Source organism: Haliotis asinina, chromosome 2, assembly GCF_037392515.1.
Source record: "Haliotis asinina isolate JCU_RB_2024 chromosome 2, JCU_Hal_asi_v2, whole genome shotgun sequence".
Classification (NCBI taxonomy): Eukaryota; Metazoa; Mollusca; class Gastropoda; order Lepetellida; family Haliotidae; genus Haliotis; species Haliotis asinina.
The window spans coordinates 57,442,418-57,503,365 of NC_090281.1; the positions used below are offsets into that span (position 1 = coordinate 57,442,418).

General features: G+C 39.4%; 2 protein-coding genes and 1 pseudogene across 4 annotated transcripts in view; 2 read left to right on the plus strand and 1 right to left on the minus strand.

Annotated features, from left to right (window-relative positions):
* Positions 1-945, plus strand: part of LOC137272727 (pancreas/duodenum homeobox protein 1-like) — a 24,251-nt gene extending 23,306 nt beyond the window's left edge. Inside the window, exon 2 of the mRNA XM_067805110.1 lies at positions 1-945. This exon is cut by the window's left edge and continues 236 nt beyond it. Coding sequence (XP_067661211.1) covers positions 1-180 — 180 coding nt within the window. The 3' untranslated portion in view covers positions 181-945.
* A 7,616-nt stretch (positions 946-8,561) lies between these two features.
* Positions 8,562-11,751, minus strand: LOC137271902 (uncharacterized; annotated as a pseudogene).
* A 2,941-nt stretch (positions 11,752-14,692) lies between these two features.
* Positions 14,693-48,513, plus strand: LOC137273978 (inositol polyphosphate-4-phosphatase type I A-like). 3 transcript variants are annotated; one of them, XM_067806912.1, is made up of 25 exons: positions 14,693-14,847; positions 16,986-17,177; positions 18,608-18,672; positions 19,058-19,145; positions 19,834-20,043; positions 20,923-20,958; positions 25,530-25,651; positions 25,941-26,057; positions 27,930-28,009; positions 29,457-29,547; positions 30,423-30,622; positions 31,619-31,676; positions 33,427-33,529; positions 35,815-35,922; positions 36,664-36,941; positions 37,679-37,900; positions 38,218-38,412; positions 39,376-39,444; positions 40,461-40,702; positions 41,179-41,214; positions 42,639-42,779; positions 43,138-43,235; positions 43,515-43,615; positions 43,824-43,978; positions 44,875-45,095. In XM_067806912.1, exons 2-25 carry the CDS (start codon positions 17,063-17,065, stop codon positions 45,005-45,007), a joined length of 3,063 nt encoding a protein of 1,020 aa, XP_067663013.1. In that variant the 5' UTR covers positions 14,693-14,847; positions 16,986-17,062; the 3' UTR covers positions 45,008-45,095. The 3 variants fall into 3 exon arrangements, with proteins under 3 accessions (XP_067663013.1, XP_067663014.1, XP_067663012.1); XM_067806913.1 differs by lacking the exons at positions 14,693-14,847; positions 33,427-33,529 and adding exons at positions 15,357-15,534; positions 34,784-34,886 and having other exon boundaries at positions 44,875-48,513; XM_067806911.1 differs by lacking the exon at positions 14,693-14,847 and adding an exon at positions 15,357-15,534.
* Positions 48,514-60,948: the final 12,435 nt, after the last annotated feature.

A 60,948-nucleotide genomic window follows, 5' to 3' on the forward strand; every position in this document is an offset into this window, starting at 1 on the left:
GGGAAACCCCCAAGTCCCATGTCCCCTACCCTCGACAGCGGGGAGGGCAGCCCGGGAGACATAACTGACTCTCCAGACGGTCAAATGCACGATGAATTCTCTCCAGAAACAAAAGCTGTACCAAAAGAACACATGAACAGTGATGGTGACACAAACAAAGATTACCATGCAGCGACTTGATGATCATTATCATTATCATCATTATCATTATGATACAGTAATTGACTCAAGGACTGCATCACCAGTCGGACTAGTGAATCGAAAAGTGCTCTGTTTCGAAGGCTTCAGGTAAACCGTACTCTCGGTGGAAAGCCGTTGACGAAGTGTGTGGATGGCGTTAGTGATATCCACTTCAAAAGAACTATATAATTACAGACACTATATGAGTCCTATTGACACGAATGTGTGTGGACATCCGTCAGAAGGAGTATTAGTTAAATATAATTAAGATAAAAATTCAGGTTGTTTTGGTTTTCCAGGTAAGGGACACGACAGTCTCCTGTCCTGCTCCGCGTGACAAAGCCCTTCATGTGTCTGTTGTATTCGTGCCCTCTGAGCTGGGTGTGCAGTCTCTAGTCAAACTGCACAACTGTGTGACTTCACAGTTGAAAACTATGCAAATCTCAGATGGTCACAAGTCTAGCATTTCTTGAACACGCACTCCAGCAGGAGAGATTGCATGGCGTATGGCAGAGAAGTGCCCTTTCGATGTCCTAACGATGTATACAGATATAGTGAAATATCTGTACAATGGTGCAACAAACGGACGTACTGTGGGTTGTACAGCAACGTGGTCTCAACCAAATCTGGTTGCGATGATTTGTATGACAGACACTTACGCAGGGCAGTTCCCAGCAGTCGGAAAAGACTGAGTTTAAAGATAGACATGATTTCTACCTTGTTGTGTTTAAGCCATTATTGAGTAAACTAGATACAATATGGACAGTCATGTCGTTATACTTGCACAGGCAATGATGTTCAAATGAAATATGAAGGGTCATGGTGAAGTGTTGGTTATAATCACTGTCCTGTTTATGATTGAGAGGTACGAAGATGAGCAAAGCTCTTATAATGACTCTTGCCTCGAAATCCTTTTTCCTTGTTTCTGTATAGATCGTCAGGATTCTACCCAGTGTTATATTTCCTTCGTTTAAATCTGAAATAGATGTTGACCCGGGACTGTTGTGCTTCTGGTTTGATAAAATTAGCCTCGATGTAAACTTACTGACAACCAGGATGCCTTCAGCTTTTAGACAGTTGTAGATTTTTCCCTCATGTCGAGCAGTATGCAGTACCGTCTCAGCTCAGGTACAGCTGAGCATGATCGTCTGTGGACTTCTAACAGGTCATAGTACCCTTGTCAGAAGTCGTTCCACCATCGTCACAATATTCAAGTTCCCAGATAATCTCCCAAAGGGGTTTTATCATAGATATGTGGAACACATCTCAAACTAGACCCGTCATAGAACACGATGCAGAAAAGTCAGATGCAGTTGTATTTCATGTGAATAATTGCCTCACCATAGCATGTGTTACCGACGGTTTCGGCTCTATTGGCGGGCTATGCAAATTAGTTGATAATGATTTGAAAGCAGAAGTGCTCATGATATGGGCTGAATGGTACAGTTCACTCTACATTAAAATTTTTGTCACTTTAAGTTACAAGTTTGGATTCAACACTGCCTGGTCAAAGAGACGATAAAAGGCTGCACTCACAAATTCTTCCCCACCAACAGTCATAAATACATTAATACCTATTGGTTTCAGAGGCATGAAATGCCTACGTTCAATGACTAAAACCTGAATACAAATTCAGTGTACATCTGAGGGTTTCTTGTTGAAACGAAAGGATGTAACCAAGAAGAAGAAAAAACGTTTTGGTCCTGCCCAAATAAAAGTACCTGCGTCCCTCGCATTATATCGCCAGTTGACAGTCTCCGTGGAACATCGCCTTTGATCTACGAGTCCGTGATAAATGGCAGAGTTGGCAACCTCTTTATCACCAGCATCTTTGGCAAGGTAGGATACATTTCTACAAGAGCCATTGATGTTCCGGAGTATAGAATGATCATTAAGGTGCGATTTTCTGAATATGTCACTGAACAATACAATTTTCTTTGTTTCTGTACATCAGTTAATTTAGTAATGCTCGTCAGACTACTACTACTACCGCATAAAAAAAATGTTTCAGTTACCATCGTCACTACCAACTGCTCGTAATACTGCTACTACTGCTGCTGCTGCTACTGCTGCTACTACTTCTACTGCTGCTACTACTACTACTGCTGCTGCTACTGCTACTACTACTGCTGCTACTGCTGCTACTACTACTGCTGCTACTGCTACTACTGCTGCTACTGCTGCTACTACGGCTACTACTGCTACTGCTGCTACTACTGCTACTGCTACTACTACTGCTGCTACTGCTGCTGCTACTACTACTGCTGCTACTGCTGCTACTGCTACTACTGCTGCTACTACTGCTTCTACTACTACTGCTACTACTGCTGCTACTACTGCTACTGCTGCTACTGCTGCTACTGCTGCTACTACTACTACTGCTTCTACTACCACTGCCGCTACTGCTGCATTTCCACTGCTAACATCATTACTGTTGGTTCACACTTCTGTACTACTAATACCATTGGTACTACTTCCAGTGCTTTGACTTCTATACCACAAACACAGCTATCAAAACCATTTCTGTGCAATACTACTATACTGCCAATACTGCTGCCAGTTTTACCAGATTTAGGAATACCGTAAGCGAGTCTTTAATTGCCATCACCACTCTTACAACTTCCACCTGGTCAAAGCTGTATGATGCACAATGAGCGACACAATGTGGTGAACAACATTTAACCAAATATGTACACTGTCATTCCTAACATGGCTTGTCAGGCGTAAGATAAGATAAGATAAGATAAGATAAGATAAGATAAGATAAGATAAGATAAGATAAGATAAGATAATGCTTTATTATCCCGAAGGAAATTTGCTTTGCACGTTTAAAATTGAAAACACATACAATACAAGAGAAACAGATACAGTACAAGAGAAACACATACATAAGGACACAAACCATCCATTCATATGTCAAGTAGTACTAAAACAGCTAGCAACAACGACCAGTATATGAGGCAAAGATAAATGTGAATGTATAATGGCAAATTTAAGAATCAGAGCTATATACAGGCGACATTAAAAAGAAAAAGAAAATTTTGATGAGGAGCATTAGCACTAAAAGTATTTATATAACAGTTTGAAACTAGTGATAAAGTATTGTACAGTGATTAGCAAACACATCTGTGCATTTATACACCATATAAAACACGTGTGTTTTCAAACGGTAAAGTAATACTCAGGTCAACGCCCGTAGTAATGGAAGAGGTGTGAGTACTATAAGCAATAGGCCATGGTAGTGTATGTTACAATGGTAGTCACAATAGAGCCATTTTATACACGATGATTGTTTTTTCCCCAACGGCGACTGACAATGATGGTCCATGAAAAAGTTCACTCACATTAATGTGAAACTGTCTTTGTGAAATGAATATGGAAGGAAGATATTCGGCCATTATTGTGTTAATACTACACTTACGATAAATGCTTTGTTTAGAGTGGTTTCAGGAAAGAAAGTGTGCATTTGCAAACATTCAGTTATGTACAGAAACTGAAATAAACAAAACCTAGGAGCATATTACTGGAAACACAAAATGCACTTTGATTTTGAGAATAACACCTGTTTGTTGTTAATGTTGACATTTAACCACTAGTTAAATTAAGGCAACTATCGGAGCAGTTAATCATTCAAAATATTGGCATTTGAACGGAAACAGAAAACACTGCGTTCAACTTTCACCGTTTCCCAAGGAAATATCTCATCATACGACGCGTCAAGGAAGATATTTTCATGACAACCGACTCTTTTTAATTAAGATATTCTGTAAAAGCTGACGATAACATGCAAGAGAAGACGCTATTGAGACAGTGACACCCCTTTTCACGAAAAAAAAATATCGCTGTGGTTTTATGAAAAAGAGAATGTAGCTACATGTATGCAAATATAGGTTAATAGAATCACACTTCCCATACGTGTATATAAACGTATGTATAAATACGGGTTTCAGTCTTAGATGTTGTGTGTGTACTTGTTGTTTAGAATAATATCGACAATGTTCTATCACATATTGCCAAAACATTAATTATACCGATATGTGATTGTGTTAATTTCTTAAATACAAATAGAACATTACACATGAGGAAAAGGACCACTGGGGTCACTGAGAGTCTGTAGGTTTAAGTTAAAAGAGTTTATCCGTTATATGTTTTCCGTATCGAAAATGCAAAGGGGAAGCTAAATTGCCAGTGCCTTTCACAAACCAATATGGGTAATGAAGTTTCAGAAATAAATAGAAATAGCTAATAATTAGACTTCAGGGTATTCTACACAAATATAATAAGTCCACAAAGAAGATACATGAGAGTAGCGTATGTACACACTTGACAAACTTGTACATGGAATATATATCTTATATCATTTATCACAATCTATGGCATAATAGAGTATACATTTGTATTATTTCTTCTATATTTCGATCTGCCTTATCCTCTTGGCAATAACCATGTGATACTTAATGGATATAAAACATATTCTACCATGACTTCAGTAAATACTTGATTGGGATCGGTTAATCAACGTCATTCAGAGGTATGTAATCACGTTATATACCTCCGATTTTCCAACTCAGTATGTATGTGTTTAACATTTGAATAACGCAGTTATGGTAGGATGGAGATAAAGGTATTGTGTGGGAAAATCAGAGGTATATAACAAAATTATAACACCTTCAAATTTTGTATTTAAAACCTCACGCTACGCGTTCGGTTTAAAATCAAATTTAGAGCTATTATAATTTCGTTATATAGCTCTGATTTTCCAACACAGTATGTTTATCTCCAAATTTTGACCACAGTATTTTGCAGGCGGAAAATGAAACAATTCGTTAATGTTAGTTAGGATGTCATGCAACACTGAAACAGTATATGAATATTCATTTGAATATCGGTGTTGTCGAATCATTGTGTTCAATACTGATATACATGTAGATACATTCTGTATTGCATATTCCGATTCCAGATGCACTACTTAGTACTTAGCATTCTTCCCTTTTTAGTCATATTTATAAAGTATCATTTTTGTCACTGCCATTCTTGACATGCTGTCTGTATGACTGCAATACAGTGACTGCTTGAACAACGGTTAAATTCAAATCCTTGGTCATCCCAAGACATAAACTAAAAGCCATTGGTTTGCGCTCTTTTAGTTACGGAGTTCCAGCATAATGGAACCAGATGTCACTCGAACTCAGACTTACAACATCCCTTGATGTCTTCAAATGTCCTTAAAACATTCCTCGTCAGAAAATACTACAGTGATTATCAAACATATCCTCAAAAGTTTCAACCATTTATATGCGGCGACTTTGGGCATACATTTTGTATGGAATTCATCGTGGTATAAATACATATATTATTATTAAAGGTGGGCAATATTTCTTGCGAGGAATTTGTATAGGGTGTTGTTGCTCTTGGTTTGTCAACGAGATCCACCAAACAAGACTCTCTCCCTGCAGTTTACATTGATTTTATTTTATGTGATGTATCTGATGAAACGTTTCTATGGTTGTTATAAAAGTTATACAATATATGACTGGCATAAGATGCATACTGTGCTAGCTTCATACTGTACCATGTTCTATCTCAGAATGACATCATATGTTTATGATGAAGCACTTTAGCCACCTGAGTGATAGACCACTGCGTTTCTTTCTTGGGATGAATCTTCAGGAATATGCTGTTAATATGCTGCTATGACGATGGATAAAACGCATATATAATAAGCCGCTTTCACTACTACTACTACTACTGCTGCTGCTGCTGCTGCTACTACTACTAGGGGCGGCGGGGTAGCCTAGTGGTTAATGCGTTCGCTCGTCACGCCGAAGACCCGGGTTCGATTCCCCACATGGGTACAATGTGTGAGGCCCATTTTCTGGTGTTCCCCTGGCGATATCCCTGGAATATTGCTAAAAGCGGCGTAAAAACAAACTCACTCAATCACTCACTCACTACTACTACTACTACTACTACTGCTACCGCTACTGATGCTACTATTACTACTGCTACTGTTGTTGCTGCTACTACTACCGCTGCTGCTACTACTACTGCTACTACTAAGACTCCTGCTGCTATTGCTGCTGTTGCCACTACTACTACTACTACTGCTGCTGCTGCTGTTACTACTACTACTGCTGCTGCTACTACTACTACTGCTAATGCTAAGAATCCTGCTGCTACGGCTGCTACTACTGCTGTTGCTGCTACTACTACTACTACTACCGCTACTGCTGCTACTACTACTACTACTACTACTACCGCTACTGCTAATGGTAATGCTAAGGATCCTGCTGCTGCGGCTAGTACTACAACTATCGATACGAGTACGATTCCGTTTTCAGCAGCACATGTCTGACGCTGAAGTCGATTAACGGGAAAAGGGGATCGTGATCACTGCTGTTTCAGATTCTACTACTACACCAGCACCAACTACAACAACGACTAATGTCTAAATAGTTGCACATTTACTACAGTTTCTACACATATCAAGTGTAGAGTTTAGACTGCGTATTTTTGAGGCACTATAGGCATTTTACTCCCGTTTACATCAGTTTGAACATCCGCACTGCATCAGGGTTCACGATGTGACGTGCCGTTCTGGAGAGAATAGGCAAGTGACGGAATCGTCTATAGCTGGTCACAAGAGTATTTCTTGTACGGTCAGGACGCAGAAACGAGAAGATTGCATAATTACAGTACTACACACAATTTCTCGGTACCCCTATACACTGAATACCACGGAAATTGGAATACAGAGATCATTACCAGGGAAAGTTACTTACGTTATTATTCATGCCCGTGTACTGTTACGTGTGGCATGGATGTTCCTTTAACTTAGAGCTGCTTTATTTACTGTGCATAGTCGACAGACTGGCAGATATACATTTCTCTCACGCAACTCTAGTCTGTCTGAGGGGTAACGGTTGACACCTCCGACAAGGTTTATGTAATCGGATATAACAGTCTTTTCAAGTGGCATGTCTTCAAGAACTTGAAGAAAAATATATATCCGGTTACGTTTAGAGCATTCATTGCGCGTGTGTGTAGACAATCGGTCAACTGACTAAATTAGATTTTATTCACCTACACATTTTAAAAAATACGCAGAAATTTAATTCCTTCGTACAATCAAAATCACCAAATGTGCATTTACATACACTGTAACAAAGTACAAGCAGTCGAACATGCCCTGCTGGATACTGCAAACAACTGAGTTGACTGAACCGTCAAGGGCGCATATTGTCTCCCACCACGTACTAATACTAACATACTAGTATAATCTAAAGAGGAGGAAACAATCACAGGACAGTACCTCCGCTTCCCAACCACTTTTGAAAACACAGAGTTCACACAAAATATGAAAGGGAACACTAATGCTCATTCCTGCGGTCAGAATCAACCCTCTTTCGATCTGACACAAAGTGGTCTGACCGGCTCAGGAGTGTGAGAACATCATGTCATTAAGCGCACGTAAAATCACCAAACAGTCACCATCACTATATGTCAGCTTTGAACATCTTGAACAGACCCCCATGGGCATGTGTGAAGCCCCCTTCTGGTATCCCTCGCGGTGATATTGCTGGAATATTTTAAAAGCGGCGTAAAACACATTTCGCTCGCTCAATCTTCATGAAGAAGGTTACGGGGACACTGTGTCAGTCACTTCAGACTGATAAAGAGGTGTGTGATGACACAGTGAATGCGACGCCATAAGAATAAAGAGGGATGCGATGCCACAATGTAAGCCACAACATAAGGATAAAGAGGACTGTGATGACACAGTGCATGCGACGTTACAATAATAAGGAGATGCGTGATGACAGTAAGTTAGTCACCTCATAAGGATAAAGACGGGTGCGATCACATGGTGCATACGACGTCATAAGGATAAAGAGGGACGAAGCGACACAATGTAAGCCACTTCATAAGGATAAAGAGGGGTGTGGTGACACAATGCATGCAACGCCTCAACGGTAGAGAGGTGCGAGTTTTAGCCACGACATATATAACGACATCTCAAAATTAGCAGTTAGACAGAGTTTAGGGTATATCGACCATTTGCTTCTGGTGAACACAAACATTGTTCACGGTAGAGAAATATCCACCCTTTGATACTCTTACATTTATACTCAGTCTACCACGTATACATATTGTTTATGGTCTCAAGGGTCTCTCCTAATCCCAACCAAGCAGGTTTTCAAAGTAACAACAAGGTACCCTTCAATAATGCGATTTTATTGGTCTCTGTTCAAATAGTTCCAGAGGACAAGCAACAAGACGGAGACGAGTTTCTCCACCGCTGGGCCCTACTGCAGATAATGGATGAGTGGATTTTAGGTATCATGGATATTGGCTGAAATAGTCGTAGCTATAGGATATTCTTATTCACTGTATGTCTTGTAGAAGACCCTGGTTCCGGCTCTTCGGATGACCAGACTAGACGGTGCGATGTCATCGAACAACCTACACGTGCTGTTCACATGGATGAAGAACATACATTCCGGGCACGACTCGAGGCACAGGCTAGAACACTCTTCCTCCGAACGGGCATCTTGCGGTGGTGCCATTGACTGATCAGTTGTGTCCACGTCAAGAGCATGAAGGGCGAATCTTGCTGACGCTTCACGGGGTACTGTTTCAAACGAAAATTGTAGTAAGGAAGGAATTCCATTTTGCAGATTTCTGCTTAAAGTTGTTTCGTTAACAATACATAATGCATTTCTTTAAAAATAGTATCAGCAAACTGGAAAGCTACCATATAGTTTATACCAAAACAATCACAAAATTTAGATTACAATGTTATAATTATAATAATGTTCGATTGAATTAATGCAACGTTGCATTAAATCGAGTCTCGCGCACTCTATCCGCCGGATATTATTTCATGGGAAACTCACAGAATTATAACCTTTGGAACGCGCTTTACGTTTACCCTATCTATAGTCGAAGTTGTGATGGAGGCTAGAACGTCAAACACAGACAACATCGATGTACCGAGCAATCGTTAACTTTACATTCCATATATAGCAAGTGTTATCCGTTTTGAAGCTCCTAGTCTCGAGTTTCAATTATCGATTTCAGGAAAGTTGTAATATATAATAGGTATTTCATTGCATCAATACGACGCTAAAGTGGGTGCAAATGCCCCAAACAGTATAAAATATAGGACAAAATATAGATAAAATATGTGACATTGTGACTTTAAGTTTCTCCTTATATTTACAGTGCTGCATTTTAATACACAACGTTTATGTACTTACGCCTCTTTTCGCAGAGACCAACATTTTTCTGACTGCAGTGGTAAGTGCCCCACATATACTGGTTATCAGGCACCATGCCCACACATGTAACATTGTCATCCATATTGTTTGGTCAATGGTCAGTGCCCAGTTCATCCACTTGGGAATGGCCCCGTCCAACCAGCTGAAGCTACCATGCGTGTTGCGGAATCCAATATAAATTGGAGCACCAGCCGGATTTCTGGAACTGAGAGAGTAAAGGTAGCAATCTGCATCACCTATGATTAATTCAAACACTGTCTTCAAACATGATTTTATCCAAATTCCATCTGGTAGAGGTGGTTTCAGTGGTGAGAAGGCGAGGTGCAATTAGTGATAGTTCGATAGCGATGATGTCAATGACTAGATTGTCTGGTCCATACTCAATTATTTACAGTCTGCATCGACCCGTGAAGGTCCGGGGTAGAATAGGCCTTCATCAACCCATGCTTGGCATACAAGGCGACTATGCTTGTCGCAAGAGGCGACTAACGGGATCGGGTGGTCAGGATCGCTGACCTGGCTGAAGTGTCATCGGTTCTTAATCGCGCAGATCGGTGTTCAGGCTGTTGATCACTGGTCCAGGCGCGATTATTTACAGACCGCCGTCATATAGCTGGAATATTGCTGAGTGCGGCGTAAAGCTAAACTCACTCACTACATTCACGTAGGCGGAATATTGCTGGTTGTTAAACAGTAAACAAACAAAAAAGTCAGTTGGTGACAAGGTGAAGTGAACAGGAGATTATTCACATGGTAAAGGTGTTCGTCCCGCAAAGTAAGATCATCCTAGTGATTACCGATTCAGGTTCTCTACACTATTGCCACCACCAGTCACATCACCGAAAATCTCCCACCATATGCTTAGAGAATGATGTTTTGTTTGCTTGTTTGAATGTTTGTTCATTAACACTGCACTCAACAGTGTTGCATTTCATACGTCGATGATTTTAAGTACAACCAAAGATGAGTTTGAACGTTCATTGGACAAAAAAATGCAAAAGTGAATTATCCACTATAAAATGGAATCATGTTCGGCAGTAATATCTACAGAGTCTCAGAACGAATCTTGAGAGGAAACAAATAAGAGATGTTCAAGAGCAACTGAAGGACCGCCGTCATAACAAGTGGATTTTCAATCAAAAAGCATCTCCAACATGTTTTATAAAAGGTGTAATTGGACTCTGACCGATTGATGTATTTCATTAACGGTGCATGTAGTCTCGATTCATGAGAAATTGTAAAAAAGAGAATTTATGAGTGTGTTACGTAATTCATTAACCGATTGCACTCAATAAATGTCTTCGTACAAGTTACGAAAGGGACACCCCAGTCGGACCAGATGATGCAAGGGAGGTAACTCAGTTGCAGCTGGTCTGTGGCAGCAACATCCTAACCTATGGCTCGAAGGGGAAATATATCATTGCACTCTGTTGAAATTAGTTATCCATTCTCTGAACGATTTTAGACAATAAGCGGACAGTGTGTTATGCTTTAAAAGTTACCTGGTGTAGTTGACGAGAATTAAAAAAAACTCACCTCAGGTAACCGATTGCCTTCTGAGCCCGTGTGAAGGAATTGAGAACAGCGAGATCTGTGTAACCGAGTTGCTGGCATCTGATCCGGGCATCGTAGAAGGTGAACCTCTTCTCCAGCAGCAGGAATCTGTCGACACAGTGACCTAGGAACACATTGATATAACTGATGATAAAGTGACCATAAAATATGTTACCTGCCCTTTGGCACCATCACAGTGAGAATAAACCAGTGAAACAGGCATGGTGTCACCATCACACTGGCACAATCACATTGACACCATCACACTGGTGCAATCAAATTGACACCATCACACTGATGCAATCATATTGACACAAATCACACTGACACCATCACACTGGTACAATCACATTGACACCATCACACTGGTACAATAATATTGACACCATCATATTGATACAATCACATTGACACCATCACAGTGGTGCAATCATATTGACACAAATCACACTGACACCATCATACTGATACAATCACATTGACACCATCACACTGGTACAATCACATTGACACCATCACAGGGGTGCAATCATATTGACACCATCATACTGATACAATCAGATTGACACCATCACAGTGGTGCAATCATATTGACACAAATCACACTGACACAATCGTACTGATACAATCACATTGACGCCATCACACTGGTACAATCACATTGACACCATCACACTGGTATAATCACATTGACACCATCACACTGGCACCTACATATTGACATACCCCTGTCCATAGAGACATGAACGCTACTCTTTCGATCGGTGATGATTAGAAAAATTACGTCTTCTTTTCAAACTTTTACCAAGACTCTACTCGATTCTGATTAATTCATCCGAAGATTGCATCCGACTTGCTAAGCCATGTGATCTACTGATAACAAGGTCATATGAAAACTGGCATAGTTACTGAAAATCCGTTCTAAAAACACAATTTACCTACGAAATACATTAATAGCACGTCTTTCTGACAATATGAACCACAATGAATGAAAACACTTACCTTCACATACGGGAACCACGCATAGTAGCAGAACCAGCGCGAATATGACACCGTGCATATTTTTGCGAGGTTGCTATCTGGTCCAGCGTCTCCAATTTGCAAACTTAACTCTCTGTGTTTTCCTACAATCGTGTTCTTGCACACGAACATCCGTTATGCACGTTGGGCGAATTGAATCATATGTCCTTCGGGTGGATAAAAAGTCGGGTAAACACCTGACCATGTTTTGTAATCGTGTTCCCGGATTGCCCATTGGTAGGTGAGCGCATTACGTTCCAGACAAAAACGACACCGTACACGAATGCGTGAGTGTGTATGGCAACGTATCATTAATTCCATCAGTGGTGTTAGCGCTGCCATGATACTGAAACGGTCAGAACACTTTTTTATTTGTTTAGTCTTTGGGGCTTTAGTGAAATAAACACCAATCAAAAGAGTGCCGTGTGTAACACTCCGGGAAATACTACTTATTGCCCAACAGCATGATTTTGTTAGAACATACCAGATTTGATTTGTCAGTTCTAAGCATAGAATGAATTACCAAACATAATAGTCTGATGTGCACCGTAATGTCGTAGATGTATACGAAACACTGTACCCATAGTCTCAACATTTGAATATATTTAAATTTAGAGACGCAGACATGTCAAGAGGCTATGGCATGGACAATGATGCTATGCAATAATCTGCTTGCAGTGAAAACGTATCGGTGAATGTCACTTTAATCAAAAATGTAAATCGAATCAAGTGAAATTACATTGCGAATTTTCATAATTTTATCTTGTCAGTTGAACATTTAAATCTCAGATTTTTTTTCAACAGGATAAAAGTTGTTTATCAGACGACCATAGATTTGTTTGCATTACAAGGGGATATGCACACTAAATGAAACACCGAGAACATGTAATGTTGGTCTTAGTTAACGCTCATCACGTACCGAACGTGCATTTGCTTCACTGTTCCAACCACTGCGTTTACCCCCTTGTAATACAAACCAATGATAACTTCTTTTCACCGCAAACAGTATTTTTATCGGTTTCTCACCAATTCTCTGTAAAACGAAGCGATTTATTAATAATGCTGTCGCACTTAGCTTCAGCTGTAGCCTCAGAAATTGGGATTTGTATCTAAAAACATGTTCGTTGTTAAATATCATCCCAGAGGCGGAGCAAAGAAAGTTAAATGGCACGCCTTCATGCTTATCTGACTATCCAAAGATGTTCATATGGGTTGATCCTATTACAAAACGCCTGTCGCCAGACAGGATACCTATCTGTACAATATAATCCACGATAGAGAATCCTGAAAACGTTTTTGAAATAGCATTAGTGAATATTCTATAATGTTGTTTTCTCAAAATAATGAAGAATGACGTTTAAATATGATTCTAAAAAATAGATTACCACTTTTACATTATCTCCAGCATATTCGTAATCTACGTTACTGTTGAATTAACGATGTCCAAATTACGCAAATGCCATGTTAAAATTCTTAAAATGATGTGAAATAGCTGAAGAAGTAATTAGGGTCACGTGTTAAGCTAAACAGCCGATTATTCCAGATGCATTTACATTAGAAAGAAACATAATTAGAGTTTATATCGTTAGTTTTTCAAGGGTGTAATCGACGGGACCTACATATATCACTATACAACATAAAACTCTGGTAATAACCGACAATAGAGAGGCAAGTGCTTCTGGAGGATGCAGCAAATTGCAGTAATATGTGACAGATGATACAGATACAGTCAGTGATACTCAGTACACGTGATGTAACATACGCGATGTGCATGGTGTGATGCACTTGACATCTGCAATGCATCCTTTTCACATACAACTAATACCTATCAACAATACAATACTTAGTACTGCATTAAATCCAGCTAATGTTGAATCGTGCATTTGCTAGGTTATGTTTCTAAGCCGTCTTGACCTTGTAACGTAATTACACTAAATCATTCTTAACATTATCGGACACCCTCTAATAATGCTATACTTCGTTAATTTTCCATGGCATTTATTTGTATTGTTTCATTAATATATAATGTTCATTATTTTGTAATAATTGATGATATTAAGTGTATCGTACGTTACAGAGCTACCATACAATAAGAGCTAACACAGATTAAAAAGAATTGTGTTTCTCGTAGATTCCTCTTTTCTGGTCATTAGTGGATGATATTATGTATGAGGCAAATTTTATTCCAAATTTGTTTCATGTTACATTATAATGACTGGAACAAAATGGCCAAGTGTGGATTACATATGGTGGTAACGTAGATTGCATGACAGTTTCCTACGATACCTCTTTGTATTTTTTCCAAAGTTAAAAGTTGTATCCCATCAACGGTCATTGCTTTTGGTGGAGAGAGTTGTATTTCATAAAAGGGCATATCAAGTATTAACATTGCTGTAATTGTATTTATGTTTTCTTAATCTGTGTTATTCGATTTGTCACAGAAATCAAGTGGATTACAAAACATAAACGATGCCTGTCTATGTTGGTTAAACGCATGGCCCGCACAGAAGTATCATTTTGTGGCAATGCATTTGGTCAGTTTTTGTGGTCGACACGTATGACAATATACTTACTTCCCGTCGACCAGTCTTGTGTCGCCTCGTTATGCTCATTCGTAACTACTCGTGTCATTCCGCCAAGCCGGATCGGAAAGAGACGAATAGTTACGAATGCGTTATGCTGAGAGGCTGAGAGCCGGACAGGGTAACAACATGCACCATACTTTAACGTCTTGGTCTGGTGTGGCATGACGCGGTCAGAGATGGAACCACTGACATGCAAGTGTAGACGCTCAGTCCGATAGACAAGGACGGTGAGCCTGTTAATGTGTCTAAGACCAGGGAGACTCTACAGCTCTCTAAAAAGCTCCCCGCTAAGACTAAGCAAGACGTCTCGAAGATACTAGCTAGCGTCAGCTACTGTACATGGACAATCTGCAAACGTGATAGGCCGACTAGCATCAGCTACTGTATTGACAGTTTCATTAACCTCATCAATAAGTGAATATGGTTTTTACGCTGCTATTAGCAATATTCCAGCAATATCACGGCGGTGCCCATGTGAAGAATCGAACCTGTGACTTCGGCGTGATGGGCGAACCTATATCTACCTCCCCGGAACAAATTCATGGGTGACAACCAGGGAGCCTATATAGAGAGTAGAGAGTTTATAGAGTATCCCTGGTGACAACTAACCTCATCCCCAGCTCCCATGTATAGTCGGATAGTCAATTAACACATGAGTCGGTGCTTTACTGCTTTACAAAGCTACACGAGTGGGCCGAAGGGGTTTGCTCCAATGGTTTATGCTCTTCATATTTGTGCAGTAATAAAAGAAGCACACCGTAAACCTGGGAGTAACTTCCGGGTCCTGAACGTCAGTGATAAATATTTATCGCTTTGGAATATGTAGACAATTCATTGCTGTAGACAATGCTGCATAATATAAGAGGGGATTTGGAGTAACTTACACTCGCCTAATTTAATCCCCAGTCATAAAGGTAAGACGCCCTTTTTGTTTCGTATCAGTCTATTCGACACCAGCGTCATTCGTACACTCATTGTGCCGTCAGTCAGAATACCCGGATAGAAATTGAGACACGAAATTGCTCTAGAATTTATTAACTGAATTGTAGTCATGGTAGATGCAAACAACGGAGTCTTCACGACTTAGGGGCGTTTTCTTAGACATCCGTTCTTAAATCATCATCGTGGTGAGCATAAGTTTTTAGTTTCGTGAATTGTTTTTAGCCGAAAATTCGGGGTTGGATAGATTAATAAACAGACTTTTAACGAAACTGAGCACCTGTAGAAAACTACAAGGATATTTTCCCTAACCAGGCAGAAAAAGAAAGTAAAGCTTGCCCAAAAGCAAACCCTAAAGCTAACTCTAAATCCCTAACCCGAAAACCTTAACCTAACCCTGAGTGTTAGAGTTAAGGATTATTGGTAAACATGGTAAGATATGAATAAAAAAGTCACAAAGTAAGGTGGCGAACATATTCTATAATCACACCAGTGAAAACAGATTCTGTCAAACTCTGAACATAAAAAGATTCATGCTTGCCACTTTATGTAAATGGTGATGAGTTATTAGGTTGGTGAGATAAGAATCTCTAAGACTTTATAACCCTGTCATTTTGGTGCTGACAGTTACGTAAGTGTTGTTTCAATTATTCCCAAATCAATCCTTACCCAAAAGAGTCACTTTGCAATGACCTCCTCCTGTAAATTAACTGGCTTAGGCACATCTTTATGATACAACAACCATTCTGATCAAACAAAACTGCAACAATCCTCCCAGATGTCAGTGATTTTCAATATTGGATCCTAGGCCTTGGTTCAATCATTTCAATTCGATTCTTCAAACAAGTTAAAACGTTAGATTTTATTTAACTCTCACTCTCAGATTCGTCCACTTGGCGAAGTCTACTAGCAACAATTTTCATGGGATAATGAGCCTGGCATCAGCCAATCACCTTTCACTTTTTTTCAGTGCCTGAAACTGCTCAAGTTTTAATAAAAATTGTGTCCTGTTTATGTGGAAATTATTCATATAGATATCTAAACATTGAATCAAAACAGTGATAATAGTTTCAGATTTGATTTTTGATGAATAGACCAGAATTGTTGCAGCCCTAATCCCTTCAACATGTTCTCTTAATTACCCATGGGTGAGCTAGAGTTTGGTACCCCAAACTTATCAAACATCCCAATCCATTTGTTTTACATTCAAGTCAAAATGGACATGCAAGACTAATTTCTTCTTTATGAACTTAAGTCCCCTAGAGTTTGTTTTGATTATAGTCTGGGGTATGTCTATTTTGTAATCAATTCAGGACCTATGTTAAACATTGGATTTTATTTACCTTCTTTCACAGTTTCACTGAATCTTAATCATTTAGTAGTTGACGATGTGTCTATGAAACATGATTACATGCATCTTTTGCAGGAGGCTCCCTCTTGCATCTCAGACAAGACATGTAAACGTCTTATACAACATCACCTGCTACCTCAGCTGTGTACACGATGCGGTTCAACAGCAAGGAGCTGGCATATGTAGCCACCCACTCAACTACTGTGGACAAAGAAGGCATTCTTCGCATGAAAGACAAACAAGATGGACTCTTCAAGAAGGGAGAAAGTGGGTTTTAATCTGATCTAGCATGAACTAGTTCATAGATGATTTGCCACACATTTATACCTGTGCTAAATATCAGTGTAAATATTTTACGCCATATATGAAATGAAGGGAGCTTGGGTTTCAGGCTAATGTTTTAATCTTAGGATCATTAAATTTGTTGATTTTAATGAAGCCAAACATTGGGCCTGTGATTTGTTAATGCTGGTTTACAGTATTTTTGGCCAAAAATTCTGTGGTAAACATATGTGCATGTGTGCATGCATGCATGCGTGCATGCATAATGAATGAAAACTGATTAATTTTTATTGGGTTGTTTGTTACCATGAATGATTTTTATTAATATTATCCTGTTTTGGTAAGAGTTATGAGATTGATGGTGAGAGATTCAAATACTCACACATGTGTTTGTTGATATAACAGCTCTCACTGGTCCAACTGAGCAATTTTCTGATGATCTTGTGGACTTGCTGTGGTGATTGTACATGGGTTCCCACAGTTTTAGGAAATCTAATTATCAATCACTAGGAGTTCCACACATCTCTTGGAATGTTTTAATCTGATTTCATTAGGTCATTTATATTATTTTCAGCGAATTAAGTTAAAATTCCACTTGGGGTATGAAAGCACGGTTACATGAATGTTCAGTTTGAAAAATAATTTTGGAGTCATTTTTGAGTTTCTACTTTGGGATTTAATGTAGCTTGTGTTTTGAAAGAAATAAATTTTATTTGCATTCCAAATCTAACAAATCTCATTTGTAATTATTAAACCCTTATCAGAAATATGATTGGAAATATAAGGTGAACATGTGGTAATAATTAAGTCAGAATATGTCTGTAACAAATATGTTTTCCTCTTTCTGTTAGACGCGTCAAGGAGGGTTAATTCTTTGAAATAAATTAGCAAAAACTAAAACACCAGTACAAAAAGAATCAAACAGGAAAAGAGTTATCATTCTTGTTTGAAGTAGTTCTGATGTTCTTACGCCATCATGAAATCCTTTAACAGAGGAACGAGTCACTATTCGGCTTGTCCCGGAATAACATGAGTTGGTCATAAATGGGTTATTTGTAATTTGTTGGCAGAGTTGTCTCCCTTCGGGATATCCTCCAACCTACAATCAGGAGTTCAAACCCCAGTTGTTTCAAGGGTTGTCAGTACTGTATCAGTACTCAGGGGTCTCACTAGAGAAGAACATGTTTACAACCTGTATGTCTTCCTGCTTTCCTCCCATCCACCTGACAAATCATGACATTACTGATATAAGGTTCAGCTTAGAGCCCAAACTTACTAAATTAACACAACGAAAAATTACCATGACTACATTGTACAGCTGTGGACATTCGGGTGTGGTCGATTTTTTCTTGTTTGTTGTGTGTGGTGTTTATTGTGACTTGTGAAAGTTTCATATGATCATGTTTGCATTTCAGCATACCAAGAAAGATATTTTAGACTCAAGGGAAACTTACTGTTTTACTTCAAAAATAAAGAAAATGTAAGTATGATTAAAACAATGATGTTGATTTAGTTAAATAACTGGGAAAGAACAAAAGAGTGATTATCTGCTCAGCAGAACACATCTGCATTTGATTGTCTTGAAAAGTGGCCATGGAGTATCTTATTGTTGATATCTAGGATAATAGGCCACAGCATATATCTTACTGCCCAATGAAGCAAAAGCTATTTGCTTTTTAGACATTTAAAAAATGTAAAATGGACAAGCAGTTTTCTATATTCAGTTGCAGAGGAGTTGTGTGACCTGGGTTCTGAGTCAGGCGTTCAGTCCAATCATTCACCTGGCAGAGCCTATGATGGACACTATTGTTGGTTCTGTAGCACTAATTGTTCCATCTACAATGTGTTCTTTCCTGTGGTTGCAGAGAAATGAGCCGCTTGGGGTCATCATCCTGGAAAGATGTACTGTGGAACTTGATCTCAAGGATGATATCAGCAACTCCTTCCTTCTAGGTGATACACTGACTGCATTCCCACTCTGACCTTCCTCATAGCTAGAAATAATCAGAGCATTCCTACACTGACCCAGCACACAGCAAGAAACAATCGGTGCATTCCTATGCTTTAAATTACATTTACCAGACTTGGGACCCACCTGGGCCCCATAATTTATCAGGAATGGAGAGTTACTCAGACATTACCCTCTACAACCCTCCCCAGAGAAAGAAACAGTCAGTGCATTCCTACACTAACCCTCCCCAGAGCAAGAAATAATTAGTGCATTCCTACACTGACCCTCTTCACAGCAAGAAACAATCAGTGCACTAACCTCCCCACAGCAGGTAACAGTCAGTGCCAGACTTGGCACCTCCCCAGAGCAAGAAACAATCAGTGCATTCCTACACTAACCGTCCCCACAGCAAGAAACAATCAGTGCATTCCTATACTAACCCTACCCACAGCGAGAAACAATCAGTCTACACTGACTGAGTCTAACCTTCCTCCAAGCAAGAAACGTATACATTTGGCATGTCCAAATCTGTCAGGCAAAGAGCCAAAGGTGGATTGGAGAAAATTGTTTTTTTCTCTTTTATATGGAAACGGTTGGTCCTGACACTTTGGAACAACTATTAAGAGATTTGAACATGGTCATGCAAAAACATTTGACAGGTAAAATGACTTGAGATTTTACCTTTTGCAGTGTACGAAGGAGAGGACCATCCATATTACTTTGCATGTTCCTCGGAGGAGGAGCGAGACAGCTGGATCCAGGCTCTGCATATCGCAAGCTATGAGTGTCTCAACATGCAGCTGCAGAGTCTTCGTGAACAGCTGCAAGCTAAGACTGGCAGAGACCCGATTCAGCTGCCTGCTCACCAGCATGCAACTCTGGACTATGAATCTCAGGGAGGTAGGTGCCAGCTGCCTTCTTACCAAAATGCAAATGTAGACCATGAATCTCAGGACGGTGCTCACCAACATGCACCTCAGGACTATTAATTTCAGGGAGGTAGGTACATGCAAATGTAGACCATGAACATCAGGGTGGTAGATACCAGTTGCCTATTCACCAACATGCACCTCAGGACTATTAATCTCAGGGAGGTAGGTACCAGCTACCTACTCGGCAACATGCACCTCTGGTCTATTAATCTCAGGGAGGTAGGTGCCAGCTGCCTCCTCACCAACATGCAGCTCTGGACTATGAATCTCAGGGAGGTAGGTGCCAGCTGCCTTCTTATGAACGTGGGCCTCTGGACTATGAATATCAGAGAAGTAGAACCAGATGATGCTGTCTGTTCACCAGCATTTTATTTAAAGCATAAATGATTTGCTTCTGGTTCATGACAGACTACATACTGTAACAGATAAAAGTGGGTATGAGTAATGTTGCAAAATTTCGGTGTAAAGTGATGTCATGTCAGCTTATGATGTCTTCAATGAAATACTGCTATTAAGAAAAACTAGAGGAAACATTAAATATTTTATCTTTGATTTTTGCCAAGGGAATAATTATACCTATTTTTGACATTCCATTACAAATGAATATTTAATCTATATTTTGATATCATGTCAAGTTTGGTACCAAGAATGTTAAATGGATTCATTTTGAGTCTAGCTTACTAAATATAGAACAAGTGAAAACAAAATTCCTTAATGCCCACCGAGTGGTATGCATAACCAATATTGCTGTTACCAGGGTCACAGAGCATGAGAAACATTTCTATTTTCCTGTATGTGTATAAACATGAGTGTTCAATGTTCATTTTTGTTTCTGTTTTTGTTGTAGAGCCCAGTGAAGAGGCTGTTCTGGAAATATCACTTTGTAAGTCCTAATGTTGTCTGTGTGTCATTTTTGTGATGAGCCATGGCTTCATGGAGCTCTGTAGCAATAGACTCTAACAGATCATATGTTGTGTTCAGTAGTGTAGTATCACTTGACATTAGTCTCCAGCGTGAAAATGGCTTTTTTATACTGTTGACTGAAATGTGAACCAGAATTAGATGATAATTCAAACCCACGATCATCAAGGGAACAGTGCATGTTATGTTAATAAAGAAAGTGTGGAAGGGGAGATAATCCATATTTGTAAGAGTCAAGAGGATGTATCTTTCAAAGTTTTTAAAGAACAAATGTCCGATTTGTGTAACAAACTCAAACCTGTAGACAATTCTCCACAGAACCATTCGTTATTTTTCTGCATAATAATTATGGTGTAGACGGCCCAAATGACCGAGTCAGCATCTCTTGGACAGATATAGCTGTAACAAGGGGTTTGAATCCTGGATTCTTCTTATGATTATTCTGATTATATTTCTGTCATCAGCATCGTACATGAGCTCGTGGGTGTACCGAAAGTGGTAAATGTGTGACACCTCTATCACTTCAGGCTTTGAATACTGTTTGAACCAGTGTTCAATACAGCCCACTCACTACTGCGTTCACTAACATAGTATGTGTAGCTACTTACTTGCTTAGTACTTAATAGTATAAGTTGTTCATTGGTCATTAGGTGAACATGGGTTGATGTACCCTTGATGTTTTTTTATGTTCCCTGTGGTCTAAACATCAAGGGTACATCAACCCATGGGCCCCAAGGGACCAGTGAACGATGTTGTCTTACTGAACACCTCAATGTTAATTCTGAATTGTTTGAGACATAGGTACAAAACTGTTTTTGTCGTCATTGCTAAATTTGACATATGACGGGAAAAACAGATTCAGTGTTATTTCCTTTTCATCGATTTACATTCACAAAACATCCTTGATTTCCATACAACATACACGATTCAATGTTATTCGAAATATAGAATTACTACCATAACTACGAAATGAGTCCAGCATTTCCAGGTAGGTACATAGAAAGTGTTCCTCGCTTAAAAGTGGGGTACGTTGGAAATAATATAAGAGCGCTCTGCCAGGCAGGAAGTGACTTTTATATGTGAGGTAAGATAAAAGGTGATAGATTCATGTGCTATGGAAATGGCGATACTTTTGTCAGTGTAGACAGATGATACATGTTATATCTGCCAGGGCAGTTTGTTGTTCAACAGTTGGAATACAAAAAGTTCAATACAGTTTTGGTGATATCTTATTTGTTTGCGATTGAATGTGCTTGGTACTATGTGTAACTTCTAACCTGATTCTGTTCCTCATAAAACTGAAGATTGAGTCTCCTGGTCACATGATGTGCTCAAGAAGCTGGCCATAGTAATCATAGTAACTGATAATTATTCTGTAACAACAAGTAGAGTGCTTCAGTATGTTCCTAAGTGGAGAAAGCACACTTGTAGGAATCAACACAGCCATGTACTTTTTCGTGGATACTTATTTACCATGATTTTACATAGATGTTTGTACCACAGCAGTTTACAGTGTGCATCAAAGTTACAATTTGCTCATTTATTCAGCTTGACAAATAGCTCCAACAGACAGGTGCAAAACAAATCCACTGTGTGTGTAAGATCTGGAATGAAGGAATGGTATCTCGTTGATGTGAAACCCTCAAAGAACAATAGATGCCAGTCACATCAAGGGTTCTCTGGCACTCTTGGACAATCCGGCTCATGATTTCCTTGCCAAGCATTTAGATCCACATAGATGCGCCATTTATGAGAATGGTTTATCATTAAAATATTAACATATGTCATATTTGGGATTTCACTTTCTTAGTAAAGTACAAATTCTAGTACTTTTTCGGTTGAGTCCCATCCGGGATTCGAACCCGCACCCGGAGAGTCAGGCACCTAATCGCCAGCACACAAAGTCAGCCGCCTAGCTCGCGACTGCGGTGGCTGAGCGAGCTAGGCGGCTGACTTTGTGTGCTGGCGATTAGGTGCCTGACTCTGAGGGTGCGGGTTCGAATCCCGGATGGGACTCAACCGAAAAAGTACTAGAATTTGTACTTTACTAAGAAAGTGAAATCCCAAATATGACATATGTTGCATTTGACCACTTTCTAAATGGCATCGTGTAATCATTAAAATATTAGCTCTTATCTATGCATTAGTTGTGATGAGAATGTGTCATGTTAGCTCTGTTACGGTTTAAGGTATTTCTGTAGCGTTCTAGTGAAATGAAACAATTTTCCTGCACAAGCTGACTTTTATGGACACAAGATGAACTTTCATCGCTTATGGTGTACCATATGTTTTATCTTAATTTTCAAATAACAGTTGATCTTATTCTTAAAATTTTATTTTCATTTTGTTTGGTTGTATTTCCTCAAATGGGGTAAACATGGGTTTTTTTCATTGGTTGAGGGTTCAGTGTGTCTGTTTTTCTGTAGAGTCTAAAACCATTCCTCCTTTTTCTGTTGTGGTTTGCCTGCACTATACGCAAGCTTGTGTTATACATGTTATATGAGGACTGTTTATGGCTTAGCTATATGTGACTTGGGACTACCTCACACATGAATCTTAAAGGAGTGGAGGATCCTTGTTATAGTGTCCATACATCACACTGAAAACTCTTGATCCCCCATGCGGGTATGTTATGTGAAGCATATTTTGGGCATTCTCCACTGTGATATACCTGGAATACTGCTAAAAGTGGCATTAGCTCTTGCAACCAAAAAGTACTCGACTGATAATATAGATGAAATTTTGTTCAGAGCATTATTGCACCCAATTAATATACTCCCAGAATTCTGAAAAATCCTTCTTTTGTCAGTTTGTGAAACAGAGATCAAATAATGTTGTTCAGTAACATTTTTTAGAGTGCATGTCTTGTAGAGTTCCCTGTAGATAGTTCTGTGTTTTGACGTGTAGGCATCATGTCTCTTGTGTTTTGTAAATCTGTGATTTTGGATGTTGATACATGTATGTTCTCTGACAGAGGTCATCATTTTTGTATACATATTTTCAGCATTTGTATCAAATGTTATGATGCATTTATTGTTTCTATCAGTTTTTTGGTATTTCCCTAGTCGTTATTTATAGTTATTCCTTTTTGTTAAACCTGAGCATGTTCCAGTAAATGCATATTTTATGAAAATAAACATAATTGAAAACTTTTTGGTGTTTTGCTAGTTTTTGTCATGGCATCTATATTAAGTTGGAATTGTAGAATTTCCTAACTGGAAAAGGATCTTTTCACCCAAACCATTTGTCACAGATATACTTTTACCACATTCATCTTGACCAAAATAATTCAATGATGTATCAGGTTTTCATAGCTTGAAATATCTCATTTAGAGCATTTACTGACAAGCGACATTTTGAAGTAAATTCCTAGAAATCTCAATGAAACCGAAATGGAACAGGTTATCTTGAGATGATGAATGTAATAAAACAAGGTGAACCACATCATTGTTCCTTCCACATCAGTAATCACAAATCTGAGTGACTCAGTGTGTTCCAGTCGCCATTTTATGGACGGGATGTCATCTGCTTTCAAGCCATGTTAATGTGTCGCTTTACCACATACATAATGATTTACATACATCAATACTGAGGGAGTATTCCTGCAGGTTGTGGAGGTAGGCGGGATGGGAGGAGGAAGAGGAAGTGATGACAGATGTTGGGCAAACCATGACAAGACTACAATTTAATCTGTGATGGATTGACAGAAACTTCCGGTGTTGTGGCATCGTGTTTCATCATCAGAGAGGATAACGGGGACTCCACGGAAATATTTTTTGCAAACTTGCATCTGTTTAACAAATAATGTTTGTAGCCCTGAACTTTCCAGAATACCAATTTGACGTTTCAGGTTTAATGTATCATGTTTGTAAAGATACATTCCTCATGATTCTGCTTGCCAAGATATTTAGTATTCTTATCCAAGCTTTTTACCTGTACATTCGATGTACAAACAGTGTTTTCACACTTGCTTAGAGAACTATGGTGGTACAACTTTGGCTTCTGAGAGGCATCACAAAGGGTTTGCTAACCTTTATGAAGATGTGAAGCCTGATGCCAGTGTTCCAGGCTGTGATAATACTACAGTTTTTGCAGACCACATAAATGCCTTAAAGCTGAGGAAGTGATAGGTCAATAGTGACAGCTTGGTAGATTATGATACCTGGAAAGTACTGTTCTTCGTGAGAGTCAATACAGGTGTCATGTTGACTGTGTCTTTTGTACACAAAGAGACGATAATGACTGCCACAGAGTGAAGATACATATTGCCAAACAGTTGCCATAGTGATTGCTTCTGGCTTGATGGAGGTAGTTGTACTGACCACACAAAGTTGATGCATGTATCTTTATAAAGTATTTAGAAGCTGGTTTGATGAAGAGGAACACTTTTTATGGATAGACAGCTTCTTTATTGTAGTGGATGTGATGCTTGATAGCTGTGTTAGGATCTACACCAAAACATCACATCCACTGCTTTAAAGAAGTCATATTACTGTTGATGCATGTAGTTGATGTGTACTGTCCTTGTTGCAGCCTGTACTGACCTGCCAACGGACAGCAGTGGACAGCCGCCCAACCCTCTGGTTGTGGTGCACACCATGACTCCCCCAGTCCAGCAGCTGTGGGTCAAACACAACCACACAGAGGTGGTGGAGGTGAGTTCCACATCGGTATGTGTCACTCACTACATATATGAGTCGGTGCAACATTAACTATGTTCCAGAAAATGAGTGTCTTGTGCCACATGCTTGTCATGATAGTCAAGTGAAACCAGGAGGAACTGAATAGATGAGCCAGCAACGCTGCATAAGCAGAAAACATTGTTCTCTCACATTGCATGAATATTTCTCTATTCTGTATTCACTTAAAGCATGAAGTCTGTATACAGGTTATTTTTCATCTTTTCATATGCATGTGTATATACTTTGTTTCATATATTTTTAGAAATGCTACAACCCCCAGTTTCTGAGGACGATTGGTTTTGGTGGAAGTGAGGGTGTGGAGACTGGTACTCGAGTCAGGCTGACTGTCTACCACGTTGTAGAGAGGATGACTGGCACTGTGAGTGGTAATGACCTATGATGATCTCCCTTTAGCTGGATTAAATAGTTTAAATCAGTTTAGTGTGACTCGTAAGCATGTAATGTGCATAGATCAATAAAATCTGACAAACAGACAACTTTGAGGGGACACTGAGAAGGGCTGTGCAATATGACTGGTTGCAGGTATTTACCAGTTCAGACATGAAATCGATACTTATTGTGAAAAAAACGGTATTTTGTGTTCAGAAAACTTCATAACACTCTGAAATCTTCGGGTATTTCCGTTTTTCACACCGGAAGTCAAACTGAGTTCGGTTTGAAGTTGTATTCCTAATTTTTGCTTCATAGTGTTTTGGATCTAAATGTTTTAAAATATTTACTCATTAATGACTGGTGATCTCTGATGTCTCTTCCCTCTTTCTGTCTGAAATCTCAGGGCCTTTTTTTCGAAGAGTTGAGAAATTTGTTCAAACTAGTAACCACTGTGTTGATGGTTAATTGTTTTCCTTGTTTCAAATTTGCTAAATATTATTTATTTTGTCTTAATTAACAGCTTATATTAAAACTTAATCAAGCATAGTGATTTTGTTGTGTTTCTGTTGTGTAAATTTAAGCAATAACTAGATTATGAGATGTTTTTTGTTGAAAGAATTCTTGTAACATATTACAATACATATCACAATGATTATGTTCGTATCGTAATATATCACTTATGAAAATTTTTGGCAGTACACACATATAATAGTGAGATCATTTTAGCTCAAAATCAGGACTTCACCTGCACTAAAAGCCAAGTACTACTCAGCCACTCGTGGAGGAGGGTCAGGTAGGGAAGAACCAAGTGATCACAAATTACATTAATGAGTTTTATTCTTTGAATGGATCATGAAATTTATTATAACCAATTCAGTAAGTTTTGCAAGAAACATTATATATATATATATATATATATATATATATATATATATATATATATATATATATATATATATATATATATATATATATATCATCACAGTTTTCTGCATGTCAGTTCAGTGATGAACCACCATGTCTTGCCCCTTCTCATCAGCATTCACAGCTTCCCAATGTTGCCTCCATGCCTATCTGTACTCCACTACTATGAGTAGCCAAGTGGAAACTAAAGAAGAAACAATGGCATGAAGTTTGTAGACAGGTGTGAAAAGTAATAATGATGTGAACATTTTTTTGTGATAAAAAGGTTGGATATCTTTGTGACATACATGTATGATTTGATGTCACAGTTATGTTACGCAGTTATTTTCCTTTGTCTTGCTTCTAATCACACTTCATGATATTTTTGCCACACAATCATTTATCCTGTGGTAAATCTGGATAAGAGTTATCTCCCCTTATCAAATTGAATTTGAACATGATGTTTTAATTGAATACAATGTTGATACCCTCTGTTTTTTTATTTTTGAATATTAATCTTGTGTGAATTTATTGTGTTAAAATTCATATATAAAGAAATCTTGTTTTTATAAAAATCTGTCTTCCATTGACGAATCTATATTTTTTAAAACTTTTTCAGAAGTTAATTAATGTGTCAAATACTACATACTGCCTTGAAAATTGATTTTCCCCATTTTATTTCATATCAGTGCTGAAATGTCTTTATAAAAAAACACGTATTGAATAGTAAAAGTAAACAATTTACTTTTAAGAGAACTTTTATTGACATATTACTTTTTACAGATAGTACAACAAGGTGGTGCCACTTGTCAAACAAATGCTGCAGTGACTTGCTATTCATATTACATGATTAGGTTTAGAACACATTTTTCTGCAAACTGATGCTAAGTTTAACAATTTCTTGACATTTTTATATTTTGAATTCAACCTTCTTAAAACAGATTGTTTGTTACAGATGTCACAGCTGGGTCAGACAGTCTTCTCATTGCAAGATGTACTGATGGCACCGAAGATGAGCCTCACACAGAGCCTACAGTAAGTCATTAATCACAGGTAAAGTCTAAAGAAAGTCAGGGGCCCGTTTCACAAAACTCTCGCAAGCCTAAGATCTCGTAACTTTTCTCGTAGCTCTTGTACCTGGCATACTGTAACATAGGAGGTGCAAGTGCTACGAGAAAAGTTACGAGATCTCAGGCTTACGAGAGTTTTGTGAAACGGGGCCCAGGTCACACACATCTCACACAGAGTGTACAGATAGACAAAACATTTCTCAAAGCAATGACATGCATATATATACTTGAATGTTATCATTTTAATGTTTGGCAGATGTTCAAATGCATAATTAGCACTAGTGGTATATCTTGCTACCTATTAATTCGCTTGTTTGTGGTAACTCTCACCACTCAACAATACATGTGGATAAGTGAGGCCAGCAGTAATATTTCAATAACAATCTGATTATTATTACCCTGGATAGCCCAAGCTGCTGTGAGAAGGATAAGAGTCACATGACTTATCCCACTGGGTACCCCACATGTATCACATGTGATCTTTGGGAGGGCCATTACTTAAGTGCTAGAAACTCTTCGAAGTCAAAACACATTCGCCCCTCCAAGGACTCTCATGCTCATTTTTGTGTAACTTCAACTGATTTGTGACCTAAGCTGAATGCACAGGACCACATACCACCACCAGCAGTGGGAGGGCATAGGCCACATATTGAATATCCTACAGAAAACATATGTATCCACAATAAATAAAGTTTGGAAATTTAAATATATGTGTGAAGTGATCTTAATATATGTTTTTCATGTTAGTATTTACAACACATATGTTCCATTTGTGTACATTACTCGTCAGTGGATGTTTTTCACATGCAGCATGAATTTTTGGTAAGACCATATATATTTGGTACTGGGATGGACATTGTGTGGTGGTGTAGTTGTTAGGTGGGGGAGAATGTGTGGTTTGGTGTTTGGTACCGAGGTGAGTAGATACACTTCAGCTTGCTGATTGAATCAGGTCTTTACTGCACACGATATTGTCAATGCATGCTGTTTGGGTGTAGGGTATGCTGTGCTGGGTCAGGGCTGCTGTATCTACCGAGGTACTGATTCTTACATCACCGTTGATTCTCACACAGATCTACTCTCAGAGTTCCTTGAATGCATTGATCTTCCAGCCAAACCATTCAGTTCCTGATGTACTGTGAAGTAGTGAAATAAATGACCTTTTGAATAGATTTTGATCGGCTTCGTCAGAAGACTATGCTGTCATGTTTGTATGTCGGTTTTGTGTCTCCAGTAGTGTGGCAACATGGCAACATTTGTATAGCATTTGCTTTCTATGACATCTTCACAACCACTGGACATAAGGTTTGCACACTTTCATGCTGTTCAGAAGGGACTGTCATGGAGGTGGAAGGCTTCGCTAACCATGTGAGCCTAAATCTGTCATACTATTTCTGATGAACCTGTTACAGGACCAATGAGATGAAAGATGGAGGAAAGATCACAGTGATGGCGTGGATCAATGATGATAACACCTCACTGGTGGACATTCAGAGGGACAAGGTATAAGATTCATATTGTTTCTGTTCTCAAAAGAGTCCTCCAAATATATTGCAGGAAAAAAAATAAGGGATCACATGAAAGGACAAGTGTTCCTGTATTTTTATTTTATTTTTTTTATTTTTTAAATTTGTATTGCATAACTTGTGAAGAAACCTGGGAATCCTGTGACTCAGAAGGTTGTGATAGTTTCCTCCATGTTGGGGGTGCAGGTAGGTCCTTCCCAGCATGTAACACCTTTCTATATCACTGTGCTATCACTAACACCTTTGTGTTAGTGGACATTACAAGAATTTTCAGTTTTCCTTTCTGATTCCAATTGTAGTGACATTTATATTTTTGTGCTTGTCATTACACCAACTTTGCTGTTTCTTGCATTTAATTTGTGTTGCATTAAATTTTGTATAATCAATTGGGTTCTGGTATGCTGTGAAGAGTTGCTTCCCCATGGTTTTCAAGCACTGCTGTAGCTCATCATACCAAAGAGCCATTGGATTCACCGCATGGGTACTATGCGTGATTCCCATTTTTGGCATCCCTCACCATTATTTATAATTCAGAAAACTTGCTAAAAACTGCTTAAAGCTAAGATCGCTCACTCACCCACTCACTCACTGGTTTTCAAAGTTAATGACTCATTGTTTGTTAGCACCTAACATTTTAGGGGGGTTGAACCAGTCTGCTTAACTTCTACAGTCTACATCACCTCTTGTACTCAATTGGCGCTTGAGTATACTGTAAATGGTATCAGTGGTGCTGGTCCAACACTGAGTGCTTGCGACCACGTGCATTTGCATGCTGGGTCAGGCTGATTATATTACTACCTGCCAGGTAGTAAAAACAGTGGCATGATGTTGAAATACTGCTGCATGTTGCAGGGATCTGAAAGTGCTGCAGCTCAGAACCTCCGCTCCAGACCCAAGTCCCTCACTAGACACAAGGACAACCTGAAGATCTACTTCGACAATGTTATCAGCAAGACTTTCCGATTTGCCACAAACAGCGAGAGCCATGTGCTCCAGGTGCAGGAAAATATGGCTGAGAGTAAATGGACTCTGGACATCCCTGCCAAGCTGCTGTGAGTTACACCAAGGGTTAGGTGTGATGTTTGAAGAGGACGTGATGTAATCATTTTATAGGATATTTTAATAGTCTTTCTCATGTAATCATTTTCGTATAAGTGATATACATTTATCCCTTCTAACTGGTTACATGAACATTGGCTTGACTTTAAAGTTTATAGTACTTAGTAGACAACTAAGTCTTCATAAACTGCTACATTGCAAATCATTTTTTTACCTGTTGGAGAAACCACTGTGAAAATAACACCTGTGTCCTTGAAAAATAGAGAAACACCTACGGTTTTTCAACTTTGAGGTTTCAAACTCATTTTTAATACATGTAAATGTAGGAGTCCACATTAATGCCTAGAACAAACTTAACAAAATCTATAAAGTTTTTCTTCTTATTCTGACAACTCTCACTTCTGATTCAAGGTAAATATCGTTTTGATGTTTACTTGTAATTTGTCTCGTATGAACGATTCATATAATAGACAGTTGGTGTAAGATATCATCTACAGGATGTATTTCCAAACATATGAAACCTTGGCAATGCTGTTTTAATTTAACTTACGACTCTCTAAAATTGATCATTAGGTTTTCTGTTCTTACATTTGTCCATGTCATTTATATCTTGTAAACTGGTCAATAACTGAACAGCATTTTGTTCTTTTTTGTTGATATTTGACCCTTCTAGAGGCAGGTTTTTGTGTTCATGTAGAAATCCATTGACTGAGAGACAGCAAGTAACCTACTCTCAACTAGTCATTGGTATCCATGATAGGGGCTGTTCAAACATGCGTCCTCTGTAGGAGGGGCGGTGGGGTAGCCTAGTGGTTAAAGCATTCGCTTGTCATGTCATGGGTTTGATTCCTCACATGGGTACAATGTTTGAGGCCCATTTTCTGGTGTCCCCTGCCATGATATCACTGGAATATTGCTAAAAGCGACGTAAAACCAAACTCACTCACTCACTCCTCTGTAGGTCATAATGCTAATGATGTTTCATCTAGGAAGCTGTGGATTGATGAAGAGAAGCAACGGATATCCTTGCTACAGGACCTGGGAGAGGTGAGGATTTATCTCAGTCATTGTAACCTGTTGATTTGGTTATGAGGTTTTAGGTCCATAACCTTGTAATATTTCAAAATGTACTCTCCATGCCATTATGTCTCCATTTGTTTTGTCAAGGATTGTTTCTGTCAAAGTCTGTAGTTTTAGGAGAGCAAACAAAAAATAATCTGTCTCAGATATATTTGTTTAGAAGTAATGTTAATTGAACTTAAGGTGTTGGCAGAAAATAAATTGGATCATTAATTATATTTTTCAGTTTTGAAGGAAATAGGGTCAGCTGATCCTTGATGCAACAAACTGAAATTAATGGCCATGTATTTGATTGACATTGATTGGCATATTGAACCTCTCAACTGTAAAATGTTGTTGACTGGACTAGTCCTATACACAGTTATTAGTAACCAGCATGAAAATGTGCACATTTCTATTCTTATCACAGCTTTAATGGTCTGGCCAGGTTGTGGTGATTGGATTGTAGCCACTGGCTGGGAACTGTGCACCATCACCAGTCTGCACTGCAACATATCTCTTTGCTCTAGAATCATATCAGAGGATTAATGTCAGTCAGCTGTTTGTGGAATATCATATGTATGTGGATAGTTTGTATTCTTGTTTCTGATGATGAGCATTTTGTTACATTATGATTACACTGTGTTTCAGTATGAGGTGTGTTGAATAGATTATCCAGCTTCAGAATTCCAACACAGAAATTTAGTCAGTTAATATTAATCACAGACTGGGCTTTGAAGATCTGGGTTAGAATTGATCTTCAGAACCCAGACCAGTCATAAAGGTCAGGTTTCCTGACTTGATTGTAGCATATCCAAGTAGTGTAGATCAGTGCTCATGATTTCAGTCACTGGATGGATCACTATTTACAGACTGCCGTCATGTGGCTGGAATATTATGGAGAGTGGTGCAGCAAAGCTTAAAACAAAGCTTGATGAGTGAGTGAGTTGGGTTTTATGCCACTTTAGCAGTAATATTCACTGGTCAGTGCTGTCTGAGACAGGATAGTGATGTAAGAGACAGGTCTGTGCTGTGTGAGACAGGTCAGGGCTGTCTGAGATGGGATGGTGCTGTCTGAGACAGGATAGTGCTGTCAGAGATAAGTCAGTGCTGTCTGAGACAGGATAGTGCTGTTAGAGATAGGTCAGTGCTGTCTGAGAAAGGATAGTGTTGTCTGAGTCAGATCAAAGCTGTGTGAGACAGGTCTGTGGTGTGTGAGACAGGTCAGGGCTGTCTGAGATGGGATGGTGCTGTCTGAGACAGGATAGTGCTGTCCAAGTTGGGTCAGCGCTGTGTGAGACAGGTCTGTGCTGTGTGAGACAGGTCAGTGCTGTCTGAGATGGGATGGTGCTGTCTGAGATAGATCAGTGCTGTCTGACATAGGTCAGTGCTGTTATGCAGACATGAGAATTTTCTGCCGATCCACGGTTTTCCAGGATATAGTTTCGTTTTGAACTTTTGAGATTGATGTAAATCTGCAATAAAAGACCACAAAGACCGCCAGCTAAATTATCAGTGTCTTTTGTCCTTTGCCATTCTAATGTCTGTGCCTAAGATAGGTCAGTACTGTCTGAGATAGGTCGCATTGACAGCAACATCATCAGTGATACAGAACATTGGAGATTTTGACACATTTTGCTGATCTGTTACTTGCTTCTCTTACATGAGGTGTGAGATTCAGGGCAGCTGCCTGAGATGGGTGCAGCATGTGTCAGGGCTGTATGTGTGTATGTTTCAGCTTGTGCCTGAGATAGAAGGAGAGCAGGTGATGTGGATCACACTGGCTGCAGCCACTGTGGCTTGCTATACCGACATGCTGGACTCCATCACTGACTACAAAGGTTCTACACATAGACACACAAGTGTATACACAAATAGATAACTTGATTTGCATGGAACTGTTATCACTGTAAACAGATGTATTTGTTCTACCATAGACATTCAGATTATGACAATACTAATATGTCTCCCATCATTTATTCATAGAAGTATATTCATGCTGCTTGACCAGAGATTGAATCACCATGATGACTATCTGTTGAATTTGTTATCAATAATACACACCCAACACAAGAACCCTCACGAGGACTCCAGTGCAGAATGGGGCCACTATCTCCCATTCTTGTCTTGGAAGTAATTTAGATGGAAATGATAGACATGGTCGTTTCCACATGATTTTTTGAATATTTTTCATATTTTGTTAGCTGGCTTACTCAAAATGTTCATTATTATTAAAAAGTTGAGTGTCCTTAGTTGCATACAGAAATTCTTTTAAGCCCACTCGTCTCAATGCTGACAACTTGCAAGATATCATTTCCCCTGAACTGCATGGCTGTGTGAGTCTACTGCACTGTGGCAGGAAGCATGTCGTTCATTTCCTGCGCCATGAGACATAGACTGATCTGCATCTGTCTCCAACATCAGCATGGCATTCTTTCCTTAACTAACCTGTTTCTGTCTCCTCTAGATGCTCTGGAGCCTCAATGGCCACCATCACCTTTCAATATGAATACAACATGGAGTGATCAAAACTTGATTTGATTCAGAAACCATGTCAAAGCAAGTTACTTGTGGAGTGACAAAACTTACTTTGTGTAATTCACTGAATGTTGATATGATAGAATGACCTGTTAATAATCTTTAATCGGGGGATCTGGGATTTCGTATGGGATGATATGTTTTTAGCTGTAGTTTCAACACCATTTTGTGCAATTTAAAACATTGAGTCTAAACATTGTTTTCTTTTTGAATTGCAAGAATTATTTTTTTATTGCAATCTAAAGCATTAATACTTTTCTTCAAGACTTTTCTAAGACAGTTTTCATTTTCGTACAATCCCCCTGAAAGCAAATGTTGTTTTTTGTTTTAGACAAACAGATTTTGAAATAGAAAAAACTTTGTTCCATATATGAAACTCATGTGGCAAATTCTCTTTTTTGTCTGGTTGTTTTGCTTCTTAAATGGTTTCTCTTATTCTGTACACATGTACATTGTGGAAGCTTGAACCATTAAGTTTTGGTCACTTGCTTGTAGGGGAAACAGCTGTGTAACGAGCTTGTTATGACTCATTCTAACTGGTATGTATTTCTCGCCAGCTTTCAACTGACTGGGGCAATGTCCGCCAAGAAATGACCGACTTTTGCATGAGTGTGGTGACCACATACACCCAAAACATCTCCTACTTAACTGCATATACAGGTAGTAACTAATGATATATATCACCATTCATAGTGTTATGTACATGTATATGGATTATAATGTCACATCCTGCTCAACTGCATATACAGGTAGTAACTTAATGATATATATCGCCTTTCATAGTGTTATGTAGATGTATATGGATTATGATGTCACATCCTGCTCAACTGCATATACAGGTAGTAACTAATGATATATATCGCCTATATCGCCTTTCATAGTGTTAAGTAGATGTATATGGATTATGATGTCACATCCTGCTCAACTGCATATACAGGTAGTATCTAATAATGTATATCGCCTTTCATAGTGTTATGTATATGGATTATGATGTCACATCCTACTTAACTGCATATACAGGCAGTAACTGATGACATATATCACCTTTCATAGTGTTATGTAGATGTATATGGATTATGATGATTCAGTACTGACTTAGTGGTAGTAAATTTAGTTTTGTGGTATGATATCAATAACTGAAAATAATGTTAATTGAAAATACAGAATGTGAGTTTATAGTCAAAGTAACTTTTGTCTTAAAGTATATATTTTTCATTAAATTACTACTAAAATAATTCATGTGAGAATCACACAAAAAAATAAGTCTATCACTTGAAGAAATGATCACCCTAACAACTACATGTCTGCTGCATGCTGCATGCTTTTTCTTGACAATGATAGTGTCCCTAGAATATTCATAACATATGGTAGAGACATTCTTCTTTCGATCTACAGTAACATATACATGTATTTTTGAAATGATTTATTTTCACCTCTAAAATGCAAAATATAAATATATACTAGTAATCAATGTCATAACAAAGTCTTTTTATTTTTTGTAGAGAAATTACAAATGATCTTGTTTGAAATTTCAAATGATCTGTTGTATAATCCATGAGAATTTTCCCCATCATGCACTGGTCTGCAGGTCCAAGCTTCAAGCCGAGCTGTGAGAAGGACAACAAGGAGTTGGAGTTCATCCCTGTCAACCTGCACATCCAGCGAATGACTGTTGCGTCAGAGGGCAGCAATCATGGTGAGGCAGGGGAAGTGCGTAGTTGGCCCTCATCTATTGTTCAAAGACCCAATCCACAAAGCCTCTGAAAAGTTACCAGTTTATAGCTTATCATAGTCTTACGAAAATGAAGGTTTTGTGTATCGGGATCCAGGTCTGTTAGTGTTATAGAGTTGAGATGATGGTAACATACAGTTGTATGGATGACAGTTTCTTTGTTTACACAGTTACAGTGTTTCTCTATTATGTATGCTGTGTATTCAGCTCTTATTTTCATGTGTTAAAGATTCTGAATCCATTTGGGCATGGATGGCTCAGTCATCTAAGAGTTGCATCTCTTCTAGTCATGATCTACTTTTTGGTTTCATTTCTAAGTTTGTCAGAACCAAACCTATGTTGGTTACTTAGTTTTCTCCAGTTGTGTAAATATCTGAGACCTGCATCACTTAAGATTTTCCTCACTCATGGCATATAGCTCATATATAGGTTAACATGATGTTAAACCCAAATCACTCACTCACTCACTTATAAATCCTTTTGGGTAAAAAATGTCAATTCTTGTTTTCACATGTTCTTCAATGTGTTCCCTTGTATTCTCTATGCTAATTTGTACACTGCATTCACTTGTGTTCTTTATGTTCACTTGTTCACTGTGTTTACTGTATTCACTGTTTACTGTGTTCACTGTGTTCACTTGTTATTCACTGTGTTCACTTGTGTTCAAACATTTGTTGATGACTGCTACCTGTCTTTTTCCTCCAGGTAAAGTCTACGATGTGATAACCCATGGAGCTTTCACTGCATTTTGCCAGAAATTTAAGAATGGGGGTTTAAGGAAACTGTTGCAGTATCAGAAGGAATTCTACTCCTCCCAGAGCACACTGGGGTTCCGGACCAAGATGCAGCAAGCCTGCTCCCTGCTCAATGAGATAGCCAAGCTGAAGACAGACATCAACCACGGCTGTGAGCGCCTGTGTCATGCAGCCATTCAGGGAACCGACACACAGCTTCAGACAGAGATGCAGTCACTCACAGAGACTGTAAGTTGCTGACACAGGGCAAACTGAAACTACCTCTGATTGATTCCTCTATAGCCCTGGGGTATTCTAGGGAAGGCATATATGTTGGTTATATTTTATTCTTGTATTGTAAATAACAGGTTACACTATGATTCCCACGAAGACCCAGGTTAGAAATGGTCTTGTTGTATGAGGACACTCATGGGATCGGGTTGTCAGACTCAAACAAAAGTATTCACTGGTTATTCTTTTGCCATATGATATTCTTTGGAAGAGGCATAACACTGGTTATTCTTTAGCTACATTATATTCTTTGGCAGGGGTATATGCTGATTATTCTTTTGCCATATAATATTCTTGGGGCGGGGTATATGCAGGCTATCTATTACTCTGTGGAGGAATAATATGGGTTTGGTATTAGTTTTTGTTGAGTGTTTAGTTAACACATTTAAGTGGCTACATATGCAGATGAGCTATTGCCATATCACTGTTTTAACACTTACTTACACTTTATGTAAGATATGAAAATTATTTCTTACTATTACATGACCACTAGAAATCTGCACCAGCAGAAAGTGATCATAGCACTATGATTATTGTATGTACATGTTGAAGTATTGAAGCAGTGGTTGTTAAGCCTTAAGATCTCTTTATGGAGCAGGACCAAGGATGTATACATCCTAGGACCAGTAGCTATTACCATGCAGCTTTGAAATTATATTTCTCTAATTTCAATAACATCCCAACTCTCATTCCAGGTTCGTGAGCTTGTCCGGCTCTGTGAGGACCCAATCTTACAACTATCTGCCGAGAAATACATGCAGGCCAAGTCTCCCTCCAACACAGGAGATGGCCTTGACCTTGCTGCCTCTCTAGGTCACATGAGTAATGATGGTCGTGGTCAAGGTGATAAATCTCCAGAAAAATCATGGAGGTGGTCAGGAAGTAACTTTGTCAGGAGCCCTACTGTGGAACCCTGGGTAATAAAACGCATTATTGTAATTAGATTCATCATACAGCAGGGGTCTTGGAAACACTAATGTAATCAATCATTAAGTGTATTTTCTTGATTGAGTATTAAGGACTGACAAATATTCCATTGATATTTATGAGCAGTATATTATTATCATCCAAGTTGTTTGTGGGATGTATATTGAGGATGTGTGTGATTAAAGAAATGGTCAGTAATTACCTTTTGTTGTCAACAAATAAAAAAGAATTGGCTTTTAATAATGTCCCTAAACCATTTTTATATACTTGTATTTGCATTCTGACAACTTAGATTATATTATTTCAGGAAGTGACTCGTCTCAATCTGGAGGCTGCAATAGTGTGCCTGGTCTCCAAGGTTGATGAACTGGTGACTACATCATCCTCAGGCCAAACAACCAGCTGGCTAAGTGAGCTGAGTCCAGCAGTTATTAAACTCCAGAGTTTTGTGGAGATAGTGTCCAGTCGGGCTACACTCTTCCTCACATTCCTCTCTCTCATGGTAAGTCTCCACTGCCCATGGGCCTTTGTCTCCCTCCTGTTGCTGTGTCTTAGGTGTCTTGGTGACCATGGGCCTCTCTCTTCCTCCCATTCATGGCAGGTGTCTTGTTGATCATTGGCCTCTCTCTTCCTCCCATTCATGGCATGTGTCTTGGTGACCATGGGCCTCTTTCTTCCTCCCATTCATGGCGGGTGTCTTGGTGACCATTCGCCTCTCTCTTCCTCCCATTTATAGCAGGTGTCTTGTTGATCATGGGCCTCTCTCTTTTCCTCCCATTCATGGCTGGTGTCTTGGTGACCATGGGCCTCTTTCTTCCTCCCATTCATGGCAGGTATCTTGTTGACCATGGGCCTCTCTCTTCCTCCTATTCATGGCAGGTATCTTGTTGACCATGGGCCTCTCTTTTCCTCCCATTTCTGGCAGGTGTTTTGTTGACCATAGGCCACTCTATTCCTCTCACTAGCAGAAGGTGTCCATTTGGACCTCATAGAATGGTGTCCAGTTATGCTTGTCTCAGCTGCATTTGGACAGATATATGCATGCATGTCCTCTCAACATTTCCTCATTTTCACACTAGTTTGAACACTTTGTCGTCTTTGTATCTTAGACCTGTGGGGCAGTGGGGTAGCCTAGTGGTTAAAGCGTTCGCTCGTCCCACCGAAGACCCGGGTTCGATTCCCCACATGTGTACAATGTGTGAGGCCCATTTTCTGGTGTCCCCCGCCGTGATATCGCTGGAATATTGCTAAAGGCGGCGTAAAACCAAACTCACTCACTCACTCTTAGACCTGTTTACGCGGTAGTAGTACATTCCAATATGTAATTTTATCAAGTGAAAATAATTTGTAGAATATATGTACAGGCATACAGAGTGTCAGGTCATATGTCTACTTAACGCTCAAGAGTCCTGTGAAGTAGATAGTTTAAGCTGAAGGCTGAAGTGTCTCTTATTCCTCTCTGCAGGAGAACAAGGACCATGTGAAGCTGATGCACATGATCAAGAACAGGAGAGATGTGGTCACAGCTCATGCCGTGAGTTTATCAGTACATACTTTGAATTTGCTCTCAATGTTAGGGAACTAATGACCCAATAATCTTGGCTGCTGAATTTGCAGTGCAGAGTTTTGTCCTTTGGGCTGCCAGAAACTTATTGCCATCATTGGGAATCCAGTTTAAACCTTATTATTTTTCTAAAATTCTAGCATTGTGACTATCCTCAGAAGGTTCAACAAATTAGTATACGCCTATAATTTAAATTGCCTTGGTGTTCCTCCTATGATGAACTTATTAGCTAAGAACAATGCTATTGTGTCCTGGCATAAGACCTGTGTAGATTCGAGTTAGAATTGGTCTTCAGTAACCCATGCTTGTTTTAAAAGCAACCAATCAGGATTGGGTGGTCAGGCTCACTGACTTGGTTGACTCATGTCATTGTATCCCAATTGCATTGATCACTGGATTGACTGATCCAGACTCAACCATTTACATAGCATAGCATAAGGCCTTGGCATATTGCTGAGTATGGCGTAAAACTTAACTCACTCAAGGCATAAACTTGTCTTCAAGGACTAGCCATCTCCCAATTATCTAAGACTTGCATCACTTCAGGCTTTCCATCAGTATCATTCTGACTTGCTGTGAGATTACTGAAATATTGTATGAGACAGCATTCATACTTGGTGCAAACCTGATGTGGTTACCACTTGTAGTTTCTGATTAATACAGGAAGTTGTTCATAGAGTGAATTGATGATTACGATAACCTGTTCTTTCGAAGTAAACTCCTGATTAGGGTGCTCATTTGAGAGAGCTCCTCATTCAGATAAGCATTTCTTCATATAAGGAATTCTTGATTTATTAGGTAGTTGTTCAGAAGCCAGCTCCTGATTAAGGTAAGCAGTTGTTTAGAGAGTAGCTCCTGATTAGGGTAAGCAGTTCATAGAAGAACCTCCTACCATGCCTCTGTGTTACTGGTACAGAATGACACACTTATAGGCACCACTTGGTACATGTTTTTTGACTGTTATAACTTTTAATTTGTGGTTTCAGATCACAGCACTTGTGAGTGGTTTAGCAGTCAATATACAAACCAATCACAATGATCCTAAGTACCTACAACAGCTCATTAACAATGGGGTGATGGTTCAGTTCGAGTCGCTGTTGAGCTGCTATGGTGAGGAGCTGGCCATGCTAGAGGACATGACTGTTGCTGTGGAGGACTTGGCCAGTGTCACGTTCTGCTTTGTGGAGGCCAAGGATGATGTCTTTGAGCCTGCTCTGTCTCTGCAGAAGTAGGTGGACATAGTTAATAGTTACTGGTTGTTCAAGTGACTGACAGTTTGAGACAGACTAAGCTTATACATGCATCATGGGGTAGCTTAGTGGTTAAAGTATTTGCTTGTCACACTTAAGACCTGGGTTTGATTCCCCATATTGGTACAATATGGAGAGCCCATTTCTTGTGTTTCCCTATTGTGATATTGCAGGATAATTTCTGAAAGCACTGTTAAACCATACTCACTTTCTCACTCACTATGTGCAAAATAGCAACAGTTTGTCAACAACAGATCTTTTTCACATAGCACATAGTTGTGTATAACAGATTTTGTCCACACATGATAACTGTGATTTTGTTGAACAGTTAATTTATTGGTATCAGATAGCAGCTGTTTGCACATTTTGTTCATATTGATAGGAGATTTACATACTTTCTTAACTGTATTGCTAATGCTTGTAATTTTATTGTCCATCCTGTTTTGTGTTTCAGTTCCATTAAGGGGGGCATGTTCCCTGATATAAACAGGTAGGATACTGCAATCTTCAACTTGCTCAAAACCACACCCTACATAATGTGTACTAGTTTCTTATGAGATAAAGTGTGTATTTCAGGGGAAAGTAGAGTCCAAATACTGAACTCTGTTCCAACAAACCCATGTCCATCATTGTACCTTGATGGTGCTGATAACTGCTCATGATTTCAGTCACTGTCTGGTTCAGTAGCAGTTCTGTATGGAATCTGTATTCAAGAGTCAGATTGGTAACTTTAGCAGTATATAAGCTCACTTCTGATGCCTCCTATCATTGTCTGAATTAAGGCCTGTTCAGACACCCAAGACATGTTAGATTTCTGAACGATGGCCTTAATTTATGGCTAGCCAGCCCAGTGATGTGGCAGAGATTTTGTTAATATCATATCTTGGTGTCTGGTCTGGTTAAATCCATTTGGGCTGGTAGCATTTAGAAGTTACCAGCCCTGATGTCTGGCTTGGTTTTTGCCTTATTTCATACACAAGCCAATGTGACATAAAGCTCAACTTAACTCAACTATTGAGAAGTTTTTCTTCTGTATGTTTGTTGTTGTTACCTTCAAGAATAAATTAATGAACTGTTTGTTAGTGAACTTAAAAGCTCAGGGTAATGAGATTCATGTTTGTTTGATGGGCTCTGACTGTAAACTGGAACTTAAAGCTGACGGTAGTGTGATATATGTCTGTTTGATAGATATAAACCTAAAGTGTGCTTCTCACTATATATTAGGTCATGTCTTGTTTTCCCAGAATAACCGCATTTGAGGTTTTGTTTTGGAGGGACAGGTTTAACTTTTCACTAGAAGGACCTCTTCCCCAGTTTTACTTTTCTTAACTTTATATGAACATCAACATTCAAATGATACATGAGTGTTTGAATCAAATGAAAAATATCGTTCTAGATTAAGCTCACAATACAAATGTTTTCCAAAGCGGGGTTGACACTGCAAATATCATATTAGGTAGGCAGACGATCTCCCGAACGGCCAGCGGGATGACGAAGGTGACGACGTTAAATTATCTACTTATAGTTACTGTCATTAAATTGATTTTACGTGCACTTCAGTTATTGTTATGTAGCTCCATTAAATGACCATCTACATTGTAATTACCCATCATTGACGGTAAATACGTTAGAGAAAACACGCCTCCAAGATGTTGGTAGACAATGGTGGGAAATCCCTCCCCCTCCGGTTTTACATTGTCTACCAAAACCTAGGTAGTGTGTTTTCTCCTATAGACACTGATTGTGAACTAAGAATCTAAAGCGGAGGATAGTGTGATATAATGTTGGCATTGACTGTGAACTGAGAAGCTCAGGATAATGAGATATAGTTTTGTTGGATAGATCATCTTGTGACCACCACATTGAACAATGGCATTAGGGCTTTCATATTTATCTTTCCCCTTCTATTTACAGACACTGCATCCATGTGGAGATACCAGTTCCACCCCAGACATACGAAAACCTCCCCCCAAAGCTGAAACAAGGGAACCACATTAAGGTTGTGCCTGTCTTGTTCAGCATTGGCATCAATGAACAGGCCACACTGGCTGAAAAGTGAGTCTTGTTATATGATAAAACTAATGTAATCCGAGGTAACCAGAAAGTACATAATAACCCTAACACTAGGAGATAAACACAGTACAAAATCAAAGACAGTATGATGGATATTAAGCACATCAATTTGAAGTGCAGATTGTTGTCTCTTAGCCTTCCATACTCACTCACTCACTCACTCACTCACTCACTCACTCACTCACTCACTCACTCACTCACTCACTCACTCACTCACTCACTCACTCACTCACTCACTCACTCACTCACTCACTCACTCAAACCAACCCACTCACTCACTCCTGTTGATAAGCATTGTGATATTTCATTTTATACTCAGTTATCTCTGTCTCTCACACAGGTTTGGCAACACCACCCTGCAGGAGAGAGTCAATGCAGAAAGTGTGGCTAAAGTCTTCAGCTATTTTGAGAAATATATGGATGACTTTGGGAAATCAGGTATGGTTGCTCAAGAGTGAGAGAAAGAGAGACAATGACTATTATTGACCTCTGTTACTCAGTAAACATGGAGTCTGTGTGTAGCTGTGTACTCAACACACAAAACTGTCCTCTTGAGTGTTGTAGGTTATCTAGTCCATCATTCATAGGTCCTGCTTGTGCATTTGGCCTGCATCAGTATGCATAAAACAACTCAGAGCACTGTGTGAGAAACTATGTTCAGGAAATAATTGCCTTGGGATTTAGGAGGAAATACGAATGCTGTTATTCTTGCCCCAGGTGAGCCCCAGACATCTGTATCTCAGCTGACCAAGCAGCTCCACACCAATGTGATGACCAAGAAGAGCAAGAATGTAGAAGTACTGCACCTGGCAGCAGAGGTGAGGGGCACCTGTCTGTCTTCCGTGGGATGGCGTTTATGTTGAGATGGAGTAAAGTTGTACCAGTGTGATAGTGTAACAGCTAAGATGGTGTTGGTGTGATTGAGTATAAATGGATGATGTTGTGTGTTGTGTCTGTTTGACTGTTATGTACATTCTTGTATGTGGCGTGAGGGGTGATATTATAATGTTGTCTGTCATGCTGTAGGTGTGCCGCAAGCTGAAGGGGGTGCGGTTTGCATGCTGTAAGAGTGGAAAGGACCGAACCTCCATGTCTGTCACCCTGGAGCAGGTGCAAGTGCTGCAGCAGGAACACGATCTGGCATCTCACGTCTTCTGGCAGTCACTTGACTGCTTCCGCAGGTCAGTCAAACATCAAGGCTCCATCCTTATCATACCATTGTCATAGGGCTTTGATGATCATAACTCATGTAACATGTACATTAGTGAGTGAGTTTAGTTTTCCATGCTGCACTCAGCAATATTTCAGCTAAATGGCAGCAGTTTGTAAATAATTAAGGCTGGACCAGACAATCCAGTGATCAACAGCATGAGCATAGATCTGTGCAATTGGGAACCGATGACATGTGTCAACCAAGTCAGCGAGCCTGACCACCCGCTCCCGTTAGTCGCCTCTTACGACTAGCATAGTCGCCTTTTATGGCAAGCATGGGTTGCTGAAGGTCTATTCTACCCTGGACCTTCACGGGTTTGTGGACATACGACACAATGTGAGGCTAGAAAGAGAACATGGCTTCAGCTATACAGTTGCCAGTCTAGAATGTAGCTCACTGAATCAGATTCAGATTTACATATGAACTCTTGTTTGTAGCCAGCATGTCTGTCTTGACTGTCTATAATTTTCATAATCATGTCATTAAGTTGCCCACCCATGTAGATCTGGATTAATTGGTCTTTAGCAACCCATGCTTCTTGCAAAAGGCTACTAAATAAATTGGGTGGTCAGGCTCGCTGACTCAATTGACATGTCCCAGTTGCGGAGATCAAAGCTCAAGCTCATCACTGGATTGTTTGGTCCAGACTTGATTATTTACAAACTGCTGCAATGTAACTGGAATATTGCTGAGTGTGGTGTTATGCAACAAACCAACCATTAATTTGTCGTAAGCTCTTTGTACAGTTATCTCCCCTGCTACCAAAACAACCATGAATTAATGCAGTACTCCATAAAAGAGGTTTGTTGTATTTTGTTGCTGGCAATGTTTGATGGAAGCAATTTTTTCTGATTTTGTTTCTAGTGTTGGCTGCCGTAGAGATAACACCCACAAGAATACTGGCGTCAGGAAGTATGCCTTCAACAGCCTGCAGATGCTCTACATACCCAAGCTCTACCGGGCACCCAACGGAACATATGGGAACATACAGACTTGATGTGTATATTGTACCTAACAACATATACACTTACCATGTATTGGTTCCCTAGCAACATACAGATTTAATGTGTTTTGAGTACATGGCTACATCTAGGTAAGATTTCAGGTACATATTGCCAAGTTTTGTCACAAGATAATTTCTTGGGTACTGGCGGCCAACAGACTAAGCATATACAGTGCACTCTATCCATTTGGGACTCTGTTTTACTCGTATTGCTGTATGTACAGGATTTAGCTTGAGGTCTTGATGTAATCCTCCTTTGTCGTCATAATGAAAAAGCTGTTTATCTCTCAGTATTTCAGATGTTGGACCAAAGTGTCGGCCTGAAAAGGTAGTTACACGTAAAATCACTGTTTCATAATCCGGATGGAGCATAGATAAACAGTCATTCTATTCTGATTTCTGGATCAACTTGGGCACATAGATCTTGAGTTCAACTTTTCTCAATTTTGGTACACACAAATAATTGACGTACATATTGTTTAACTGTAGAAATAATGATCTAAGTTCATATTTAAGTCATCAGCAATGTTACATCAATGTATATCTTCCAACCAATACAACATCAGTTCTCCAACATCTTGAATAATTGGAGCCTTAAGGCATCAATTAAGGAAATTTCTGTGTGACTTAGACTGCTATCTAATTTAGACTTTTTAGTTGGTCCCAAGTCAGTCCGAATTAGACTGTATGTCTACATCCAGGGTTCCTCTGGTGAGCCACAGTTATTATTATTATGTGCCACATTTCTATAGTGCCCTGTTTAAATTACTTCTAAATCATTCTAAAGCGCTTCACAAGGTGTTTTTCCCTCAATCACTGGATGTCAGTCTCTAAGGCACATCATATTTTCAATCTCAACTACTTGGAGATCATCAACTCTTGCATCAACACACCGGCTGTCCCATCCTTATGAACCAGGACACTTAGTACTTGGTCCAAGTTTACTGCAGAGTTGCCTTTCATTCAAGTCTCACAAAGCCAAAGGTTCAATTTGTGTTGTTTGATTTTTACTTCCTATTAAGTAGTTTGAGATGTTTATTTGTTTCTACTGTTGCTGTTCATAACCTCTGTGATGTCTGTCGGTACATCACTGGGAGATACGTTTGTGTTCATGGAAAGTCAGGACTGTTTCATATGAAGAATGAATTTTTGTGCCTTCTGGACTGTAGAGGAAATCCATTTCATTGCCCTTATAGTGGAAGGATTGAAGGTAAATTTGATTTCACTTGAATTGCCCTCAAACATGATCTCTCAATTGTGTAGTGTATTGTAGGTGTATTGTGTATTAAATAAAAATTTCAAACATGATGTCTACCGGGTAACATAATTAAAGAAGACTTGGACTGAGTGATGTTAGATTTAGAAAACTCTCAATTTGCCATGACCTATTGAACAAGCAATTGGTGTTTGAGCAAGACTTGCTCAAGTATTTCAGAACACATTGTCCTCTTTTACAACAAACGTCATGTTTTTGTGCTTTTGCAATTTGTTGTTTCTATGTAGTTTGTTTCCATTTGTTAAATGGCAGAGATTTCTCTTCAGATATAGTATTATAGTTTACAAAGACTCATGATTTCACATCACTGCAGTCCCATATGGTCGTGTTCAGTCTGTTAAGACTGACATGCTTGTATGACTCAGATGTAGCATACTGGCAGTTCAAGATCCCTTGTACAGACACTTGAACTGGCGTTTTAAGTCCTAGCACACTAGTGTTTTTAATGTGGATGATACCCCCATCCAAACTTACTGTCTTTCACAATTCATGTTGCTGTTGAAAAGCAAATAATTACAACTTTAGCAAGGTGGTATGTTTTATTGTCTCTAGTGAACTCTATTTCCTTCATGATACACATATGTAGAGACAGGTGTGTAAGATGCACACATGCTAGAATTTTTCTTGTATTGAAGTATGCAGACTGTTATGTAACTAGCACTATGTATATCTGGGATATGTTTGTGATGTCATCTTATTGTTCCATTTAAATTGACAAATTTCAGAAACAGGTAACACTGAGCATGTTAAATTCCTATTGCTAGAATGCTGTTTTTGCTGTAAGAGATCATCTGTCTGACCTGCTGGAATGTTTCTTAGAGTTTGCGCCAAAAGTTTTGTAGCTTGTGTGTGTGAAAGGCTGGAGCATCTCAATGCTGATGGCAGTGATTTAGAATCTTTCAGGAGACATATCAAAAGACAGATCTAAAAGATATATAACTAAAGCTCACCTTCTGTATATGAAATTGTTAATTGTGAATGCCGTTCTGCAGTAAATATTATTCAGTGACAAGATGCCTGCTCACTTGTTCCTTGTCTTGGGGTGCATTATAAGAACCAAAAGTAGAAGTATGGAAATAAGCATTCAAATGTTATATAATTATGTATTGAAAGCAAACAGTTCTATTAACTAGTTCCTATCAGTACTTACTCTCACGGATAAGCATGTGAAAAAGGTGTTTCTGGTGCTTAGTTTTAGACAACAGTCTATGCTCACAGTATCTATCATATCCCTGTTGACTTACCATTGTTCCTGAAGCATTTAATAAGACAGCATTGTGTGTTCTTGAGTCTCGTTCTTTAGTTTGTGTCCATCACTTCATGCATATTGACAGTAGGTGCATCATTCATATAAAGTGCAATATGAAACCCAGAGCTCCATTCATGCTTGCCTTGTTTTCATCAGTGTGGTGTTGCTATAAGACATATATGGTTGTTGTTTGAGAGAATATCTGCAGTACTGGATTCTGTGCTTTGTTTCTTCCACTGGTGCAACCCAGTATTACAAGTGCAACATAGTTATTATTCTAACCTGCACCAGGTGCAAGTCATTTTTGAGTGAGTAAACTTCTAAAAATCATCTAAATAATTCAGTAACATGTGTCATTAATTACATATTTCAATAACAGCAATGGAATTTGGCTGGTGCAACTTTTTATCTTAGGTTGTATCTGGCGCAAGTACGTAGATATCTCTTAAATCAGGCCCTTACTTACTAGATCCTCATCATGCTTTTAGCACATGAAGCCATTACTCAGTCGAGACCTGGTCAGTGGTAATTATATCTACTCACAGTACATGGAATCTTGAAAAGGTGAATTAAAACCATTTCTGTTTATGGAGCTTTGGTACATGACAGACAAGGTCAATAATATAAATTTAGATTTAGACCAACATTTGTTTTGGTTATACACCTGAAATATCAATTCCTTATGAACATCTTGAATGTTTTTCAGTAATCGTTTGTGTTCTTCTTCTTGTGGTTGGTGGGTAGCTATGTGATGAAAGTGTCCACTTGTCTTGCTAAAGACCTCGGTCTGATGCCCCACAAGGGTACAGTGTGTGAAGTCCGTTTCTGGTGCCCTCTGCCATGATACTGCTGTAATATTGCTAAATCGGTGTAAAGCTAAACTGCATCGAGAAGAAGGCCTGAATGGCCAGACTGCCTGACTGGAATGGAATTTTTATTTTGGGTAACTGGAAATGAATTTGAGACTCTTGAAAATAATATTGCAAAATGTTCATTTAAATCAGTAACGATCAGAAACCTCAGACTGCGCCAAGTAATTACTAACCAATCTAAACAACTGGATCATTGCATGCTATGTGATACCTTGTTCAGGTTAGGTGTTGACTCTATGATACCTGTAAGACCCCATCCAGGTTGATATTAAATGAAAACTGTCAGAAGTGTTTAAATGAAGATAAAGATGATAAAGAACAGAGATGTTTTAGGGATTATTTAATCATGATTTTTAGCACGCTGTTTCTTATATTAATGTTGGTTGATAGTAACTTACACATGACAATATGAAAATATACATCATGTAAAACATACACTGCTAAACTCGACTTGTCTGATGTGTGTTATCAATAACTGACATATTACAATATGAAAATAGATCTTGTAAAATATATCATGTATTTTGAATATGAAGAAAACTGATATTTGCATATCTATTAAACGTTTGTTATGAAAGAAGCATTAATGTTATCCTGTGGTCATTGATTCAGTGCTGTTAACTATAATAAAGTGAACTTTTTGTGACTTGTTCTTCATATAGTCTGCTATCAAGGAGAAGACGATCTTTGTTGTATATGGGATATAGATTCTACCCTCTCAGAAGATTTAAGGTGGAAACTCTGTTATGTCATTCAGAAAAAGTGCTGAGGGCTTGGGTTAGATTGCTCACATAGGTACAATGTGTCGAGCCCATTTATGGTGTTCCCTACAATAGTAATGCTGGAATTTTGGTAAAAACCGTGACAAACCAAACTATTGGCATTCTTTCACTCATACAAAAATGTTAAAGTACTTCATACCCTGTCTGTCACGCTGAGTAAAGGGATAAATCAGAGAAGATTGAGGCTGTGATGGATACTGGCACGAGTGGAAGTACAATTTGAAACTGGAACATTTACTCGTGTATACACCCATACCTACTCTGACGAACTGATATGTTTGGAGAAACTTACAGGTTATTAACAGATCCTCTGTTCAAGCCCACTGATATACTTTAGTGTGAACATCTCTGTACACCATACAGCTCTGTCAGGAACTAAATCATTATAATATAAGGACATAACCCATGTAACACATGTCTCTATCAATGATGATTGCGTCAGAACACCATCTGTTCATGTAGGATTATATCATCTAAACTAAGTGATGTAAACTAAATCATGTAAACTAAGTGATTTTTGAGGATGTTCTAATTCTAAAGCCTAAAGAACAACACCATGGCTTTATTTGTAAACTTTGAAAACAAGAGCGTGGTTTCGATCCACGGATCTCTGGGTTATGGGCCCAGCACGGTTCCAGTGCCGAATTCTGCTCTGTCCTCACCAACCTTTAGCAACAAAACGTCTCCACTTTTAGCACCAGAACACCAGCTGTTCATGTAGGATTTTATCATTTGCAATGAGAAGAAAATGCACAGCTCTGTGCAAGGTACATGATGTCTCGTTCTAACACGTTCTTTTGAGGATGTTCTAATCATGAAGTACAAAGAAGAGCACCTTGGCTTTATTTCGATCCACGGACCTCTGGTTTCGGGGCCCAGCAAGCTTTCACTGCGTCACTGCTCTACTCTGCTCTCCCTTCACCTATCTTTTCCTACAACACATGTCCCTATCAATAATGACTGCATCAGAACACCGTCTGTTCATGTACGATTTTATCATTTACAATGAGAAGAAAATACACAGGTCTCCACCTTACATAGTGCTTCGCTCTAACACAAACACAAATATATCAATGTGTAAAATAAGTGTATTTTCAGGATGTTCTAATAGTGAAGCCTAAAGAACAACTGCATATTTTTATTTCCATACTTGAAAAAGACGAAAAAGTTGTAGTTAGCAGAGCGTGGTTTCGATCCACGGACCTCTGGGTTATGGGCCCAGCACGCTTCCACTGCGCCACTCTGCTCTCCCTTCATCTACCTTTTGCTACAACACATGTCTCTCTGACGATTGCATCAGAACACCGTCTGTTCATGTAGGATTGGATCATTTATAATGAGAAGAAAATGCACAGGTCTGCATATGTTACATAGTGCTTCTCTCTAACACAAACACAAATATATCAATGTGTAAAATAAGTGTATTTTCAGGATGTTCTAATAGTGAAGCCTAGACAACATCCGAATGGTTTTATTTGCAAACTTGAAAACGAAGAAAAAGTTGTAGTTAGCAGAGCGTGGTTTCGATCCACGGACCTCTGGGTTATGGGCCCAGCACGCTTCCACTGCGCCACTCTGCTCTCCCTTCACCTACCTTTTGCTACAACACATGTCTCTATCAATGACGATTGCATCAGAACACCGTCTGTTCATGTAGGATTGGATCATTTATAATGAGAAGAAAATGCACAGGTCTGCATATGTTACATAGTGCTTCTCTCTAACACAAACACAAATATATCAATGTGTAAAATAAGTGTATTTTCAGGATGTTCTAATAGTGAAGCCTAGACAACATCCGAATGGTTTTATTTGCAAACTTGAAAACGAAGAAAAAGTTGTAGTTAGCAGAGCGTGGTTTCGATCCACGGACCTCTGGGTTATGGGCCCAGCACGCTTCCACTGCGCCACTCTGCTCTCCCTTCACCTACCCTTTGCTACAACACATGTCTCTATCAATGACGATTGCATCAGAACACCGTCTGTTCATGTAGGATTGGATCATTTATAATGAGAAGAAAATGCACAGGTCTGCATATGTTACATAGTGCTTCTCTCTAACACAAACACAAATATATCAATGTGTAAAATAAGTGTATTTTCAGGATGTTCTAATAGTGAAGCCTAGACAACATCCGAATGGTTTTATTTCCAAACTTGAAAACGAAGAAAAAGTTGTAGTTAGCAGAGCGTGGTTTCGATCCACGGACCTCTGGGTTATGGGCCCAGCACGCTTCCACTGCGCCACTCTCCTCTCCCTTCACCTACCTTTTGCTACAACACATGTCTCTATCAATGACGATTGCATCAGAACACCGTCTGTTCATGTAGGATTGGATCATTTATAATGAGAAGAAAATGCACAGGTCTGCATATGTTACATAGTGCTTCTCTCTAACACAAACACAAATATATCAATGTGTAAAATAAGTGTATTTTAGGATGTTCTAATAGTGAAGCCTAGACAACATCCGAATGGTTTTATTTGCAAACTTGAAAACGAAGAAAAAGTTGTAGTTAGCAGAGCGTGGTTTCGATCCACGGACCTCTGGGTTATGGGCCAAGCACGCTTCCACTGCGCCACTCTGCTCTCCCTTCACCTACCCTTTGCAACAACACATATCTCTATCTATGACGATTGCATCAGAACACCGTCTGTTCATGTAGGATTGGATCATTTATAATGAGAAGAAAATGCACAGGTCTGCATATGTTACATAGTGCTTCGCTCTAACACAAACACAAATATATCAATGTGTAAAATAAGTGTATTTTCAGGATGTTCTAATAGTGAAGCCTAGACACCATCCGAATGGTTTTATTTGCAAACTTGAAAACGAAGAAAAAGTTGTAGTTAGCAGAGCGTGGTTTCGATCCACGGACCTCTGGGTTATGGGCCCAGCACACTTCCACTGCGCCACTCTGCTCTCCCTTCACCTACCTTTTGCTACAACACATGTCTCTATCAATGACGATTGCATCAGAACACCGTCTGTTCATGTAGGATTGGATCATTTATAATGAGAAGAAAATGCACAGGTCTGCATATGTTACATAGTGCTTCTCTCTAACACAAACACAAATATATCAATGTGTAAAATAAGTGTATTTTCAGGATGTTCTAATAGTGAAGCCTAGACAACATCCGAATGGTTTTATTTGCAAACTTGAAAACGAAGAAAAAGTTGTAGTTAGCAGAGCGTGGTTTCGATCCACGGACCTCTGGGTTATGGGCCCAGCACGCTTCCACTGCGCCACTCTGCTCTCCCTTCACCTACCTTTTGCTACAACACATGTCTCTATCAATGACGATTGCATCAGAACACCGTCTGTTCATGTAGGATTGGATCATTTATAATGAGAAGAAAATGCACAGGTCTGCATATGTTACATAGTGCTTCTCTCTAACACAAACACAAATATATCAATGTGTAAAATAAGTGTATTTTCAGGATGTTCTAATAGTGAAGCCTAGACAACATCCGAATGGTTTTATTTGCAAACTTGAAAACGAAGAAAAAGTTGTAGTTAGCAGAGCGTGGTTTCGATCCACGGACCTCTGGGTTATGGGCCAAGCACGCTTCCACTGCGCCACTCTGCTCTCCCTTCACCTACCCTTTGCAACAACACATGTCTCTATCTATGACGATTGCATCAGAACACCGTCTGTTCATGTAGGATTGGATCATTTATAATGAGAAGAAAATGCACAGGTCTGCATATGTTACATAGTGCTTCGCTCTAACACAAACACAAATATATCAATGTGTAAAATAAGTGTATTTTCAGGATGTTCTAATAGTGAAGCCTAGACAACATCCGAATGGTTTTATTTGCAAACTTGAAAACGAAGAAAAAGTTGTAGTTAGCAGAGCGTGGTTTCGATCCACGGACCTCTGGGTTATGGGCCCAGCACGCTTCCACTGCGCCACTCTGCTCTCCCTTCACCTACCCTTTGCAACAACACATATCTCTATCTATGACGATTGCATCAGAACACCGTCTGTTCATGTAGGATTGGATCATTTATAATGAGAAGAAAATGCACAGGTCTGCATATGTTACATAGTGCTTCGCTCTAACACAAACACAAATATATCAATGTGTAAAATAAGTGTATTTTCAGGATGTTCTAATAGTGAAGCCTAGACAACATCCGAATGGTTTTATTTGCAAACTTGAAAACGAAGAAAAAGTTGTAGTTAGCAGAGCGTGGTTTCGATCCACGGACCTCTGGGTTATGGGCCCAGCACGCTTCCACTGCGCCACTCTGCTCTCCCTTCACCTACCTTTTGCTACAACACATGTCTCTATCAATGACGATTGCATCAGAACACCGTCTGTTCATGTAGGATTGGATCATTTATAATGAGAAGAAAATGCACAGGTCTGCATATGTTACATAGTGCTTCTCTCTAACACAAACACAAATATATCAATGTGTAAAATAAGTGTATTTTCAGGATGTTCTAATAGTGAAGCCTAGACAACATCCGAATGGTTTTATTTGCAAACTTGAAAACGAAGAAAAAGTTGTAGTTAGCAGAGCGTGGTTTCGATCCACGGACCTCTGGGTTATGGGCCCAGCACGCTTCCACTGCGCCACTCTGCTCTCCCTTCACCTACCTTTTGCTACAACACATGTCTCTATCAATGACGATTGCATCAGAACACCGTCTGTTCATGTAGGATTGGATCATTTATAATGAGAAGAAAATGCACAGGTCTGCATATGTTACATAGTGCTTCTCTCTAACACAAACACAAATATATCAATGTGTAAAATAAGTGTATTTTCAGGATGTTCTAATAGTGAAGCCAAGACAACATCCGAATGGTTTTATTTGCAAACTTGAAAACGAAGAAAAAGTTGTAGTTAGCAGAGCGTGGTTTCGATCCACGGACCTCTGGGTTATGGGCCCAGCACGCTTCCACTGCGCCACTCTGCTCTCCCTTCACCTACCCTTTGCAACAACACATATCTCAATCTATGACGATTGCATCAGAACACCGTCTGTTCATGTAGGATTGGATCATTTATAATGAGAAGAAAATGCACAGGTCTGCATATGTTACATAGTGCTTCGCTCTAACACAAACACAAATATATCAATGTGTAAAATAAGTGTATTTTCAGGATGTTCTAATAGTGAAGCCTAGACAAGATCCGAATGGTTTTATTTGCAAACTTGAAAACGAAGAAAAAGTTGTAGTTAGCAGAGCGTGGTTTCGATCCACGGACCTCTGGGTTATGGGCCCAGCACGCTTCCACTGCGCCACTCTCCTCTCCCTTCACCTACCTTTTGCTACAACACATGTCTCTATCAATGACGATTGCATCAGAACACCGTCTGTTCATGTAGGATTGGATCATTTATAATGAGAAGAAAATGCACAGGTCTGCATATGTTACATAGTGCTTCTCTCTAACACAAACACAAATATATCAATGTGTAAAATAAGTGTATTTTCAGGATGTTCTAATAGTGAAGCCTAGACAACATCCGAATGGTTTTATTTGCAAACTTGAAAACGAAGAAAAAGTTGTAGTTAGCAGAGCGTGGTTTCGATCCACGGACCTCTGGGTTATGGGCCAAGCACGCTTCCACTGCGCCACTCTGCTCTCCCTTCACCTACCTTTTGCTACAACACATGTCTCTATCTATGACGATTGCATCAGAACACCGTCTGTTCATGTAGGATTGGATCATTTATAATGAGAAGAAAATGCACAGGTCTGCATATGTTACATAGTGCTTCTCTCTAACACAAACACAAATATATCAATGTGTAAAATAAGTGTATTTTGAGGATGTTCTAATAGTGAAGCCTAGACAACATCCGAATGGTTTTATTTGCAAACTTGAAAACGAAGAAAAAGTTGTAGTTAGCAGAGCGTGGTTTCGATCCACGGACCTCTGGGTTATGGGCCCAGCACGCTTCCACTGCGCCACTCTGCTCTCCCTTCACCTACCTTTTGCTACAACACATGTCTCTATCAATGACGATTGCATCAGAACACCGTCTGTTCATGTAGGATTGGATCATTTATAATGAGAAGAAAATGCACAGGTCTGCATATGTTACATAGTGCTTCGCTCTAACACAAACACAAATATATCAATGTGTAAAATAAGTGTATTTTCAGGATGTTCTAATAGTGAAGCCTAGACAACATCCGAATGGGTTTATTTGCAAACTTGAAAACGAAGAAAAAGTTGTAGTTGGCAGAGCGTGGTTTCGATCCACGGACCTCTGGGTTATGGGCCCAGCACGCTTCCACTGCGCCACTCTGCTCTCCCTTCACCTACCTTTTGCTACAACACATGTCTCTATCAATGACGATTGCATCAGAACACCGTCTGTTCATGTAGGATTGGATCATTTATAATGAGAAGAAAATGCACAGGTCTGCATATGTTACATAGTGCTTCTCTCTAACACAAACACAAATATATCAATGTGTAAAATAAGTGTATTTTCAGGATGTTCTAATAGTGAAGCCTAGACAACATCCGAATGGTTTTATTTGCAAGCTTGAAAACAAAGAAAACGTTGTTGTTAGCAGAGCGTGGTTTCGATCCACGGACCTCTGGGTTATGGGCCCAGCACGCTTCCACTGCGCCACTCTGCTCTCCCTTCACCTACCTTTTGCTACAACACATGTCTCCATCAATGACGATTGCATCAGAACACCGTCTGTTCATGTAGGATTGGATCATTTATAATGAGAAGAAAATGCACAGGTCTGCATATGTTACATAGTGCTTCTCTCTAACACAAACACAAATATATCAATGTGTAAAATAAGTGTATTTTCAGGATGTTCTAATAGTGAAGCCTAGACAACATCCGAATGGTTTTATTTGCAAACTTGAAAACAAAGAAAACGTTGTTGTTAGCAGAGCGTGGTTTCGATCCACGGACCTCTGGGTTATGGGCCCAGCACGCTTCCACTGCGCCACTCTGCTCTCCCTTCACCTACCTTTTGCTACAACACATGTCTCCATCAATGACGATTGCATCAGAACACCGTCTGTTCATGTAGGATTGGATCATTTATAATGAGAAGAAAATGCACAGGTCTGCATATGTTACATAGTGCTTCGCTCTAACACAAACACAAATATATCAATGTGTAAAATAAGTGTATTTTCAGGATGTTCTAATAGTGAAGCCTAGACAAGATCCGAATGGTTTTATTTGCAAACTTGAAAACGAAGAAAAAGTTGTAGTTAGCAGAGCGTGGTTTCGATCCACGGACCTCTGGGTTATGGGCCCAGCACGCTTCCACTGCGCCACTCTGCTCTCCCTTCACCTACCTTTTGCTACAACACATGTCTCTATCAATGACGATTGCATCAGAACACCGTCTGTTCATGTAGGATTGGATCATTTATAATGAGAAGAAAATGCACAGGTCTGCATATGTTACATAGTGCTTCTCTCTAACACAAACACAAATATATCAATGTGTAAAATAAGTGTATTTTCAGGATGTTCTAATAGTGAAGCCTAGACAACATCCGAATGGTTTTATTTGCAAACTTGAAAACGAAGAAAAAGTTGTAGTTAGCAGAGCGTGGTTTCGATCCACGGACCTCTGGGTTATGGGCCCAGCACGCTTCCACTGCGCCACTCTGCTCTCCCTTCACCTACCTTTTGCTACAACACATGTCTCTATCAATGACGATTGCATCAGAACACCGTCTGTTCATGTAGGATTGGATCATTTATAATGAGAAGAAAATGCACAGGTCTGCATATGTTACATAGTGCTTCTCTCTAACACAAACACAAATATATCAATGTGTAAAATAAGTGTATTTTCAGGATGTTCTAATAGTGAAGCCTAGACAAGATCCGAATGGTTTTATTTGCAAACTTGAAAACGAAGAAAAAGTTGTAGTTAGCAGAGCGTGGTTTCGATCCACGGACCTCTGGGTTATGGGCCAAGCACGCTTCCACTGCGCCACTCTGCTCTCCCTTCACCTACCCTTTGCAACAACACATATCTCTATCTATGACGATTGCATCAGAACACCGTCTGTTCATGTAGGATTGGATCATTTATAATGAGAAGAAAATGCACAGGTCTGCATATGTTACATAGTGCTTCTCTCTAACACAAACACAAATATATCAATGTGTAAAATAAGTGTATTTTCAGGATGTTCTAATAGTGAAGCCTAGACAAGATCCGAATGGTTTTATTTGCAAACTTGAAAACGAAGAAAAAGTTGTAGTTAGGAGAGCGTGGTTTCGATCCACGGACCTCTGGGTTATGGGCCCAGCACGCTTCCACTGCGCCACTCTGCTCTCCCTTCACCTACCTTTTGCTACAACACATGTCTCTATCAATGACGATTGCATCAGAACACCGTCTGTTCATGTAGGATTGGATCATTTATAATGAGAAGAAAATGCACAGGTCTGCATATGTTACATAGTGCTTCTCTCTAACACAAACACAAATATATCAATGTGTAAAATAAGTGTATTTTCAGGATGTTCTAATAGTGAAGCCTAGACAAGATCCGAATGGTTTTATTTGCAAACTTGAAAACGAAGAAAAAGTTGTAGTTAGCAGAGCGTGGTTTCGATCCACGGACCTGTGGGTTATGGGCCCAGCACGCTTCCACTGCGCCACTCTGCTCTCCCTTCACCTACCTTTTGCTACAACACATGTCTCTATCTATGACGATTGCATCAGAACACCGTCTGTTCATGTAGGATTGGATCATTTATAATGAGAAGAAAATGCACAGGTCTGCATATGTTACATAGTGCTTCTCTCTAACACAAACACAAATATATCAATGTGTAAAATAAGTGTATTTTAGGATGTTCTAATAGTGAAGCCTAGACAACATCCGAATGGTTTTATTTGCAAACTTGAAAACGAAGAAAAAGTTGTAGTTAGCAGAGCGTGGTTTCGATCCACGGACCTCTGGGTTATGGGCCCAGCACGCTTCCACTGCGCCACTCTGCTCTCCCTTCACCTACCTTTTGCTACAACACATGTCTCTATCAATGACGATTGCATCAGAACACCGTCTGTTCATGTAGGATTGGATCATTTATAATGAGAAGAAAATGCACAGGTCTGCATATGTTACATAGTGCTTCGCTCTAACACAAACACAAATATATCAATGTGTAAAATAAGTGTATTTTCAGGATGTTCTAATAGTGAAGCCTAGACAACATCCGAATGTGTTTATTTGCAAACTTGAAAACGAAGAAAAAGTTGTAGTTGGCAGAGCGTGGTTTCGATCCACGGACCTCTGGGTTATGGGCCCAGCACGCTTCCACTGCGCCACTCTGCTCTCCCTTCACCTACCTTTTGCTACAACACATGTCTCTATCAATGACGATTGCATCAGAACACCGTCTGTTCATGTAGGATTGGATCATTTATAATGAGAAGAAAATGCACAGGTCTGCATATGTTACATAGTGCTTCTCTCTAACACAAACACAAATATATCAATGTGTAAAATAAGTGTATTTTCAGGATGTTCTAATAGTGAAGCCTAGACAACATCCGAATGGTTTTATTTGCAAGCTTGAAAACAAAGAAAACGTTGTTGTTAGCAGAGCGTGGTTTCGATCCACGGACCTCTGGGTTATGGGCCCAGCACGCTTCCACTGCGCCACTCTGCTCTCCCTTCACCTACCTTTTGCTACAACACATGTCTCTATCAATGACGATTGCATCAGAACACCGTCTGTTCATGTAGGATTGGATCATTTATAGTGAGAAGAAAATGCACAGGTCTGCATATGTTACATAGTGCTTCTCTCTAACACAAACACAAATATATCAATGTGTAAAATAAGTGTATTTTCAGGATGTTCTAATAGTGAAGCCTAGACAACATCCGAATGGTTTTATTTGCAAACTTGAAAACGAAGAAAAAGTTGTAGTTAGCAGAGCGTGGTTTCGATCCACGGACCTCTAGGTTATGGGCCCAGCACGCTTCCACTGCGCCACTCTGCTCTCCCTTCACCTACCTTTTGCTACAACACATGTCTCTATCAATGACGATTGCATCAGAACACCGTCTGTTCATGTAGGATTGGATCATTTATAATGAGAAGAAAATGCACAGGTCTACATATGTTACATAGTGCTTCTCTCTAACACAAACACAAATATATCAATGTGTAAAATAAGTGTATTTTAGGATGCTCTAAGAGTGAAGCCTAGACAACATCCGAATGGTTTTATTTGCAAGCTTGAAAACAAAGAAAAAGTTGTTGTTAGCAGAACGTGGTTTCGATCCACGGACCTCTGGGTTATGGGCCCAGCACGCTTCCACTGCGCCACTCTGCTCTCCCTTCACCTACCTTTTGCTACAACACATGTCTCTATCAATGACGATTGCATCAGAACACCGTCTGTTCACGTAGGATTGGATCATTTATAATGAGAAGAAAATGCACAGGTCTGCATATGTTACATAGTGCTTATCTCTAACACAAACACAAATATATCAATGTGTAAAATAAGTGTATTTTCAGGATGCTCTAATAGTGAAGCCTAGACAACCTCCGAATGGTTTTATTTGCAAACTTGAAAACGAAGAAAAGGGTGTAGTTACCAGAGCGTGGTTTCGATCCACGGAACTGTGGGTTATGGGCCCAGCACGCTTCCACTGCGCCACTCTGCTCTCCCTTCACCTACCTTTTGCTACAACACATGTCTCTATCTATGACGATTGCATCAGAACACCGTCTGTTCATGTAGGATTGGATCATTTATAATGAGAAGAAAATGCACAGGTCTGCATATGTTACATAGTGCTTCTCTCTAACACAAACACAAATATATCAATGTGTAAAATAAGTGTATTTTAGAATGTTCTAATAGTGAAGCCTAGACAACATCCGAATGGTTTTATTTGCAAACTTGAAAACGAAGAAAAAGTTGTAGTTAGCAGAGCGTGGTTTCGATCCACGGACCTCTGGGTTATGGGCCCAGCACGCTTCCACTGCGCCACTCTGCTCTCCCTTCACCTACCTTTTGCTACAACACATGTCTCCATCAATGACGATTGCATCAGAACACCGTCTGTTCATATAGGATTGGATCATTTATAATGAGAAGAAAATGCACAGGTCTGCATATGTTACATAGTGCTTCGCTCTAACACAAACGCAAATATATCAATGTGTAAAATAAGTGTATTTTCAGGATGTTCTAATAGTGAAGCCTAGACAACATCTGAATGGTTTTATTTGCAAACTTGAAAAAGAAGAAAAAGTTGTTGTTAGCAGAGCGTGGTTTCGATCCACGGACCTCTGGGTTATGGGCCCAGCACGCTTCCACTGCGCCACTCTGCTCTCCCTTCACCTACCTTTTGCTACAACACATGTCTCTATCAATGACGATTGCATCAGAACACCGTCTGTTCATGTAGGATTGGATCATTTATAGTGAGAAGAAAATGCACAGGTCTGCATATGTTACATAGTGCTTCTCTCTAACACAAACACAAATATATCAATGTGTAAAATAAGTGTATTTTCAGGATGTTCTAACAGTGAAGCCTAGACAACATCCGAATGGTTTTATTTGCAAACTTGAAAACGAAGAAAAAGTTGTAGTTAGCAGAGCGTGGTTTCGATCCACGGACCTGTGGGTTATGGGCCCAGCACGCTTCCACTGCGCCACTCTGCTCTCCCTTCACCTACCTTTTGCTACAACACATGTCTCTATCAATGACGATTGCATCAGAACACCGTCTGTT

Excerpts from the sequence above, each read along its gene's own strand:
- LOC137273978 (XM_067806912.1), top strand. The coding sequence starts at position 17,063 with ATGCGGTTCAACAGCAAGGAGCTGGCATATGTAGCCACCCACTCAACT. Across the intron at positions 17,178-18,607 it reads ACTCTTCAAGAAGGGAGAAA|CATACCAAGAAAGATATTTT; the intron begins GTGGGTTTTAAT and ends TTTGCATTTCAG. Across the intron at positions 35,923-36,663 it reads GTCAGAGGGCAGCAATCATG|GTAAAGTCTACGATGTGATA; the intron begins GTGAGGCAGGGG and ends TTTTTCCTCCAG.